Source organism: Mytilus galloprovincialis, chromosome 14 (genome assembly GCF_965363235.1).
Source record: "Mytilus galloprovincialis chromosome 14, xbMytGall1.hap1.1, whole genome shotgun sequence".
Classification (NCBI taxonomy): Eukaryota; Metazoa; Mollusca; class Bivalvia; order Mytilida; family Mytilidae; genus Mytilus; species Mytilus galloprovincialis.
In genome coordinates this window covers 68,041,534-68,113,622 of record NC_134851.1, presented here as the reverse complement: position 1 = coordinate 68,113,622, position 72,089 = coordinate 68,041,534, and the positions used below count along the sequence as shown (strand labels likewise).

Below are 72,089 nucleotides of genomic sequence, written 5' to 3'. Positions count from 1 at the left end.
GCACTCATACCACATATTCGAATATCTATTATACTGTTCATTCTTAAATATTAAAGCATTTTGCAATGTAATGATCACAAAGGGGATACATTTTAATATATATATACAGCCTCCTCAATTATTAACTGTTGTTTCCTTTGAATCTAAAATAAGAAATGAATTAAAACAAATGTTTGCCTTATTTTGCAACGGTTTGCGTTATGTCGCTAAGGATTGCGTTTAACGCTAATATTTGCGTTATTTTGCAAATATTTGAGTTATTTCGCAAATGTTTACGTTATAACGAAAACAAAGGAAGAAATATTAAAAAAAAGTTGAGTGGCGCTAATATGCTTCCATAGATTTTACCACTGCCCTTGATGTGTTTTTATCTATTAACTGTTGTTCATTTAACGTCCAGTGAAATATATTTCATGCCTGTTCAGGCAAGGGGAAAAGATTGATTAACACAATAGGTGTTCCTGTAATGAAGAAGTTCCACATAAAGGCCGGGAAATGTTTCTCTGCCGCATGACACTAAGGCTTTTTTCAGAAAAGAACAAAACAAAGTTTATGGAGTTGTTATATAGGTACCAAATGGAAAGTGAACATGTTTATATCTTTATATGAGGAGTTAAATTGAACGACCCCATTCTGATTGGACGCGGTGTGTACTTTGACAGCATGAATCAAAACTGAGGCCACATTTTGGCAATATTTTTCACCCGGTTGAAAAGACCAATGTGACCATAATCCCAAGTCACCTATGGTCGCACGATCACTTTTCGGATCACGTGTATGGAAATTATTAGGTCTTTCCACTTTTCTGTGGAAAGACCTATTGTTTTTCTTCTGATTATTTTTTTTTTTTTTTTTTTCTTCCGCCTAATTTTGTTCTTGCGATAAACATTTGTTTCGCAATATGTCGCTTAGATATTTGGTATATGATATCGAACAGTTTATGCACTTTTGAAATTTACCCTGCGTAAACGAATACTTTTCTTTGTAGGAGTTATCTCCCCAAACACTGTTTTCCTTGTTAGCGCATCTCCTTCGCAACCGTAAAAGATTATGACAAATTTATTTTACAAAATTGCTCGTTATATCCTTTGCATGATTTGTCCTATTTGTACCGAAGCGATATGACCGCTCCATATGAGAGTTATTTCCCCTTATGCATCTGATATAAGTGATATGAATTTCTATCTTTTAAATCATAAGTGATAGAGACCTAGGATCTTTTGATTTGAGGTCCTTGGTCCCAAAAAATGAAAATTAGGTCAAGGTCAAAGGTCAAGGTCATATTCTAATATTTGAATTTGGCTTATTTTCACTTATATCCAAAGACTGTATAAGATATCAACAAATTATTTTTACTAAATTGTTAGTTGCGACATGTCGTAAGATGTAAATTTTGATTGCAAGCGTACGTTGAATGTAAAAGGGAGTTTTCTCCCCTCTTGTATTTAAAAATACGCGTTTGGTGATATAACTCATTAACTAAATATAATAAAGACCTTTGATTTGAGGTCCTTGGTTTATGACCTTGAAACTGATCTCAAGGTCATAGTTTAATTTGACGTTCTAGATTTTGACCTTTGCTTTTATTCTATATGTATACATGATAAAGATATACAACTTTTAGAAAAAGATATCAAACCATTTAACCTTGTAAAAAACAACCGGAAGTGACCTTTTGTAAACCGGAAATAGCTATTTTTTTGTACTTTTTTATATAAAAGTATATAGAACCAGATATTTTTGGAATCAGTGTCAAGTAAATATTCAAATATAATCGGAAGTAACATTTTTCAAACCGGAAGTAACAAATTATCTCCCTTATTTAAAAAAAATGTATGGAAACAATATATTTTTGGAATCAGCTTACTAGGAGCTATCATTTGACGATTGAAATGACATTTTAAACTTAGTTTCACAACTTTTCATATCAAAATACATTGTTTTGATGGAAAGACCTTCAATTGTTCTCTGAACAATTGGTTTTTAATTCTTTTTCATTTTGTTCTCTGTCATCTTTCTGTTTCAGTAAAACACTTGTTTTTGACATATTAAATTAACTTTATTATTTGTTAACATTGATCGAGATGGACGGACGGGTCAAAGATCTAAGAAATAATGTATCAATAGTTATCTAACCAATTTGATTATGTTACATGAACTGAACATGTATATTTTTTATCAAATCAAAAATAGCGAGCAGCTGGTCAAAGGGAGAGAACTATGACACATTCTGTAAAATACAATGTTTAATTCAACTTTAAAACGTAGAGAAACTAAACCAATAAAGTTCCTTGTGCCGTCTTCATTGATAAATAATGTACTAGTATCATCAGATGTATATTGTAATATAATCACGCATCTACTAAGTATGTCAATTAAACCAGCAGAAAATTGTCAGAAAATCGAAAACAGTCCTTATAGTTTCCTATTTCCTTTTAGGACATATGTTGTAAAGGTCCTGTGAATACACCACTGTATTCTATTTCGGGTATAATGATTTACAAATGTTCAGTCGATTCAGTTCGATAGTTTCATTGCCGTTCTTTTATTTTTTTATATTTATTTCTGGGTATTGGTAATCAGTAGACTAAACTTATATCCGACTGCTTTTTGTTATTTTAGTGTTGATTATTGATCTTTGAAATAAAAATTTTATTCACAGCTTTATAACCTTGAGCGTCTAAGACATGCATTGTTTTTTTTCAATAATTCGTAGAAGATCATTAGATTTATACTCTACTTCCAGGGTCGGCTTTCTCATGTAGCCCGTGTTTTTGCTGACATCTCATGACCTTGTTTTGATAGTTTGGTCTTAACTAGATGACGTTAGAACCGTCAAATCAAAGAAAAGTATTTTTTGGCTCAGTTTCTTACAAAAGAAGTTTTTTGAATTTCTTTTGACAGCGATAAAAATAAATTGTATCTGTAGGTTTTGAACGAACACAGAATTGCTCTGAATAACGACATATTACAATCATGGTTTAACAACTCTAAAAGTAGGTCTGATATTTTCGTATTTCTTCCTATTTGCGGCGCTTTTCATTTTATTGTATCGATTATTATAGCAGAAAGAGCGAGAACAAACTGCTACAGAAAATAACATGTTTACAGTAACAAAATACTTTGTTTGTCAGATTTTGTGTATGTTGAAGTTGATTTCGAGACTAAATAAGACTGAACAGACTAAAAGTTTGAATTGGCACTTGTATTCATGAAAAATGCTTATTCATATTTTGTCAGTGAACTTTGGTCTTAACGGCGCATACCCAAATATTCTCCTCTGAAACTAAAAGAGTTAATTTGTCGAAACATTGCTTAGTTTATATTTCAATCATTCTAGCCTCTCGTTTCCTTTTTATTATGACAGTAGTATCAAATAGAAACTAGACCGTTGGTTTTCCCGTTTAAATGGTTTTACAATAGTAATTTTAGGGCCCTTTATAGCTTGCTATTCGGTTTGAGCCAAGGCTCCGCCATGACAACGTACCTTGAACTAACATGGTTTACTTTTATAGCTTGTGACTTACATGGAGAGTTGTATCATTGGCACTCATACCACATCTTCTTATATCTACATATAATGTTCCATTTAAGGTAAGAACTTCTGAAAATGCACAAAAATTATAGAAAAAGTTATCATATATATTTATTAGTGTTTAACAAGTGTACGCCCGATACGCGTTTTAAAATACCAGTGACGCTTAAAGAACAATAATTCCGAAAGGAAAAATAAAGTTTGAAAGAACACCGAAGCCTTTAAATTCCAAAAGATTTGATCAAATACAGCTAAAAGGTAATCTGCTATCTTAATCAATATTGTTTTAATAACAAATCAAACGATTGCTTCTACTTGGGATAGTGCGTGTATATAGATATATGAAGATGTGGTGTGAGTGCCAATGAGACAACTCTCCATCCAAATAACAATTTAAAAAAGTAAACCATTATAGGTCAATGTACGGCTTTAACACGGTGCCTTGGCTCACACCGAACAACAAGCTATAACGGGCCCCAAAATCATTCAATCGCGTAGTGGAATTAACAATCTGTGGATTCTTATAAATTCTATATATATAACTTTTGGACTAGTTTAAATCTCGGTCTATTTCTGAAATTTATTCTTACATACTTCTGATTTTTTAACCCTGTATGCTAACATTGCCAATGTAAAATTTTAAAATCGTTTGTATAAAAAAGAAGATGTGGTATGATTGCCAATGAGACAACTATCCACAAAAGACCAAAATGACACAGACATTAACAACTATAGGTCACCGTACGGCCTTCAACAATGAGCAAAGCCCATACCGCATAGTCAGCTATAATAGGCCGCGATAAGACAATGTAAAACAATTCAAACGAGAAAGCTAACGGCCTTATTTATGTAAAAAAATAAACGAAAAACAAATATGAAACACATAAACAAACGACAACCACTGAATTACAGGCTCCTGACTTGGGACAGGCACATACATAAATTAATGTGGCGGGGTTAAACATGTTAGCGGGATCCCAACCCTCCCCCTAACCTGGGACAGTGGTATAACAGTACAACATAAGAATGAACTATAAAAATCAGTTGAAAAAGGCTTAACTCATCAGATGGACAAAAATACAAGTAGACGTGGCCGGGTACTTATACATTCCGACACAAAAAGACGCAATGAACAGATCTTAGAGTACTCGTAGTTATCTGACAGCTAGTTCAAAGCCACTAACAACTAATAGAAAATCATGCATCTAAGACTATAGGTTGCACTTTGTAAATACAGCTGTTTCTCAAAACACGCCTCTTTTGGGGAGTAATTGAATATTCATAGAAAATGAATTTTGTTTACATACTGGTTCCCAGTTATGCTTTCTGTGTTCCATATCGCAGAGACAGAACTTGGGAATGTTACCAGTAAATAAACACGTGCATATTGTTTACATTGAAATCTGTGGTAACCTTTCATTCGAGGTAGGGGCAGTTAAGAAAATTAGTGTAAATTTAAACTCTGAGAAGTTCAGGGCATATAAACGTTAAAAATATGCCGCACAGCCCTATATTTTGACCTTTGAAAAAAATTGTGGTGCATATGAACTTTCAATTCTAGGTTTTTTTCAAAACTTCATAGTAGAAGTGGTACAGTTTTAGCCGTAAAAGGAGTTCCTATGAAAAATTGCATTGTCAATATTTACAGAAATGAAACCTATACAATCAATCCGTACACATCCAACATCCAATGGATTTAGTGTAAAGACGTCATAAACAGCCAGAGAAAAACATGACATTGTGCAATGCCAAGTTACAGGTATCGACAGATTGTAGATCCATGAATATATATATATATATGTATATAACATACTAGTAATATTTAGTTAGATTTTAATTTACTGTATGCACATTGAACGACAAATTTATGTGACGTATAAAATTTTCTGACGTCAGACACTCAAATCAATGAATGTGTTCCTAGATAGTAGATGTTTTTGCGTTCTGTTAAATTGTTCCTTTTAAAATTGTTATACGATGATGACTGATGTACCCATATTTTGACTATTTTATTTATTGTGTCTGTTCATTTAACGCATCAATGTAAATATAACGAAATTTGATGAGACTGTCATTAAAGTGAGAGAGTTAGCGCTATAGAACCAGGTTTAATCCACCATTTTCTACATTTGAAAATGCCGGTACCAAGTCAGGAATATGACAGTTCTTGTCCATTCGTTTTTGATACGTTTTGTTTTTTTAATTTGGCATGTGATTATGGACTTTCCGAATTGATTTTCCTTTGGGTTCAGTATTTTTGTGATTTTACTTTTTACTACAACCAAGTCGATGTCAAGTTTCTTCCTAGATTTTACTAGTAATTTAACATCTAAAACATATTATACTGAATCTTTCGAGCCTCTGGACTGTTCCACGGACGATATCGTGTACGGAATCGAATGTACTTTGTGTGGACTTCTTTATGTTGGTGAAACTCGTCAAACTTTGCGTAAAAGAATGAATCAACACCGGTCTGATAATAAAGATCCTCAATTTAGGGTTCTTTATAGCCATTTTAACCAACCGGACCATGATCCTTCTTTATCTATAAAAGTACGAATCATTGAGAAAATTACTCACCACACAAATAGCTCTGTACTTAGTACTCCTTTCCGCAAAGATAGAGAAAATTTCTGGATAAGGGAGTTAGGGACTGCAATGCCATATGGTTGCAATGACAATATAAAGGAATAGGAAATTTGTCAAGTTCTGCCTGTAGTGATGTTAATGTAATGAGTTTATTTAATACTACCTTACGACAACAACGTGGTCATGGGCAAAAACATTACCATCGGCCTAATGTAAAAAAGTCTTCCAAATCTATATCACCCTCTGAGAGTTTGATGACCTTCTTTCACATCTTCATCATCCACTAGGGTTACATTACATAAGAACTATTCTCTTTTTACTGCCAGTTAATTTTCTAAAACGTTTGACGGATTATGCACTTGACAAAGGAGGCACCAATACATTTTCTGCAATATAGAGACTAGTCAGTATTATTTGTGATGTAGCTCTTTCCCGTCTTTTCAAACCAGTAAGATCGGAACCTTTACATGAGAAAAGAGGAGATTCCTTCCTGTTGATTTTGCCAATAGAGGAATTGATGCAATCAATATCTGCAACATTCTACATCACAAGGAGGTAACATCTAAAATTCCTATTTATTTTCAAAATCAATCTGTTCCTATTGTTCCTACAGTTACACCAAAACCATTGCGCCTAAAATATTTAACTATAAACAAGCATTGCAGGACCTTGACTTAGAACAATACCTAAAAAACCCTCCGACATGTGACTGTTCCCACTCGCCTTATAATTACAGCCCCTCTGGTCATGTTATAACTGGGGATCTAAACATAATTCAACATGAAAATCTCCGAAAGGTGATTTCTCATGGTCCTAAGTTTAGAGAACCACAACACATCAATTGGAACCATAACTTCAAAATAATTATGGATTCCATTGAGGACTACGCCAGAGCATGGGCTAAGCGAGAAGAATTTGAACTGAACACTTTGTCCGAATGGGTTAAAACTATCAGGTCTCTGATAAAACGTCGCATTTACAAGTTGAAAAACTGTGTGAACGATCGACCAAAGTCCGTTTTCAGAGACAAAGAGGCCATGAAATGTTTATCAACTCTTCATGATAAGTATGTTGTTGTTCCTGCGGACAAAGCTTCAAATAATATTGTCTTTGTATGTAAATCGTATTACATAAGACATATCATTTGACAAGGATGAAATTTTAGCAAATCATAAGTCCTTCATGGCTTCAAAAACATTACATTGAACACCAAATCGGAGGACTTACCTTGTTTGTATTGGATACCAAAGCTTCATAAAATTCCGTACAAAAAACGGTATATTTCTGGCTCATCTTCATGTTCCACTAAAGAATTGTCCATTAGATTGACTGAAAATCTGTCCGCAGTGAAAGAGGGTCTTCAGAAATACTGTGAAACTGTTTACTCGCGTAGTGGTATTAACCATATGTGGATTCTTAAAAATTTTGTATTTCTTTTGTTCTAAAGAACTTCTAGACAATTTTAAATCTCTGTCTTTTTCTGAAATTAGTTCCATCAAAACTTTTAATTTTTCAACCCTGTATACCACCATTCCCCATGTGAAATTGAAAAATCGCCTAAAAGAAATAATCCACAATGCCTTTCAACATAAAAATGGTAGCATACGCTATAAATTTATTACTTTGCGATTTCATAAGGCATATTTCGTTAAAAGTGACAAACAAAAAGGTAAAACATGCTACACAGAAGAACAAGTGATCAGAATGCTGGAGTTTCTTATCGACAACATATTTGTTGAGTTTTGAGGTAGACTTTTCAACAAATTGTCGGCATTCCTATGGGAACAAACTGTGCGCCTCTTCTTGCCAACCTCTTCTTATTTTCCTCCAGACACTTGTCAAAAACAAGAGGATCAAAGAAGCCAGATTATTTAATTTCACTTTCAGATATATTGATGATGTTCTTTCCATAAACAATCCGAACTTTTCTGATTGGGTTCAATTAATATATCCCCCAGAACTAGAGATTAAAGAAACAACAGACACAACTTCCTCCGCCTCATATTTAGACTTATATCTCAAATTTGACTTATACAACTTCACCTGCATATGGGATATATATTTCCCAACTTATTCGATATTCAAGAGCTTGCAGCTCCAACTCTGAATTTGTGAAACGTCATCAGTGTCTGAGTAGAAAGTTGATGAACCAGGGTTATGTCAAAGAACGTCTCGTCCTTTTTTCTAAAAAAGTTCATCGGAAGGTACCAAGACCTTGTTGATAAATATTCCGAATCAACTTCTCAAATAATACACGATGGTCTTGATGTATAGATTCTGCGTTCTGATGTTGTTTATCATCTTAACAACGTGTTTCGGGTGCGGGAATTTCTCGCTACATTGACGACCTGTTGGTGACCCTCTGCTGGTTTTTTTTATTTGGTCGGGTTGTTGTCTCTTTCACCCATTCCCCATTTCCATTCTCAATTTTATGTTTTATACATGTTATAGTTCTTTCATTTGTCTTTGTTCTATTATTAATATTAATTTTACTGTTGAATGGTTTTATGTGATATTCGTTTGACGTAGCTCGGTACTTATACATCTCGTCAATATGTTTGTATGGGCTTTCATTTTTTTGGTGTTTTTTTTGTATATGCGACTTTTTGTATTTCTTTTGTTCTTATAATGTGACTCTGTACTTTAAAAGATCCCGTCAGTATGATGTTGTTTTATTATATGTCATTATGGTATATTTCTATTATGAATTACTATATACGTTGAACCACAAACGTCAAAATTATTCAATCGCGTAGTGGAATTAACTATTTGTGGATTCTTATAAATTCTATATATAACTTTTGAACTAGTTTAAATCTCGGTCTATTTCTGAAATTTATTCTTACATACTGTAGAGTACGACGACTAGGGTACATGTATTTTATTGTAACGTGTGATAGACATGTAAGATACTTTGATGTATGATTTTAATTGGTATAAATAAAGCATATTGTTTAATATTCTGTATTTTTTATGAAAGTTATTATGTAGGAAACAGTAACTGTGTGAAATAACTTGTATTATTCTACTTGTAATGCTTGTAGTCTGGAACATATGATAATTGAAGCAAATTAGTTTTAAGTACAATGTAACATTTAATAAGTATATTAAGAACAATTACAATGTTATGAGTTAATTATAAATATTGAATTACTGTCATTTGTATATTTGATAAACAATTGGAAGTTCATGTTATAAAATTACCAGTTCATAATTATAATCCACTGAATAATCCAACTGTAGGTCTTGTATTTTTTTGATGATCTAATTGTAGCAACTGTAGTAGATCGTAGTAAATCGTAGTAAATTCCACGCACCTGTGTTTGAATTTTATGAATGAAATGTATTGACATGCGCAGTAGAACCCATGTGTCACTTGGGACGATTGTTCAATAAAAACACTATTTTTACGTGTTGGCAACTGTTTTCACATACTCCTTGTAATTCCTTTTAGTATTTGTAGTCAACGTCTTCAATGTTTTCCAGATGTTAATGCCAACTATCCTTGCTATTTGTCATTTTGGTCCGCCGGTGACACACATAACTTTTCGCTATGTTCTTTACGTATTGTGACTTCCGGTGAAGTTTCATTGGTGTATTTTTAGCTACTATAGAAATTTTTTTAGTACCATGCAAACTTTGTTTATTATAACGTGGTTACTAAAATTGTATATTATTGTGATTTTTGTAATTTATTATAGAATTCAAATATTTAGTTGGACGGCAAGCGCGCGATCCAACAATCCAACGATTTTCCAACTTTGCCAACAATCCAACATTGACGTAATTTGGAGCTTTATTTCTAGTTTATCTTTTAAAGTTAGTTAAAATTATTGGAATTGTTACATGTTCAATAGAAAAGATGATTCTATGTGAAGGACCCGACTGCAAAACAAAATTTTTCCACCCAAAATTGTTTTCATATATGAAATGGATTTGCTAAAATATGTTTACGGCAGTAAGGTGACCTATAGTTGAAAACTTCTGTTTCATTTGATCTCTGGTGGAGAGTAGTCTTATTGGCAATCATATCTTCTTATTTTTATATTGAATTATAATAAATGTCTTGTGTAAGGAAACAAATAGTTGTAATCTGCATGTATAATTGAGGTGTACTGCTAACAAATAACTTGTTGAATTGTTTACTGAAAGTCCGGTGTCAAATGTTTCATTCATTTCAACAAAAAGAAAATTTTATAAATTTCCCAAAACAAATCCGTCAGACGCCAGAGCAATCTCGGACCAGGTTGAATTTAAAAAAAAAGAAGGTGTACATGTAATCTGTGTTTTAACTTGATACATACTATATGGAGAGACAATCACGGGCGTATAATTATACACCTCTTAGTGCTTAAAACAATTTCTATAAATATGTTAAGTTACATTTTACGATCGAGAAAACTATTAATATTTGTGTTACACTCGATTAAAATTTACAATCTTTAACTTAAAATTTGAGTTATCAGACGCCATCAGGCACACTACACGGACATCAAATTATTTTTTGCAAACACTCTACTTCAGAGTCATGTAATCTGCATAATCCGATATTTCCCGATTTCCTAGTTCTAGTGATAAAAACATATTAGACAAAACTAAAAATAATCTTACTTTCTTTCCAAATACAATTATTTTTCTTTTGTCATTCTGTTAAATATGGACCGATTTTTAAGATTGTTTCAGCTGTAGTCTTTAATTATTGAATAGAAACAGGTGTCGTTATTCATGTAGCGATTCGCAATTAGCCACGGGAGTTTCCGTGTTTATTTACATTGGTAGGTAGATTAGACCCTCGATAACAGATCACGTGATAAGATCAGTTTCTGTAAACTACACACGCGAGGGCGGCATCGCAGATACCCCACAAAGGAGTTATCACATACTTGACATACTGAGTCGGAACCTTTTATTTTCCTAAAGAAATCAGTGGGGTGCGAATGTGCTAATTTTTCGTTGGAGTTCCTGTCAATATAATACTTCCATGGTAATACATAGAATAAATAGGAAAACATTAGGCAATTAAGGGATAATTTCCTAAAGGTCTGGAAATTATAATAAACAATACATGCAGTTTATGTATGGTATAAACTGTAGTTCATTGTTAGTTATTCAGGAAAGGTTCTGAATATAACAAATAATAATAAACATTTTTTATGTAACTGGTGAGGTATCAGTTACAACTATATACAAAAATGTCAGAAAGAGGTATTCTGATTAAATTCACTTTAAGTTAGGATTTTCTCTTAGGTAATTTATTTTCTTATTAAGATAGCAGAACTCAGTCTTTTTATGTAATTTCCTGACACACCAACATATTATCTCTTGAGTGTAGAGATAAAATAATAAATATCTCTTGAGTGTAGAGATAAATAAGAAAATATATCTTGAGTGTAGAGATAAATTACTACATGTATTATACTGAAAAGATTCTTGTCATATCTTGAATATAAATGAAAATATATGATTCTTGAAATGAATAAAATATGAAAACTTATTTACGTGACTTTTAGCAAATGCATATAGTGACCAGCTATTATCTTATCATACTGACTTTGTTATATACAAACTACTCATAATATTTGAGTAAAAACTTTTGGGTCGAAGCATTTCAAGCCCCTGCCCGCTACAATACTTTTGATTTTTTAACCCTGTATGCTAACATTGCCAATGTAAAATTTAAAAATCGTTTGTATGCACATTGAACGACAAATTTATGTGACGTATAAAAAGACCTGACGTCAGACACTCAAATCGATGAACTTGTTCGTAGATAGTAGATGTTTTTGTGTTCTGTTAAATTGTTCCTTTTAAAATTGTTATACAATGATGACTGATGTACCCATATTTTGACTATTTTATTTATTGTGTCTGTTCATTTAACGCATCAATGTAAATATAACGGAATTTGACGAGACTGTCATTAAAGTGAGAGGGTTAGCGCTATAGAACCAGGTTTAATCCACCATTTTCTACATTTGAAAATGCCTGTACCAAGTCAGGAATATGACAGTTCTTGTCTATTCGTTTTTGATACGTTTTGTTTTTTGTTTTTGCCATGTGATTATGGACTTTCCGAATTGAATTTTCTCTGGGTTCAGTATTTTTGTGATTATACTTTTTACTAGTGTAAAACCATTCAAACGGGAATTCAGTAGCCAGTATATGTCTCATAAGAAAGATCGTACAATTATTTATATTTCTAGATCCAGCTAAGTTTCAGACACACACATATTTCCTATGTACGCGTATAACTTATAAGCAATTAAGGTTTGTATTCAGTTTTGTTGAAGACCGTTCTTTGGGACATAATGGTTCTCTTTAACAGTTTGTAAATTGTGTGAAGAGTTGTCTCTTGACACTCAAACCACATCTTCTATATGTATGACCGCTTATGTTTTTTGTTTGTCATTTAAGCAAATTTATTCAGGGCTTTTTATTGACCTTTGCTATTTTTTGTAGATTTTTTTTATAGGCAAGACTTTTTGCAAATTCTCGTCATTTATAAATGCATATAGTTTTTATATACATATTCATCGTACGAGGTTTTTTCTTCATGTGTGTCGTTGGAATTTGTTTCTTTGACATGCTAACAAATCATCCGAGGGAGACAGATTTATATAACTTCTTCTAGTTTTCGAATCCCTATTTTTTCAATTGTATAATTGTATTTTGTGCACTTTTGAAATAAATATTGTTTAAACTAAAATAACCGATTCATATCCGATAATTTTTTTCAGAAACAGGATAGCTGTAAAGCTGGAATGTCATTTACTCGGGCACCTGCAATCCCTCTCGGATTTTGGTAAATCGCGGTTGTGTAAACTTTAATTTTCTGTGAAATGTTTTGCAATAATTGATGTATTTTTGTCTTTTTTATTTTTGTTCGCTGTATTCGTTTGTTTTTACAATCACACAATGTTCGATGACCCTTTCTGGTATCTTTTTGATCATCCTTTAGTTGTTATTGAACAATACAATAAGTTATAACATCTATTTTTATTTTCAGAAATGTGTTAATAGAATAATTGATAATTTAATTTAATGTAACAAGTTAAAATATAAACAATTTGAAAGCACAATAATCACAGTTTTATTCCATCTTTACAGTCAATACTCATACATATTCATGACAATGGTCTTAATAAAATCCAAGTACATACATCAATGGAACAAAAAGACAGAAAAAACATTATTGCATCCTTAGAAGCATTGTACAAATGTTATACCTTAGTTTAGTTTGAACACATTTAAAATATGCATGATATTTTTTTAAATTTGCAGTAATATTTGGGCAAAATAAGGGCCTTATTGACCTAACACATTTGATAGTCTAAAGAATATTCAACCCATTGTAGTATATCACTCAAGTACATAGGTATCAATATTCGAATTTTCTAACATTGTCTTAAACATTTCATTTTGGACATTAACATGTCACTAATTTCTTTAAAATCAGTAGGGACCAATATATTATGTTGACACCATTTATAAATCTGATCTTTTGTGGCTTTCATACAATATGCTATTTGTTATTATTGAAGGCCATGCGGGGACTTATATAATTAATCAGATATTTGTTCTGAATTCTATGGGTATATGTATCGCTAACAGGCTTTTGACGTCTCCTTATTTTTTATTCTAGTAATTAACAGAAGTGCTGACTACTGGGCTGGTGATACCGTAAGTCATCGTTATACACTGCTGTACCAAATTCTTTGATCAACAATAAGCAAGCATTACAACAAAATCTGGCAGCTAAGGTAAAATGTATTTCCAATTAAATAATCTAGAAATTGTTCCGTCAAAAGTTTTAAAAAAGACACATTAAAAAAAAACACCACACAAACTAGATATATAAGACAGTATACAACTTTGTTTAAACAATATCAATACTTTCAGCTATATGCAAACACATATAACATGCATATCATAATCATGATAATGCTGAAACTTTGAAGAATTTGAATTTTCACTCTTTTCACACTTCCGTCTGTACAATGACAATGCAACATAAAATTGAAACAGCGATTACATTACAGGAATACATTTTTTTCTATTTTTTCTGTTGTTAACAAATTTTACAACATTAGTATGCCACATCTTTGAAGCAGTAAAGAAAGGGAATTCATTTTCTTTAATCACAGATGCCATGTTCAGAATTGTATTGAAGCAATATTTCTAGAATATCTGTATGTCCCAATTTAGATGCAAGAGATAAAGGAGATTCATTTGTATCAGTGCAAATATTTGGATCAGAATTGTGTTTTAATAATATTTTTACAATGTCGATATGGCCCTTCTTTGTAGCAACAAATAACGGTGATTCATTTCTAGCATTACAAATGGTATGGTCACAGTGATGTTCTAATAATAATTTAACAATCTCATTGAATGTCGTATCACATGTTTGTTCTATAGAAAAGTCATAAATCATAGTGTAATCCCAGTTTGAAGCGACGAATAAAGGCGACTCTTTTGAATCATTACAAATGTTAGCATCACAATTATGTTCTAACAATAATTTAACAATAACAGTGAGACCTCCCGTACATGCAATAAACAGTGGTGATTCTTTTCTATCATTACAGATGTTAGGGTCACATTTGTGTTCTAATAATAATTTCACAATATTAGTGAGACCCATCGCACATGCAATAAACAGTGGTGATTCATTTCTATCATAACAGATGTTTGGATCACAGTTGTGTTCTAATAATAATTTCACAATATTAGTGAGACCCATCGCACATGCAATAAACAGTGGTGATACATTTCTATTATAACAGATGTTTGGATCACAGTTGTGTTCTAATAATAATTTCACAATATTAGTGAGACCCATCTCACATGCAATAAACAGTGGTGATTCATTTCTATCATTACAGATGTTTGGATCACAGTTGTGTTCTAATAATAACCTAACAATTTTAGTATAACTTTGTTTGTCATGTCTATATGGCGAGAGCACAGATGGTCCGTCATAAAAATCATACACAAATCCTGACTTACAACACGTAGAAGCAATGAATAAAGGTGATTGTTTTCTATTATTACAAATATTAGGATCACATTTGTGTTCTAACAATAATTTTACAATATCAGCATGACCCTTCTCAGAAGCAATAAATAATGGTGATTCTTTTCTATCATTACAAATAGTAGGGTCACATTTGTGATCTAACAATAATTTCACAATACCAGCATAACCCTTCTTTGAAGCAATGAATAAAGGTGATTGTTTTCTATCATTACAAATACTAGGATCACATTTAAAATGTTTATGTTCTAACAATAATTTTACAATATCAGCATGACCCTTCTTAGAAGTAATAAATAAAGGTGATTGGTTTCTATCATTACAAATATTAGGATCACATTTATGTTCTAACAATAATTTTACAATATCAGCATGACCCTTCTCAGAAGCAATAAATACAGATGATTCTTTTATATCATTACAAATAGTAGGGTCACATTTGTTTTCTAACAATAGTGTAACAATATCAGCACGACCCTCTTTAGAGGCAATAAAAACAGGTGATTCTTTTCTATCATTACAAATATTCGGATCACATTCATGTTCTAACAATAATTTTACAATATCAGCATAACCCTCCATAGAAGCAATGAATAAAGGTGAATTATTTATTTCATTACAAATATTAGGATCACATTTGTTTTCTAACAACAGTGTTACAATATTAGCATAGCCCTTTTTAGAAGCAATAAATAAAGGTGATTCTTTTTCATCATTACAAATAGTAGGGTCACATGTGTGTTCTAACAATAGTGAAACAATATCAGCATAACCCTCTTTAGAAGCAATAAATATAGGCGATTCTTTTTTAATTTTACAAATATTAGGATCAGATTTGTGTTCTAACAATAGTTTCACAATCTCAGTTTTACCATACACTGAAGCTATGGATAAAGGTGATTCTTTTCTAAAATTACAAATATTAGGATCACATTTGTGTTTTAACAATAATTTCACAATATCTGTATGCATATTATTAGAAGCGATAAACAAAGCTGATTCATTTCTAGTGTTGCAAATATTAAGATCACATTTGCGTTCTAAGAACAATTTAACACTATTAGAATGGTCCGTCGTAGAATCAAGAAATACAGCCGATTTATTGTTGAGTTTTAACAAAAATTGTACAATATCAGTATGGTCGTTCTTAGATACAGGAAATAAAGGCGATACATTTGTATTCCTATCATTGCAGATATTAGGATCACTTTGAGGTTCCAATAATAATTTAACAATATCAATACGTCCGTTTGCAGAAGCAGCAAGTAAAGCTGATATTTTTAGAGAATTACAGATCATGCAAATGTTAGGATCACAACTATGTTGTAGCAATAATCTAACAATATCAATATGTCCATTTTTAGATGCAGCAAATACAGGTGATATATTAGTATCACTACATATCATGCAGGTGTTTGAATAACATTTATGTTCAAACAATAATCTTACTATATCAGGTCTTTCATCAGAAAATGCAGTGAATAAAGGCGACTCTTTTAAATAATTACATATGTTTGGGTCACAATTATGTTGTAACAATAATTTCACAATATCAGTGAGACCCCCCGTACATGCAATAAACAGTGGTGATTCATTTCTATCATTACAGATGTTTGAATCACAGTTGTATTCTAACAATAACCGAACAATTTCAGTATAATTTTTTTTGGTGTCATTACTATATTGCGAGATCACAGATAACCTATCGTAATAATTATACCCCAGTGAAGCAATAGATAAAGGTGATTCTTTTCTATCATTGCAAATATTAGGGTCACATTTGTGTTCTAACAATAATTTCACAATATCAGTGAGATTCCTTCCACATGCAATAAACAGTGGGGATTTATTTCTATCATTACAGATGTTTGGATCACAATTGTGTTCTAATAACAATTTCACAATATTAGTGAGACCCTTCTCACATGCAAAAGACAGTGGTGATTTGTTTCTCTCATTACAGATGTATGGATCACAATTGTGTTCTAATAATAATTTAACAATATTAGTATGATTTTTCCCAACTGCTTGAAATAACGGTGTTTCACCTTTCTCATTTGTTATGTTAGATTCTGCTTTATAATCTAACAATATTTTTATCATATCAATATCACCCTTACTAAATGCTACTTGAAGAGGTGTCATAAAAAAGCCCGGTCGACCAATATTAGGGTCAGCCCCATGATTTAATAGTAAAAAAGTTAAATTATGACTCCCCTGTCTGACGGTTGCATATAACGGTGTTCTACCAAATGAATCAAAAACATTACAATCGGCTTTATGCTCTAACAATAATTTTGCAATACTTCCGTTTTTCTGTTTTAAAGCTGTATGCAAAAGGGGTTGCCTTACAAAATAATTGATTGTGACATTTGTATCAGCATGATGAGCTAAAAGTAGTTTTACTAAATCAACATTACCGTTGTCTACAGCAACCTTCAGAGGAGTTTGACTGCCCTTTTCTAACCAACCCTTTATATTAGGATCAGCTTGATTTTCCAATAAAACTTTTGCAATGTCAATATTTCCTTTTACAGATGCAAAATATAAAGGTGTACCTTGCCAGTCCCTAACATTAACATCTACATGTTCTGTTAAAAGTATTGGTATCATATCCCAGTAACATTGACGGGTCATCGATAATAGCATATTTGACAATTCTACTTTTGAAACATTAAGGAAAACTTTCTTTATGTCGAGTGCATGCCGAAGATATTGAAACAACTTACTGCGGAAAGTCAAAAACTTGAACTGCCTATTAAGAAAGATGTCCTTAATAAAACCTTTTTCGTTTTGAATTTCTTTCAAAATTCGTGCAAAATAATGATCTTCCTCATTCTCAGGAACTGTTATCACAGTGTTTTCCTTTGCTAGGTTTTGTTTTTCATTTTGTATAGAATCTAATACAAATCTATCACGTATAACATCGTTATGGGCTACCTCAAGAACCAAGTCAAAGAAATGTTCCCCACAAAACAATAGAAAAATATCATATATCTTGTCATGAAGTATTCTGTAGGTCGATACTGTTTTCTTCACGTAAGACATCTCAAGCTTTTGTAATTCAGACTTGACGTCCTTTATAGAAAAACGCGCTTGAAGATAAAAATGGTCGGATATGGCTTCCAACAGTTCTGTCATCAAGTGTGATCTTGATAAACTGTTTTCATCTAAACTATTGTCGAAGGCTATAAACAGACTCATTGTAGCCAACGTTGTTTGGTTAGTCGCTTTTCTAAACAAGTCAAGATCACTTCTTATAACACTTATAGGATTAGCAAAGTAATTAAGAACACCAGTTAATTTCTGTTTTGAATAAAGGCAGCATAACAGAGGAAAGAAGCTAAATTTTTCAACTAACCCTACCTTATCTATTGCAATAACCTCATTCTCTGTTAGGTATGTAAGTGCTATTTGATTTCTTTCCTTGTGTGTTAGACTGTGATTTGACACAAGGTCGCACGTTGTTTCTGACAAGAGTGCTACACCTTTATATGAACGATCAAGATAAATGTGTTTTCTACACGAAATTAAGATTTTGATCTTGTGATCATCGATTATTTTCTTTATATCTGTGGACACCGTTTCCCAACGATTGACGAGTCCAACATCTATGACAGATTTCCCACAAACATCATCAATAACAAACACTTGTTTATATTTCGGTTCACAGTACTGAATAATGTCTTCTGGGTAGTGAACAGGGACAATGATGTAACCTTCCTGATTATGAAGCCGAAGGGCAACATGGTGAATTGCGGTGGATTTTCCACAACCCGAGGAACCAACTGCCACAACGACATTGTTGTCTTTTAGCAGCTCTTCAATGCGACTGATAGCTCTAGTTTTTACAACCTTATTGTCTTCCTCTCCCCACTCGAATATTAAATCTTCGTGAATTTCTACAATAAAAATAGAGTCAAGATTAAAATAAAAGTAAATCATCAATTAATTAATGTAAAACGTACAACTTTAACGGACAGCAGATGAGATAAAGTCTTAGTTTTACGATATAAGCTTTGTTAACAAATGTTACGAATCTCTGTTAATTTTTTCATGAATAAATCATTTTGACAGCATCTGGTATCATTAAATAATAGCTGGTCTTGACTTAAATCGATTCTATATTTGATTCAGTAACTGTAAAATGAATGAACATATTCTTTGAATGTATTTTTGTGTTGTATTTAAACTCATATACACTGCATATCTTTATTATTCCAATGTAACCTTAACCAGTTTGTTGCACTAGAAGAGAAATATTCTTAAGAAGTTTAGACAGAAATATTGAATACACTTGACATATACAAATAACGAGATAATGTATGTTTTCGAATGACACAACCAACTATCCATCAAGTTAAAGTCGAGTGGATTGAAGCAATTATTTGCAACCGTACGGCTTTAAACAACGAGAAAAAAACCATCCGTATGTCGGTTATAAAAGGCCTTAACATGAAAAATGTGAAAAAATTGAATTAGAAAACGGCCTCATTTTTCTCACAACGACAGGCAATGAACTATATGCTCCTGACATGAACAGACACTTACAGAATGTATCAGGTGTATGTGCGCTAAATGTCCACTAACCTCTGACAGTGGTGTAAAAACCCAACATTAAAAAAGACTATCATATTCAGACGAATAAGGCTTAACTTATCAGGTCAATACAAAGTAGAAACAAAACATCAAACATTAAACACAGACCGGTAATGCAGGGTATTTATCCAACCGCATCCGTAACAACAACACGGACACTTAGTACAGATCTGAGAGTACTCGCAGTTGTTGATAGCTAGTAGTTGATAACAAATATAAAAAGAAAAAGAAATAAGACTAGAATATCAATTTATATAAATCCAACATCTAATGGAGTACGTGTAAAGACGTCATTCAGTCAGAGAAAAATATGCCCTTGTGAAATACCAGAATAAATGATCGATGTAGTGTAATGGATATGTGTATTACAACACATTTATTATACTTTACTGACTTAGCTATCCCTTTTTCCAAAGTCCTTTATTTTTGTTTTCTGTTATCTTTATACTATGAGAATACATATACTATACATACATTGTATTTGCTATTTACTATCAATTCCAAGTTCACTATCCAAGGCGATACAGTAATAATAGAGAGTCTGTTCATAATATATCAGTGACAGCTACGGATAGTGAACATGACATTGATAGTAAATAGCAAATCCACTTCATTTATTAAATATGTATAATCATAGTATACAGAAAAACGCGAAAATAATTGTCTTGTCCCCCAAGTACTTATGAACCGTATGTGTTATCAGAAACAGTTGTAAACATCAGTCTTGTTTATGACTTAAAATGTCCGTTCAATGACGGAATCAATATTCGGACGTCTAAATTTTCGTTTTCTCCCAAAATAACCCAAATTGAATAATCATATGCGAGAATGACAAATACGAGTATGCATTGTTCCTATAGGACACAGACGCATGCTGATTAATATATTGTAGAAGGAAGAGACGCGATCTTTTCTCATTTAATAGTATAGATATGTATAATCATAGCATACAGAATCACGCAAAAAAAGTAAAGATGTAGTGTGATTGCAGATGAGACTAATCTCCACAAGAGACCAGATGACACATACATTAACCAACATAGTTCACTGCACGGCCGTCAATGATGAGCAAAGCTCATACCTCATAGTCAGCTATAAAAGGCCCCGAAATGACAATGTAAAATAATTCAAAGGAGGAAACTAACAGCCTAACTTATGTAAAAAAATTAGCGAAAAACAAATATGTAACGACATACACTGAATTGCCACCTCCTGACTTAGGACAGGACAATACATTCAGAACGTGGCGGGGTAATACATGTTAGCGGATTCGCAACCTTTCCCAAACCTGGGACAGTGGTATTACAGTACAACATTAGAACGAACAATAAAATATCAGCTAAAAAAGTCTCAATTAACTCATCAGATGTATACAAATAGAAATACATCTAACAAAAACACGTGGATGGGTACTTGAACACCTCAACAACAAACAGACGCGTAGTACAGATCAGAGAGAACTTGCACCTCCTGACAGTTAGTTCAGAGCCGATAAATAAAGGCAACAGTAGTATACCGCTGTTCAAACTCATAAATCCATGGACAAAAAACAAAATCGGGGTAACAAACTAGAACTGAGGGAAATGCACCAAACATAAGAGGTGAACAACGACACAACACTACAATGTAACACACACAGAAACGGACCAAGCATCAGACAAAATCCCGATAACAACATATACAAAAAATCATGCATCTAAGCAAAAATTAAAATTCATTTCTATATACAATCCTGATGAGGTATGATTTCCAATGAGACAACCTCTCCACACGAGACAAAATGACACAAAAATTAACACATATAGGTCAACGTATAGCCTTCAACAAGAGCAAAGCCAATACCAAATAGCTATAAAAGGCCCTGAATGACAAATTCAAATAATTCAAACAATGTTAAGCAAGTTAATTCGTCAACAACTTTTAGCGTTACAACAGTCCTTACTTGGCTTCAGAGGTTATGTTCGTGAAGCTATCGTAGGATAATGATGCTTTGTAAGATCATCTTTGTATTAAGTCGTGTTCCGGAAACGCTCTTAATAACTTTAACGGTACCAATTTTCCTGGTACAAGACATAAATAAAAAAGATTGTGAGTTGAACCTGGTTTTGTGGCATGCAAAACCTCCCGCTTTGGCAATGTTAGATATATCATTAAAATTACAACATTACATGACAGGACTACAATACATGTACACTGGAAAAAATATAGGACAGAGAAACATACAAAAATACAGTGACGCTCAGATGAAAAAGTTTGAGAGCCAAAACTTGTTCAAAGTTGAAGAGCATTGGGGACCAAAAATTCCAAAAAGTTATGTCTAATACGGCTAAGGGTTTTCTACCTGGGATGAGACTATCCTTTCCCTATTATTTAGAATAATTCATTCTTTTGCAAACAGCTAATTTTATAAATTGACTATATTATAGATATATATGATAAGACCAAAGTGTTGAACAAACACGGATACATAACATAAAACATCCCTAACCAGCACATAAAACAGATAGCCGAGTTAGCCGAAGCCATCAAAGCACAAAGTGACGTCACATTTGAATTTCTACAAAGAAATCCCCAAAATAAGATAGAATAATGATAAAATTTAAGATTAGATTTGTAAAACTGATTTAACATTTATTAATAACAATGAAAATTACAACACTAATTAATATTAAATTGTGGTAGTAATGAGAAAATTCATTGTTTTATCTAACTATAACGATGTGTTGTTGTTTCTCAACATTTTGTGGCACAAGGTTTAGGTTATTTTATTTATCTTTTTGATCATGGTTTATCAATAATCAATTATATATTTATTGATGAATTTTTATTTTGCTTACCTATCATGTAATTTTTTATTTCATTTTCGTTTTTCAAGTATTTAATTACATGTATATTATAATATTTTGTTTCTCCAATAATACTTTATGTCATAAGGTCAAATATAACATTAAAAAGTTCAAATAGGTTAAGCCAAGTCAGTCAGGATTCTACTTTGTCAAAATTATCTCCCCATTACACCAGTTCATTTTCACAATCATAGAAATGGAAGCCTTTGGAGGGATGTAGCGCTGCCAATTTTGCTCTTGAAAACCGATACATTTATCCACATAGCACCATTATGATCCTTCTATGTAAGTTTTTAAAATACCAATAAATCCACTAGCTAATGAACATCAGTTAATGTTTTTTTCTGCATTGATTCCACTTAAAACTATTGACTGATCAGTTGTCAGGTGGAATTTTTGAAAATTCTTTAACATTTAAAAAAATCTAATTAAATATTTCTTGGAAGGGTAGTCTAAAAATTTACAGTGGTTGAACATTTTTATAGTTATCACACACATATATTTTTTCGAAGATATGCATTTTTCATTATCCAACTTAAAACTGTCGTCAAGTATTTTTAGTAAAAAAAAATACCTATTCAAACACACCTACTCTGTTTTTGTGATTCATTAGATATTATAGGTATTTCACTAGACCCATATATTTCATCTTTTCGAAATATGATATTCTTTTATGTTATAAAGTAAAACTGTAGCTTTGATATATAAAAATGATAGAATCTGAAGCGAGATTATACATCAAAAACTCTTCCTTTGTACGTTTTAAAGACAAAATATACATCCCCAAACACGCCCTAACATAAAAAGGTGCACTCGATTTTATCTTTTCGATACAAATGTTACCAATTTTCTTGATTTTTTGTTCTTGAGTCACATAATGGAAGGGCAGACACGAAAATTACTGAACTAATAGATTGATATATTCTCCATCCTTGGTAATTTAAAAAAAATGGAGGTTATGCATTTTCTACAACCAACTTAATAGATACCCATGTCGTCGACTTGTTATCTAATTGTTCTGCATAACCATGATTATTATGTAATAGATAAACTGAAAACTTATGCAAATTGTGTTTTCAAAATAAAATACTTCGTAATTGAGAAGAAAAATTGTCGTTTTATTTGTTTCTGTTAACTTTTAAAATTTGTGTTACTATATATATATAGTAAGCATTACAGTAAGTATTTATCGCCTTCTCTAACAAAGAGCTTCGATTCTTTTGTAATATTTCAACTGGGTTTCCGCCTTAAGACCAATAACGTGACTTCTTAACAGACAGTCAATGTCGCTTTAAACACCCTAAGACAGGTTTTATTTATTAACTAAAAGAGGTAAACATAAATAACCAACCAAGTTGTAATACACTTCATTCTGACAACTGCCTGCCCAAAATGTGCTTACTTTGTAATGCCTTTGGAACAAAGGATGATGCTTTCTCTAAATTTCGTATTTCTAACAGTATTTCCTTTTCGTTGTTGTTCAGTGCCATATCCCTCACATCTTCACATATTTGTTTGAACTGTTCTCCACCAAGTCTAAGAATGGACTGAAGGAATAACATTTTTTTATATAATGTAATGACATTTTGAGGAAAACATTTTTATCGAAACAGCTTTAAAAAGATTAAGAACTGAAAACGGCAAAATGATCACTAAAATCACAGTGAGTGTGAAACTGGAACAAGTTCTTACTTATTGCCATTAAATCAATAAAGGTATTTGTAAACATGAAAGGAAATAGTAGTAAAATGATATATTGAGGCTGAAGTAAAACGTGGTTAAACTGGCTCTTGAACCGAAGATAAAAGAATTTTGCGAAATGTAAGCACATAATGTTTGAGCTACTAGAAGCATTAAGTATTTAATCGTTGTATTCATATGTGACACACAATTACAGTTACAAGTCCATTAGACAGTTGTCGTTGACATATCATGTTAAAACAGTATGATTAAAGATATAATTGTTTTTTGGTGACGATATTATATATCAAAGTTAAAGCTGATATGCAAGCATCGTTTTAAAAGAGGACAGAACCTCAATCATCAGGGGTCCAGTTAAGCTAAATAAGACTCCAACATATGTTTTATTTCTTTACATGTAAATCATCTTGGTTATGAACAGAGTTTTGAATTTTGCTCCTAGTTTCAACACTTTTATTCAGGTTTGCCTGTATTTGAAGATCTGTATAACACATTTAGTTACCTGACATATTTCGCTCCAATATATCTCAAAGTCTCTTTCTGTTAACCTACAACCGTCATCATGTGCAAACTTGTTTCGGTAGTATTTTAACCTTGACAAGTCTGCACCAGAACTGACATCTGTTGACTGTGGTACAATGTCTCCTATCTGTATCGGGGTTAGGTGTCGAATCAAACATATCATCAATGTCAGATCAAAGGTCGTTGAAGACACTGGGCCTGTTATAAGCAAACACTTATTGTGATCTAGCATTTGCATACATTCAAAAGCGATAAGAAAACTATGAAATAACTTCATTTTGAGACCGGCATGGTTTATTTGATTCGGACGTCAAACGATTTTGATTTGAGAATAAATGATGATTCTTATGTAGACGAAAAGCAAACTGATGTACCAGTTATAAGCATGGTATCTTTGAAGTTTTAATTGACTACAATTCATTCGCTAAGTTATAATTTCGTATGCATTTAACATAAAATTTTAGATATATAAAAAGATCATGATATTTCTAGGAACGATATTTATTTTCATCTATTTTTGTAATTTATCTTTTTGAATATTTTTTTTATCTTAAAAACAATATATCATTTTAAATGCATATCTTTTACTTCTCTGTAAACTTTGTACATGCATGGTTTTATGAGAATATTATCTATCTAGCTTATTTTTAACACGTGCATTTTTCTGTCTGTTACAGAATTTTCGGTTTGTTTTAGTGTTTCCTGGGAAACAGATAACTTTTTCATCGTTACCTGTTGGTGTTATAATGTATCACTATAACCATCTAAGAAAACATCTGAATATTGAATATTTTTAGAAGATGTACACATATTGAAAGAAAAAAAAATAAAATCAATATTTGAATACTGAACAGATAACGAACAAACATGTCATATATCGATTTCGAGAAAACAAACTAGGGTTATAAACTCAAATCGAGGGAAACAAATCAATTATAACTAGAAAACAACGAATCAATAGAACACTTGAGTGCAACATAAAAACAAACGACAATGTAACATACATGGAAATGAACTACTAAATAGCAACTGACATATTCCTAACATGGTAAAGGATGTTTAAGGGAAAATGATGGATCGAACCTTGTTTCACAGCTAGCCAAACCTCCGTATTTGATGGCAACGCTAAATATACTGCTAAAATAACAACATATTTACACGGCGGGATTACAGTACAAATAAAAGCAAGAACTTCCAAGACAGAAATACATAAATAAATAATATAATAGTACATTTCGACATGTCAACAACAGAATAACAACGAATAACTAAAATTAATTCAGGACAGTACATAAAACCAAAATAATTCTATTTAGATATACTGATAATAGCAAAAATAATAATAATAAAAAACCACGAAATCCTTTAATCCATTTTTGATAGAATATATAGGATTATATATATATACAAAAAATACAACCCTATTTTCTTCCCAAGGTGAGTTCATCAGAAAACGTTCAAAATGTGTTCAATCTTCTTTGTCTATTTTGATCGGGATGGTACTAATTGTATTGTGACAGATACGTTCTTCGACATATGATAGAAGCTGAAATACTTGCAATTCTAAATAGGAATACCAACGCAGATTAAGTTTTCTAACGACGCCTTAGCAGAGTTAGTGAACGGGTATCGCCAAATAACCGATTGATGCCGTCGAGCTTGACATACAATTCACTGTAGGGTTAACTCCTAATTTACCTGAAATTGGAAACAATAAATCCCACTGAACCTGGTGAATGATCCTCTTTCTTTTTAATGGTTCTAAGACTCGCCACTTGTCTTGCTTTAAAGCTGCCTCTAGTCCATTTGTTGGATGAAACTCTTTGTCAAATGTAACTCTTACCGCAGAAGGAGCGACTTTGTACAACAGACTGATGATCCGCCAATAATCCATTTCTTCTTTTGATTCCGCCATTGCCGTTCTTGTGTAATGTCTAGTTTAAGAAAAAATACATATGGAACTTATAAATTCTCCATTTCATAATGAAATATGTGATATGATAATTTAAAATTATTATTTCATGACTTCAATGCAGATAAAAATTCGTGACATTCTTCAGATACTAACTGTAGATTTATGCATAACTCGTCATTGATACAAATTTAGAATGAATAGATATGGTATAGTTGAAAATAAACTATCTATTGAGGAACCATTCGTCACATTCCGGCCTCAAACAATAAGTAAAACTCATGCCGTATAATAAGAGTAAAAAGGCCTGACATGACGAAATGGTAAACAATTGTAACGAAAATTCAAACCGCTTGACTAAATGAATATTATTATACAAAATTCTAGACGAAAGAAGTTAACGTGAAATCCTAAACATATTTAAAATTACATTTACTCAACTTGCTATCAAATTTAAGAGTCTAGCACTTTTCTGTACATTATGTTTAAGCACGCTGCATAAATATCGAACGTTTCCTTCTTCTAAACATCGGGGTAAATCTGGAATATATTAATTGATAACCTCCCGCGTTGTTAAAGTGTGTGCGCAGAAAGAATTGATGTTCCACTGTATCAAGAACTGTGCTGTAGCACTACTGTCCCAGGTGAAGGGCATGGTTGAGCGCTCATAAACATGTTTAATCCTGCCACATGCTTTATGTGCCTGTTCAAAGTCAGAAGTCTACAATTCAGTGGTTGTTTTTGTATCATATTCTTTTTTCGTAAATAATTTTGTTATAAATTATGATGTTTATTTTCTTAATTGAACTGTTTTATATTTTGCTTGTCGGGACCTTTTATCCCCGAATTTACGATATGGGTTTTTTATGGGTAAAATACTGTACATCTTGCTTTTAATTGCTTATATCCACTAAATTTGAAATTGGCAGAAAATTGTCAATTTGGCAAACATACCTTATCTCCTTATTTTATACTTTTTTTCACCCTTGGCTGTTGTTTGTCAAATGAGCAAACTTTTTGCAATAATTTGACTACATTTTGAAATAATATCTAGTTGGAGTCAATGTTATGCGTTGTATATGACTTTGAATCTAAATGCAAAATTGCTATAACTTGTTGCTAAAATACAGCTATGCTACCTTATGGGGTCTTTTGAAAGAAATTAACAACAAAACTGTAAAAAAAACGAAACAAGCAAACAAAATAAAAAAATGATACCATCAGCCAACAGAAATTGGAACATTAACTTTATAACAACGTCAAGCATGCTAATTCTTCTTTCCATTTTAAACTGAAATCTATATCTTTCACTCGTCACGATCTGAAAGCAAGCTGTTACGAGTTAATCAAATTTCATTGTTTAAGCTGTGCCCAGTGCCTAAAATCAGATGATGCTGTTGCAAGTTGGCCTACAGTTTTATTATTGGCGTATTTAATTATAATTCTGGTACCTTTCATAACTATTATCAAATGGTATAGTCATGCTGTATAGTACCATTGCGGAGTTCTATCTATTTTGTTTATTTTTGTCCTCTATATATCATTAATGTGGCAGTGACATAATTTGAGGAATACATTTTGATATCTATCAGAATGTGATACTTTTTAGGGGACAACTTGACAATATATTGTCTGCATTATATTACCTAGCAATCAGCTTAGGACACTTTCTTTGTATATTTGTTTTGTCTGAAATAAATTCAAACAAGTATTAATATTTTGTTATAGTTTTAAAACGAATTTATTCGACCCATATAAAACATGGGACTGAAAGTCTTCATATATTTTTGTAGTTATTTTGTGTAGCTGAATACATGAGTCTATCTGTATTATCGAATGAAGGCTTACGTAATATGCTTAAAAAATGTCGGCTGATAGCAAAATCAATTGATGATTCGAGACACAATTAAATATAAATATTACTTACGACAGGCTACACTGTTTACTTTTATATAGTGATAATCCTAAAAAACATAGTCTTTATCACATTATAGCAAATATATACTGTCTTTTCATTATACAAACTAAAAACCTGAATGTAAGTGTTAACCAGGTAAACCAGTTGATATTTCATACGAGACGTTTCACGATTTAAATCTTTAAAAACATATTCAGAGTGTGTTTTAAACAAATATGTACGTTACTATTGATTTCAGCACAAGGTTAAATGTCTACGATTAGAAAAATAGTGAATATTTTAACAGTCTAAATAAAGATATATACGGTTGTTTATACAGTCATACAGTGATACACTTTACGAAATAACGAATTTAAGCCAGACATGTATTTCTTGTCGAGATTGATACTAAATGACACACTTAGATATGATGCGAATAATAAAGATATTATTAACATTTGTTGTTCGAACATGTGACCTATTTATTGAAATATGAATCTTGATTTTTATATTTTAACTACATGTTGCTTGAAAATATTTGTTAGTAATTCAGTTTACATCGACATGTAAGTACTTTTCTACCTCTAAAAAAGATTGTCTTTTAGCTGTATTTGAACCAAAGTATCAATTTTAGTGAGGACAAGCACGTACATGCAACATTTTATCAAATATAATCAATATTTAAGCGACAACAACTATCTAATGGACGAAATGAGTTCTTTCAGACTGCGTTTTGCATTTGTTATTATATGAAACCTGACAATAGTCAATATTCTATCTCACTTTCTGTTTTTAATACCTTCTTTGCTGTCATGATACACACCTCTAAAAAATGTACAGACTGCATGAACTGATGTAAGGAGATTTCGTTATCGCAAAAACAAGACCAGGATAGTTATATTTCAGAACATTTTCAGAGCAATGCATGGATTCATGATCTGCATTTTAATCAGATAGGGTTGATGTATTCTAATCGTTGAAAAACTAAAGTAACTATGTCACGCATACACATTTTTTAAGTATTGGAAACGTTAAACATGTATATGACAAACATTAGTGTCTCCTTGAATGCATCAAATATTACAAGAAGCCAAATAGTATTAAAACGTTTGCGTCAACGGAGTCAGTATTTATCTATTTGACATTCTATTATTACAAATATGTATTCATATCAAAAGTGACATCAGAAGCATGCCGAAATAATCATAAACATGGATATAAATAGAAAGCAAATTCGTGAAATTTTAGAATATATCAAAATCGATTATCTGTATGAGAATGAGTTTTTGTAGATCGAATCAGCAATCTTAATGTCATTGTTTAACTTCCTATGTTGATATTTTTTTAATTTGATAACTAAATACGCCTAGTTCAGCTAATGGGTTCAATAAATGTTAACAGGAATACAGGTTGAACAAGGTCGACATGTTCACTTTCAAGTTAACAATTAATTTGCGATACTCCGTTGCTTGTCTGACAAAACTGAACCATACTGACTGATAAATGAGAATGTTTTTTTTTCAACTTAATTATTTATTGGAAAAAGTGTTTTTTTCTATTTCCCATAACTAATGCCCATTTAAACCAAAATTTCGTATGTTGGATTGACTGGAAACGAGGAAGGGCATGCCCTAAATAACCATCAATTTTATAATATAAAATGATCTAGCATATTCTTAATCCATACGTGGTAACAAACAGTTTTGTATTTTTCAGATGAAAATCCTTGGGCCAAAGAGGGATAACTCTAAATCAGTACGATTTTTTCTACCAGCGTCAATCGTAGACCTTTCTGTCTGTCTCATATCTTTTTTATGAAAGAATGTTATGATGAATTAATTTATAAAATTGATTAACTTGGTACTTGAGGCTTTGTTGGAAAGAGCACATCAAAGGCGTTATAAACATGTTACATTTCATTACACTGACTTTGTCAAAACATCTAATTGGTGTGTATGTTAGCGGCAATAATTGAAATTAGGCATCACGCTTAAATCCTAGGCAATAAGTTAACGCCTAGGCATTAAGTTATTGTCTGAAATTTTCAGGCGTTAAGCTTATTTCCTGAAATTTGATGATGATTCTTCATCCTATTGCCGAACAACATTTTAGGCAACAAGTAAACTCTTGAATTTATGCTTAATTGGTGATTTATTCTTGATATAAATTCGTTTCCTAATTATATTTCTAATATTACATGTATGAATATACATTCATTTGACAGATCTTCAAATTCAGTATACTTAATTTATTTAAAAGTAATTTCAGCAGTTAAAACAGAAATAGCTCAAACCTTTTTCATGTGTTGTGGTATTACAAAATATTAAAAAGATTTAAAAAAAGTGATTGTATGCAATTAAAAAAGGGAAAAGATTCCATAGAGTAATTATAATATTAATTCGAGAATCCTTGGTTTGAACTGAGTCTGGTCAAAAGTAAACAAAATTAAGATAGTATTTTTTGCTCACACCATTTTCCAATTTTTGTATTGGATAAGTAAATTTTCTTTGTTAACAGTTCCACAACTTGTGATAACAAAATGATTTTAAGGATGTTCGCTACTCTGTTAAAAAATAACAAGCTTTTTAAAAGATTATAATGAATTGATAGTATATTAATAAAGAAACTCAAAAAGTAGAAAAAATGGAGGGTCCGTGTGTTCATTTTTGATATATAAGCCATTGAAAATTTGGCGGGAAATAATTCTCTCTAGATTTTTCATATATTTAACATTGGCACCATATTTGTTTCAAAAACTATGAAAAAATAACAAGAATTATATAAAATTTTGAAATATGGCTTTTTAAACTTTATGTAATAAAATTATGAAAAGAAAAGTAGGGGTTAGTGGGCAAAATTTTATAATGACAATACATGGATAAAACCAGAGGATTCTGAAAATCTAGCAAAAAATCAAAAAATGAGGAGCCAACATTCTTAACACAAATTTCCATCAATTTTTCATATTTTCATTGATTATTAGATTTTGTTTTGTGTTGATTTGATGGGTTAAGCACTTTTCAACAGATTTTGTTAGTGTATTCCTTTGCTGATGGTACCACAATCTCAATTACCGGATGGTTAATGTCTAACCCCGCCACAATCGGAATATACCTGTCCCTATTCAGGTCATATAGTTTAGTGGTTTTCGGTTGTTCGTGTCCATTATATGTATAATTTAAGGATTGTTTTGTTTGAAGTAATGCGTTTTTCTCAGTGTTGTTTTCATTTCGATGCATTTTGAAGCCGTCTTTATGCAGTATGTGTTTCGCCTTATTGAAGGTAATACGATTGTCTATAATTATCAAGGGTAACTGGCTTATAACTAGATACGTCAGACGGGATTTTCTTCTTCACAAGACTCATCAGTTCAGCTCAGATCAAACAAAGTAAGAAAGCCAAACAAGTAGAATGTTAAAGAGCATTGGGGACATACAATTGCAAAAAGTTGTACCAATAAAATGTATTCTAATATATATCTGAGATAAGAAAATCATTAGTATTTCGAATAATTTATACTTTTGCAAACAGAAAATTTAAAACAATTACCACATAACATGTATGATTGATGTTCGTGTAAACACCGAAATGCCGACTACTGAGTTGGTGATATCATCGTGGATGAAACGTCTTCCAGCAGTGGCATCAACCCAGCAGTGTTAATAATTGTCAAAGGTACCAGGTTTAAATTATGATTCGCAAGACGCGCGTTTCGTCTGCATAAAACTCATTAGTGACGCTCAGGATAACAAAAGAATTACAAAGCCAAACAAGTAAAAAATTGATAGCATTGAGGACCTGCAATTCCAAAAAGTTGTACCAAATACGGCTACGGTAATCTATGCCTGGGTTAAGAAAGTCTAAGTATTTCGAATAATTCATACTTTTGCAAACAATACATTGTAAATAATTACATTATAATTGCAGAAAACTGGGCTGGTGATATCCGCGAGGACGGACGATATATATATATATTTTTTTTTACATTATCTTCATTTGAACCTTAGGGGATAGTTGTCTTATAGACAATGCTACCGTATCTCCTTTTGTTATGGAAAAAACTGACAAGAAATAAATCAAATATCAAAACACTTAAAAGCAAAAAATATGTTAGAGTATTTTATATTGTAACATATGTAAGGAAGAGATCATTAATTACTAGATACTTGTTTATGAGGCAAATAATCTTCCGAGAGACACAGTATGTCATTTAAGTATCCTCTATCAAATACATATTAAATCAATATCATTTCATGTACATACCACTGACAACAAAGGAAAGCAATCGGTATTGACGATAATATAAAAGTAAATATTACTCTTACTTGCAACACATAAGTTGTCGTTTCTAAATGGATCATTTATGGATATCCATTTTAATATATTTTTCTGACACTTTTTGGGACTGAAAACAAGTAAGTGGCAATCTACCTAAGAATCAGTCAGTGGTAAAAACATGACGAAGAAAAACCCGCTCAAATTTACATTTTGTCAAGTGAAAAAGATGTTTATGTCGGCAGTTTTTCTCCTACCTTTCATATCTAAATACTTCTGATTCGTACAAGGAATGGCACACAATATTCAAAAGGTATGCCATTATGTAAAATGCAAGTTCCCGGTAATTTTATATTGAGGTAAATGAATTTCAAAGACCTTAGAGTGATATGTTATAATCTGTAAGTAACACTATTTTCAAACAATCAAGGAATGGTTACAAATATATCGCTCTAAAATGTTCTATAAATAAGAATATAAGCTTTTTATTCAAATATATCTCTGGCAAATGTAACCACCAAGCACGCCTCCATTTTCGCACCAGACGGCATGGAACGTGTATCTTCTAGTAGCATAGAAAAACATACAGTCTTGTGGTGCACTTAGTGTTCCATTTGGTTCCCCGTCGCCAAATGCAAAATAGGTCATCTTGATCGCGTCTCCGTTTTTCTTAATCCATCTCCAATCACCCCCAGGCGTATATCTGTTGATGTTACGCCCTCCAACATAATAGTGTATACCTTAAAAGTAATAGTACATTGTACATATGTAACCTATCTTAAACTTAGCTAGCCGGTTTGATTTTGATGAAATCTGAGCATGGTCACTTTTATACTGTTTATATGAATTTCAAATAGTTCCCGTTTGACGGATTAATGTGTGTTCAGACATTTTACAAGTAGTAAACAAATGTGTTTTGAGTTAAACTTGTGTTGTAAATCAAAGCTACTGGACATGTAAAGATTGGTTCAATGCATTAATATTTGTAACGAGTCCTTTCTGTATATTCATGTACTGCATTATTTACGGCTTTTTTAATCAGTAACCGGTCTAGCCGTCAATGACACATAAAAAACTCAGACGATGAAGTTTGTGTTTCTCATTTTAAGTTTTCTATGCCTTATGTTTTGTGATTTTGTCTATTGTTTGGTCGTCTTTAGAATTGTGTGCCATTGTTTTGTCAGTTTTTCTCGCGTAATTTGGCCGAATTATCAACATTATAATGATTACCTGAATTCATTGTTAAGAGTGCGAACTGCATCAACTTGGCCTCATTTATTGTTTCAAATGTCGCCAGGTAGAGACCACGTTGTTAACATTTTGCCTTCAAAAGATGAAATAAATAAGCATGTTTAAAGTAAAACCAGGTTCAATCCACCATTTTCTACATTTAAAAATGCCTGTACGAAGTCAGAAATATGACAATTGTTGTTCATTAGTTTAATATTTTTTTATATTTGATTAGGGACTTTACGATTGAATTTTGCTCGGCGTTCAGTATTTTTGTGATTTTCGGTTTGACCTATTCAAGGTTAGTTACTGACAAATAGATATAGAAAATCGATGTGCCATGTGAAACAACAAAATGGTTGTTAAAAAGAGACTGAATATACTAAAGAAACATTCAAACTCATAATTCGAAATAGTCTGACAACGCCCTTCTAAAATAAAACATAAAAAAGGTAGAAAAAAACACAACATAGAAAACTAAATACTGAGCAACAAAAACCCTACCAAAAACCGGTGGTGATTTTATGTGTTCCGGAAAGGTAAGCCGATTTTGCTTCACATGTGGCACCGGAAGTGTTCAGAAAAGAAGATTCTGGACGAGATTTGGAAAAGACTGTGAAATACAGGTAAGCTGTTATATTAAAAATATCGATTAAACTTAATGTACGACTTTCAGCAGATTCGCATTTTATTCCGTTTTAAATAAGCCGTTTTTGACCCAACTTTTTGGAATTTTGGGTCCTCAATTCTCTTCAACTTTATATTTGTTTGGCTTTTTGATTATTTTGATCTGAGCGTCACTGATGAGTCTTATGTAGACGAAACGCGGGTCTGAGGTATCAAATCTATAAGCCTGGTACCTTGATAACTATTGAGTCATTTTTTGTTTAAAAATCTATCTAAAGCACGCATATTTGTTAAATACCGTACTTTGACCATTGAAGGTCGATTATTTTTCTTGATAAAATAACTTACAATAGCAGTATCAGCGGAGACAGTATCGTTTACTATAAGATAACATCCTTCACCTATTCGACGATACGGGAAACCACATGGATCTAATAATATAATAGTGATACAATTAATTAATTGTAAATGCAAAAATCAATACATTCGGGGAAACAAATTGCGATAAAACTAGATACGTTCTATGAATGCAGTAAGGAGGGAGGCTAGACGTCGCTATCGGAAGAATATTCTGCTTTGTAACTAACATGTTTTCAATTTAAAATATATTTCAGATATTAGTGTTTTCGTCTAATGCATACTTGGTTATCGCATGTTGGGGTTTGGGCGTTCCTAGATAAGGTAAATCATTGACAGCGCATCGGACGCAAGACGAGTACAAGGTGTTATTTTCATCCAAACTCAATAAAGCACAGAATGTAGAAAATACGTTGGATTTCGACAGAGTGAAGATATATTACGTAATTGTAGACTACGATAAACTGTTATCAAAATGAATTAATAGTTGTATCGAAAATACCGGATTTCATACAATACTCCGACTGATTTGGAAAAACAAATTACACCTGTAAACTTAGAAATGCTATTATTATCATCATTTGTATATTTTGGTGTAAGAGAAATTACTAGAATCATTAGACAGACCTTTCCATTTAATTATCTTTCCCCCAACAAAATAGACAAATGAATAGATTGCGACGGAAACACCAATGCCCGTTTGTTTTTGTCGCCGGAAATTAGGAGATATCTCTTCTGTTTAAAGCACAACAAAATGTCAGTATTCACCTCAGAAGCTAACAAAACCTTTAAATAGACTTATTAAGAAGGGTTATAGTTACAATACTGTTGTCAGGTCATTAAAGATTGCATATTTTGGCGTTAATATTGATTCACTCATAGGGTCTTTGCATCGGAACTAAACACATTTATTTAAAAACCAGTTGTTGGCATGACACGGATTATGTTCTTCTCATACATGTTATGATTGTATGCTACTAAACACCTCACGGGAAGGATTGTGCCTGATATTCATATGATGAGGACATTATCTTTCAATCAGTTTAATTGAAGTCTGGAGCTAGCATGTCAGTTAACTGCAAGTTGTCTGATGTTATTTATGTATTATTGTCATTTTATTCATTTTCTTTGGTTACATCTTCTGACATCAGACTCGGACTTCTCTTGAACTGAATTTGAATGTGCGTATTGTTATGCGTTTACGTATGTGCATTGGCTAGAGGTATAGAGGGAGGGTTGAGATATCATAAACATGTTTAACCCCGACGCATTTTTGTGCCTGTCCCAAGTCAGGAGCCATCGACCTTTGTTAGTCTTGTATTATTTTTAATTTTAGTTTCTTGTGTACAATTTGGAGTTTAGTATGGCGTTCATTATCACTGAACAAGTATATGTATTTGTTAAGGGGCCAGCTGAAGGACGCCTCCGGGTGTGCGAATTTCTCGCTGTATAGAAGACATGTTGGTGACCTTCTGCTGTTGTCTGCTTTATGGTTGGGTTGTTGTTTCTTTGACACATTCCCCATTTCCATTCTCAATTTTATATCATAAGCTTAGTCTTCTTAAAACTTCGCTACGCGTCGCTAGGTAAAATCAATTCGAGACAATAAAATCTACGTTTTACGAAAACTAAGATTAAAATACAATACAGTTATCGCATAATTTCCGGCCATAAAAAATTCTTGGATAACAACTCAATCTTTTTAAGTACATTTATATAGTTCAAAACATGGTTTATTTAAACAGATTCAAACATAGCTCCCGGTGTCACCCCGAGACCGCTATATCATCCGTAGACGTAAGTTTGAATGTGTCAAATACATGTTGTAAACAGACATTAGAAATACCAGATGTAGCCTGCGCGGCATACACTGTAACTGGTTATTTGAACGATAGGCCCTGATATGGCTTATCAGCCTGATTGCATACTAATTGCTAGTTTACTTCCGCTCATTTCACATATACAAAACTATCATATTAATGCGTAGTATATGATTAATACTTTAAATAAATATAAGGCAATGACGTCACGTAACAATGCAGCAACATCTCACGGTTATGTCTATTTGCACTAATTTTTCAAAGGAATTCCAACCCAAAACCAATCGCAATGTTCTCATTACGTTAAATTTTTTTTACTTACTTTTTCATTTCAGTTTATCCTCTAAAAGAAAAGGCATATTCTGGAGAAAAAATTGCAGAAAACCAAAATAGCGGCATATTGTGTTAAAGATACTGACTTCATCAGCTAGAATATCAGCTTGACCTTGCGGGCTCGCTATTACTACATGAAAAAGTCAGTACAAAAAACAAAAAATGTAATTAGTATATGTGTGTTCTCTTTACCTGTAGGTGCACCTTTGACTGTTACAAGAAACGACGCGAAAAATACAATAAATATCATTGCAGTTCTGTTCCAGTTATTTCCCCTGAAAAATAAAAATTAAATGTGTAATTGCCTCGTTAATATGTCTTGGAATACAAATAAGACAGCATCATCTGGAAACAAACACATATAATAATTGAAAAAAATTAATTTGAAACAAAACACGCGTTAATATTAGGAAACAAATGCAACAGTATTATAATATCATCGAAAAAATAAATGTGTAAAAAACATGGAAAAAAAAAATTAAAAATATATAAACTTAGAGGTCAAGCTGCAATGCAAATGTAAAATTAAGAAACGTCAAAAAATTATCGTTCCTGAAGCTGCTGGTAAAAATGATTGTCGACCTAAATTGTAAGTACACAATATTTTAAAAAGGGTTATTCCCTCTCATGCGCAATTTATTTTACAAAGAAGGTCAGACAAACAGGATACCAAAGACATCCTATGACATAATGTACTTCGTGCTTTAAATTGTATAGTAGTTTTCATTTATTGCGTATAAATACAAAATCGGTCAAAACGTATAATTAACCGTTTCATGTAGATGTGTGAATGCGCTTGCATACGTGTTTGATGTTTAAGATTATTCTATTGTTACCTGTTTCGCAAAACAAAAGTATTTTTTGTATCTAAATTGATATATATCGATGTATCACTGTCGACGTGCCCGAGCTCATTATGTTTGAAGATCATGCAAATCTTTTTGAAGTTGATTTGTCTATAAAAAAATATTTGCGGGTTATGAAATCTGTTACCTACCATCTATTTTTATTAACACCAGTAACTGGTATCAATCGTATTGAACGAAGCCACAGATGCATGGAATAATGCTCTTTAATTTCTTCTTTATTTGACCCTTTAACATGCTTTGATTTGAGAGTCACTGATTAGTCTTTTGTAAACGAAACGTGCCTCTGGCGCAAATATAAAATGGTAATTCTGGTATATAAAAAAAGTAAAATCACAAAAATACTGAACTTAGAGGAAAATCAATTCGGAAAGTCCATAATCACATGGCAAAATCAAATAACAAAACACATCAAAAACGAATGAACAATAACTGTCATATTCCTGACTTGGTACAGGCATTTTAAAATGTAGAACATGGTGGATTAAACCTGGTTTTATAGCGCTAACCCTCTCACTTTGATGACAGTCTCATAAAATTCCGTTATATTCATAATGATGAGTTAACTAAACAGACAAAATAAATAAAATAGTCAAAATATTGGAACAGCAGTCATCATCGTGTAACAATATGAGTAATATGACTTTATTTTCACTACATAAGGAGAACAACACAGACATATAAAACTATCCTAACTCAGTTTTAATTAGATATAAACGAATCATAATTATATTGATTGAAAGTCGTACAAACATACTGTGTTGCATGTTCCAGATGAATATTACAGCATACATGAAATTTTGATCATTTTCAATTCCTTCTCTTAAAATCTATGATTTACCGATGAGTCATTTTCGATAAGATAAAACGTGTGTCTGGCGTACAATATTATAAGCTGTGTATCATTTCCTGTTTTTTTAATAGGATAGACGGTCATCAACAAGATGAAAATAACATTAACTTAATATTCATATCGTCGGTAAATCATAGATTTTAAGAGAAGGAATTGAGGACCCGAAATTCCAAAAAGTTCGTCAAATTACAAACCTAGTTTTTGGAGGGGTTCGGGTTGTTTGTTCTTTAGTTTTCTATGTTGTGTCATGTGTACTATTGTTTGTCTGTTTTTCCTTTTCATATTTAGCCATGGCGTTTTTCGTTTTATTTTATTTATGAGTTTGACTGTCCCTCTTGTGTCTTTTGTCCCTCTTTTATAAACCTTGAACAATATCAACTTCTTTTAGAAATTTACCTGTGACGTCCCTTTTGTAGCTTTGACCCAGTATTATGAAAAAAAAGTAAAATCACAAAAATACTGAATAGAGGAAAATCTAATCAAAAAGTCCATAATCAAAAGACAGTTCTTTGTTTTGTTGTGCTGTTTAGGCTGCTGTCTCCTGTTGTTTCACGTGTCATTTTTTATTTGTGGTTAGCATATCGAAATGTACTATTGTATTGTTTTTTGTGTATTGATCTGACATGAATGCTCTTCCATTTACTTGTACAGTTTTCTAGTCATATAATGGTGTCATTGTTGAGTTATATTTAACGTTGCTATACAAGTGCAAGGTTTAGGTTAGCCAAAAAACTAGGTTCAATCAACCAGTATTGTCTTAAAATGTCGCGTACCAAATCAGGAAAATGACAGTTTTTATCTTATAGTTCGTTTCTGTGTGTGTTGCATTGTAGTTTTTTTTTTTTTTTCACTTCTGGTTTGTTTTTTTTTTTTTGTTTCGTTGCTTTGGTCTGAAAGATGATGTGTTTCCCCCGAATATAGTGTTTAATCCAGATTTGTCTTTGTCTCAAACGATTTATGACTTTCGAACAGCAGTATACTACTGTTGCCTTTATTGGGCCATCAATGCTCTTCAACTACGTACTTTATTTTGGACTTTTTCAATTTGTTGATTTGTCACTGATAAATATTTGTAGACGAAACGCGACAATAAATGTATCGCCACTGCTGCTCGAGGCTACTGTTTTTGAAATCCAAAACCTATCACAAACGTTGAAGAGCTGATATAACCAACAATTACCCAAAATATGACTAAAACCCTGAAAGAAATCAGAGCTACATCTAGTCCTGAGGGAGATATATATTTTTTTATTTAAAACATACTCAATGGAAGGTTTCCAATGATTTATAAAAGTCAAAAGACAACATTTTTTGCAATTTATTTCCCGAGAATGGATATAAATATTTGAATTTAACTACTTGAAAGGCATTCATTTTTTCAACAAATACATGGTTTTTCGATTCGATCTTTTTTGTTATTTTTCACAAATGTATCCTGCATAAAGATTGGTATGGTCACAATGTATATCATTGAAGTTATACTCCGGAGCCCAGAAAGACAAACAGTCCTGCGGGTCTTGGAAACTTCCATTTGGTTGGCTTTTTGGAAAAAGGAAGTACGTAATATTGGATGTCTCGCCGTGTTTAAACCATTTCCAATCACCTCCAGCAATGTTTCTGTTCATTTTACGACCACCGATGTAGTAGATTAGACCTGTTGGGTTCAAATAAAACAATTACTAATTATACTTCTAATTATATGCTGTTTTTGGACAAGTTTAAACTTAATTTACATGAATAAGTCAACAAGGCGATAACACAAAGAGCCACAAGAAAAGCCAATATTAATAGTTTAGAAATAAGCACTAATAAGGAGTATGAATTACAAAATACACCTCTTACAGCACGAGTCCTCTTTATAATCGTTGAAGGACTAACTTGGCATTCGGTTTTATCAAATCATTTGTTGTATATTTGCATACAATTAATCTGTATCAATAAGTCTCATCTAAACTATTGGTGCATCCAGCATACACAATAATATGTTAGGCATCATTGATGAGTTTTTGTAGATTCATTAAATGTAATGCAATGCAAATTATTTATAATCTCAAAGATTTGTCCCAGTGTGAACAATTGTAGATACAACTGTGCATATAATCGACATTCAACACTTCTATCTGGAATTCTGATGGGTGTTACTTCCTCAATATGAGCATGCCGTATGATTCTTACGACTGTCTCGGATGTACTGTAAAGAACTTACTACATACATGTTTTTTAAAGTGTTTTGTAAACTGTATTGTAATGTCAAAGTTTCTTTTGATAATGGTATTGTCTATATGTTGTGTTCGGCAAATGGTTTTTAATTGTCCAAATTAAATATATTGCCATTTTGTTTAATTCCAGAAAAGGTTTACCTTAGACAAACATGTCTTTATTATTTATTTTTTAGGTTATGTCGATCCTAATGATGCAGCGTATTTGGGCATATATCTCGCTTTCAAATAATAAGGCGTTCATTATGAATGAATATTAAAAAAAGCTCTTCAGATGCATGACATGGACAAAGAGTTATTTTATTCTAATGTCACGTAAAATTATCGTTTAAATTAAAAGTTACGCAAGCTAAACTAGTGTGTCGAGCATAAAACAAATAAACAAATGAATATAAATTGAAATTAGTATTTAGAATTCTCTGATGCAGTAGAAAGTAAAATCCCAAAAATACTGAACTCCGAGGAAAATTCAATAGGAGAGTCCCTAATCACATGGCAAAATAAAATGACAAAACACATCAAGTAGTTTACTGTTTTTATATCTTTACCTGTTTTTCTTACCAACAGCTCGTATTTCATTCTCATAGCTTCTTCAAGCGTTTCAAAATTGGCAAGATATGCACCGCGGTCAGCACATAGTACCTTGAAAACGAAAAGAAAATATGTTAAACATGATTAGTTAGAAAATGCCCAAATTACTACTAATGATATTAATAATGATAGTGTTACAAAGAAAAACAATAAAAAATAATTATAATCTAATGAGTTTTCTTGATAAAAGATCTTTATTATCAAATTTAACAAAAACTCTACAAAGGTACAAGACTTATTATTATACCTTACATATATTTTAAACAATTCTATTGGGTGAAACGTTATCACGTGACATGGAATAATTCAGTTGTTTTTCATTCAATTGCAAGGAAGGATGAATAACCCTAAAAATTTCCACCAGCGGTGAATAACCCTATTATTCACCGGTGAATAACCTTTTGAGTTTGTTGTTTTTTACTTGAGTTATCTCCCATGAAAATGACGTCACAGACGTAAATAAACAAAATGGCAGCGTTCACGTTAGACTGGAAGCCCACCGAGAGAAGAGGAAATAACGCATTGGACATGAAAAGAGTGCCAGCAGCCGATGATGTATCTTATAAAAAGGTCCTTTTCAGGACCATCAATATTTTACAAAAAGATTCTACCTTAAGTTTGTTGTACATTTGAGAAATTCTAGAACACAAAGCCGTCAAAGGTATTTTTGTGTGTGTTATAAAAAGTCCAAAGAATATAGTAACTAAGTGTTCGAAAGGCCTTTCCACTGTTAGTTCGGTATAATAAAACAATTGTGGCCCCTTAGAATCGATGAATATCCAAAATTGTCAACCCTCAAAAGTTATTTCACTTCGGGCTGCGCCCTCAATGAAATAACCTTCTCGTGTTGACAATTTTGGATATTCACCTCTTCAACGGGCCATAATTGTATATTGTAGTGCACTATAGTTTTGATTTATACATCAGCGCCTATTAATTAATAAAAAGACAAAATGATCTTAATGTCATACATTTGAAAATTTATAAAACCTGAAGTTGATAATGATAACTACATGTAGAATGGTCCCAATAAACTAGTACGAATTATTGTACAGTGAAATATGGGTAAACCGAACCCTGATAAAACCGAATTTCAGTTTAAACCGAACAATTTTCAAAAACAGGATGACAGAGTATCCCCTAGGGTATTTGAGGTTAAATTAAATGGTGAATTGTTATTACAAACTAATAAGAATGTTTATGTCCATGTATAAAGTGATTTTTTTTTTATATAAAACTAGTTATTAACGTACATGTGCAGCAGCATCTCCAGTCACCTTTTCACTACTTATATAGTAACAGCCATTACCAATCCGCTGAAAAGGAGCCTTGCAATAATCACCTTCAATATAAGAATTAAATTGTGAATGAAAATAAGTTTAACGATTAAATACATTTGTAATATGAGGATATCAAAATTATCTTGAAAAGGAATACATTCAAATAAAGGCAACAGTAGTATACCGCTGTTCAAAACTCGTAAATCTATGGACAAAAAACAAAATCGGGGTAACAAACTAAAACTGAGGGAAACGCATTAAATATAAGAGAACAACGACACAACACTAACACATCAATTACATAACATAAGAAAAAATGACATAACAACCTTAATAATCAGGATATTTTGAAGCAATTTTTATGAACGCCATCATCAGGACCGATGACATTATCATAAGTGTTTATATCACCAATGAAATTTACCAATAGATGTTTATATGACCGATGGAACTACCTGTTCATGTTTATATGACCGCTGCCATCACATGTATGTATACATAGGCTTAATAAAATTACCTGTGGGTAAACAAATTACTGATGACACACATGTAGCAAGTAGCACGTAGAATCTCATTTTATTCTTTATTATGTGTTAGCCCTGAAAAAAGGACAAATTTACATTTAAATCGTTATGAATATCTTGAAATACTATCATTTGACACATTTTAGAATATCGGTTATCCCTTCGATGTGTATTTGTTTGTTTAGAAAAAAGTAAAATAACAAATGTACAAAACTCCGAGGAAAATTCAGAAAGGAATGTTTGGAATCAAATATCAAAAATAAATCCTCAAACACATCACACCAATATATAACAACTGTCACATTCCTGAATTAGGACTGCCATTTTCTAATGCAGAAAATTATGGATTAAACCTGGTTTTATAGTTTACCTGAAGGTGTATCTAAGACCGATGACATAACCATAAGGTGTTTATATCAACAATGGAAACACATGTTCATGTATATATGACCGATGACATTATCTGTATGTATACATATGCTTGATAAAAAATTACTTTCGGGTGTACAAATGACTGAAGACATACATGTAGTAAGTAGTACGTAGAATCTCATTTTATTATATTTAGGGAATGACTGTTATATTTTTTCTGTCTATGGAGAAATAACATAAAAAATTTGGTGCACACTGAATAACGTGCGTAGCGGGTTATTTAATAGTGTGCACCACATTTTTTTATGTTATTTCGAATAGACAGAAAAAAAATAGTACAGTCATTTCTTATAATTTAATTCTAAATTCCATATTAAACCGTAGAAAACCATGAAAAAACGTTGATGACGTCACGGTCACATGACTAAATTATGTCTATGGGGTGATAACAAAATAACGTCAGCCAATCAGAGGACGCGTAACATCCAAAATTAAATTATATATTATTATCAATGATATATGACATATGGAAAATTCAAACACGGACAGTCTACTAAAACTGACAATCTCTTTTGACGACGAGAACGTGTAAAAATAACTGTTTATGGGTGACTTGTTGCAGACATTTTTGACGAAACTGATAGTTTTATAGCTTACTAAACCTTCCACATGTATGGTAGATGTTTAAGTTCCGTTATATTGACTAAATTTTGTAATAAATACAAACTGATTAAAACGGTCAATACTGCAGCCAAATTAATGCAAACATGTGTAACAAATAACTATATAGAATTCAAACACACATGCAAATAATTCTGAATAAAGTCAACCGTAGTTTACCGCTGATCAAAACTCATAAATCGATAGAAAAAACAAAACCGGGTTACAAACTTAAACTGAGGGAAACTCATTAAATAAAAGAGGAGAACAACGACAAAACAGAAACACAACATTAAAATGAATCACACACAGAAACGAATTAAGCATTAGACAAAATCCGATGAGAATAACAAATATCACATAAAAACTAAATACATGAATTTGGGATAGAAAAGTACCGTGACACGTCTTATAGCAATGCGAATTCACACTCAAATATAAGAGGAAACAAACGACACAACAGAAACACAACGTTAAAATGTAACGCACACAGAAACGAGCTATAATCTCACAATTGCCATTTTCCTGACTTGGTACAGAAGATTTTCAAAAGACAAAAAAGGTGGGTTGAACCTGGTTTTCTGACAAAGACGTCAACAACAAAGTTTTTGTAATTGAAAGTATATTATCAATGATGCCGACACAAAAATTGTCGTAGCTAGTCAATATTAGGACGGCTTACCTCAGTATCTCAGTGTCAATCTGTGGCTGATTGTCAACTGAATGTGTCTATATTAACACAATCAACAATATTTTCAATCTCATACGCAGTTAATGTTACAAGGAAGGTCAGACAAACAGGAAACCATTGACATCCTTGTAAATATTGTAATTTATTTTTTAATTAACATTATACAAAATCAGATTTAAGATGACCTAAGTTTAACTATCTTTGATTTTGATTGAAACTAAGTTAAGTAACCTGTACCAAGTCAGGAATATGACAGTTGTTATCCATTCTTTGATGTGTTTAAGCTTTTGATTTTGTCATTTAATTATGAACTTCCCGTTTTGAATTTCTTTCGGAGTTCATTATGTTTGTGATTTTATTTTCTATTCATAAAACGCATACGATGTATATACACTGACGAGTACGATTAATTTAACCAACATGTATACATATTTTTAAATGATATTATTTCTATTGAAATACAAATCGGGTCACACAAGTTATTTCGTACATTTAGAAACTATTTTTAAAAACCAATAAATTAAATCACCCAAAAACTTGTTATTTTTGTAAGCGATTAAACTCAGGAAAAAAAAATTGCGTGTGCTAGTGTGTTTGTTGGATTACTCTCAAAATAGTTAATCTCAAATACTTTCAAATTTTCGTACTAAATAATATAAAGGAAAGAAACATTTGACATTTGTCATTGAGAGTTGTCCTTCCTTGCCCATTATCAGTTATATTTATCATGCAAACTCACTTTATGCTACACGAATTTATACAAAAGTTTACAAAGTCGCTCATATATATCTTTCTTAAGACCTATTCAATAATCAAAAACATGAAGATTGATAGAATAGTAAATGATGCAAGCTTTTTTTTCTTTATATTTTAATTATCAGACCGTCCTTCTTCACTTGTGACCCAGGTAAGAACTCGTGTTTGACATAGTATATGCTACAAGCTTCATTGCTTTATTTTTTTAATTATCAACCATTATTGTTCCTTTGTGACCCTCATTTGGCGTCTTGCGTATAAAGATATTTTTTTAACCTGTTAACTTTTGATGACTATTATTCGTTGTTTTTCTGTCCTATGTTTTCTCCCGTTTATCTGTTTATTTATTGTAACAGTGTCATTAAAGCGGGAGGTTTGGCATGCCACAAAACCAAGTTCAACCCACCATTTTTTATAAAATACCTGTACCAAGTCAGGAAAATGGCCATTGTTACATTATAGTTCGTTTTTGTGTGTGTTACATTTCGGTGTTGTGTCTCTGTTGTGTCGTAGTTCTCTTATATATGTTTCCCTCAGTTTTAGTTTGTAACCTGGATTTGTTTTTTCTCTATCGATTTATGCATTTTGAACAGCGGTATACTATTGTTGCCTTTATTTGAACTCGTTTAGCCTACTCCCCTTAATTGAGATTTGATTTAACATTCCACAGTTAAAATTTCCTAAAAAATGGAAATTGCTGCAGAACACAGAACAAAGAAATAGGAGTCTTATAGGTTCAGCAGAAGATAATCTGTGCAGAAAAGTTACATGTAATCCAACACGCTATCTCTTTGAAAACTTAAACATTTGAAATACAACTCAGAGATTCGAGCTGCTCACATGAAACTTTTTTACCAACTGGTCAGGGTGGTAAAGTCAACAATTCCGTACGTAAAACATCATCTGTTGATAAATCGTTATTTGAAAAAGCTGATTCTAAAAGTTCGACGTCACAACCTGGTCCTCATGTGCTCAAATATAACACCACTGCATGAGTCTTATTATTGAGTGTATCCTTTCAAGAGGAACCTGACAGTTGTCACATGTTGACCAGGTTCGTCTTTTACTTCCGGAAACCCAACGATCACCTTCGGTTTTATTTTAAAATATTTGGGGAATGGGGTTTAGTTCAGTCCTTAATTGTTAATATGTCATGCTTATTATTGCATCGTGTGCGTCTTGAAAAATTAAATACATAGATTGCATCAAATTTATATAATTGTGAACTATATATTAAAAAATATGTCAGGAAATCACGAAGGATATAAAATATAATACAAATGGTATAAGTAAAATAAAAACGAAGACCTGCATCAAAACAGTTTAACAAATGAACTGAACTTCAAGAAATTCAAAAGTTCAGAGAGAGGAAGAAAACAACGACATCAGTCAACGGTACACATGAAAACACATACCATAGTCATTACTTGATAATGCATTGGTTGGTTACATTTAGTGTATAGCTATCTACATCTATCCGCAAGCCATAACAGAATGCGAAGCAGCACATGTACATTTACGATACATCAGTATCAAGTGATATATCATGAAATACATTAGAAACTACACCTCTACCACCGTGACACTTTTTACTCTTTTTTCAGTACTATAACATTATATCTAAGATAATTTAGTATTACAGACATACACCGATGGACTTTTTGTCATGTTATCAAATGACATCAAGTAAAACAGTTGCTCTGAGGCAAAGTGAAACATCTAAAGTTTTTAAAAACAACATCTCATTTGATAAATGATTAGATTGTATAAAATAATAGCATTAAATTAGAAGAAAACTTATTCCACGAGATAATTTGTTTATTTTCAATTTGAACTAGTAAATATGTTGATCTAGAGATAACATTTTGTAATCTAAACTGACATTGATGTATAGTTCATCGCCTAAGTCATTTATTTTGTTCAATAAAATACATATTAAACCATTCTCTGTGAAATTGCCTACAAATTAAGTTTTCACCTAAGATTGATTATAGATGTTTTATTGCTTGACATCTTATCCAACCGTTAAATTAAGTAGAATAACCGAATAAACACAATAAAACGTATGGTATACTAAATTGGATGAATGTCATGGCCATGGAAGTGAGAATTAATCATTTCTCTTTTGTATTTATTATTCGGTATTGAGATAAATGGTTTACGAAATTAACATCAACTATCTAAATATTTTTACATGTCTTATCACAAAAAAATGGTAGATAAACTCATCATAGATGATATTTGCATCAGATTCATCAGTGTCAAGTACTGGAATCTAAATATGCAAAAAGGCAAAATAAAGTACGAAGTTGAAGAGCATTGAGGACCTACAATTCCTTAATGTTATGCCAAATACAGCTATGTTACACTATTCCTTAGGTAGATACACTTAAGTATTTCAAACATTCAAAGTTTTGTAAACAGCTAATTTATAAATATGATTATATTAATGATAATTATAATCGGAATTATACGGAAAAACTAAATGTAAGGCTTACTACACAATACTTAAGATATAGCATTTAAGATTAACTACATAATTATACAAGTATTCCTTTTTTGTCATATTTCTGTAGTAGAGAATTGATAAGAAGTAGTGGATTCGAAAACGATAATCAACTCGCGACTAAAGTCTTATTTATTATATTATAAAGATTATCTTTTTCGAATCCACTGCTTCTTATCATTTCTCTAGCTTAACCCATTTCTAGTAAAACGACATTCTGTTTCATGATCTGATAATGAATCAACTGAATTTCATGAACAAAATTTTGTATTTTGTCTTTTTTATTGTCTAATAGCTGGAACTGACTAGATCCACATGGTTCACATTTATATTTAACCTAATACAAGTTCAATTTAACTTAAATGTGTTGTTATCTTCCCTTTTTATTACCAGATTTTGCATTTGTAAATAATCAAAAAAATTACCAACATTAAGAAACCTTTAATATTTACACGTACAGTATTTAGCAACCACATGAGCAAATCAATGGCAGTTATGTCTCCCATTTGGTTGAATTTACAACACACATTCAAATTTATTAAAAACCTAAATGAGGTGTAAAATTCACAATAACATCGCTTCACTAGACACCAGTTGATGACAAAATAGATACAACGATTGGTCTTAATTGAAAAATTATATATAAATTTTGTTTAAACTGGTTCCCTTTCATTTTGTTTTGATTTTGTCAACGTTATTACATTTGGCATCCATCGCCAATCAGTTAATGAACTATTATTATTTTTGTTACGCATTCTGAAACCCAAGCAGAATTGCTTTCGTTTCAAATGTATAATATATTATTATGTCAATTTTAAAATGTATCATGTAAGCTGTTCATAGCCGTGATCGTCTAGTCGTTGGTGCAGAAGGAAAAAACCGTGATATTAACAGTGCCAAGTTCAAGCCTAGTACCAGGGATGATTTTTTTTTTGTAATGTTGTTCTCAACCAAAATATTGTTTTTAATCTTAGACGTATCTATATTTCATTTTTACTATCAAGTTGACGATTTTGTTTCTGGTTTCCCGTCAAAGAAGTAGTTAAACAGTAGATAATCACACCTTATTCACATAAGAATTCAGTTAGATGTTGATGTATATTTGGACCATTTATAATCAATCTAAGAAAAACTAAGTGATCATAGTATGGTAACATTGTTACCATAAAAACAAAAGTAAGCATTTGCTATGATGAAAAGGGAAAGGCCTTTTACCTTAAAAGTGATAAGTATAATGTGTACATGGATGTTTATTTTATCAAGGAATTGTACTAATAAGTAATATTTATAATTCTTTGATTTTATAGTGTTTATATATTTTATTAGATAACAAAAAGACAGAAATACAGTTTATTGACATGCATTGACAGATATGCGCTATAAGAGTGATATTTAGACAATAATTTGTATCAGCACTCGTGGTCTAGTGGTATCATGCATAGACTACAGACTTTACGGTCGAAAATACGCGCGAGTTCGAACCTTTCATTAGTCACTCGTTTTTGAGAGGATAAAAGATCGTAAGTTAAAAGTTATGATATAAGTTATCTTAAGTTAATATGGTGGTCAGTGGATTCTTGAAAAATAATCCACTGTTAGAACAATAGACTGACGAAAGAGAAATTGGTTAACAATCTGTGTATTCATATTTATAATTCCTTGGTTTCTAAAATTAAGATTTGAATGTTTGATGATGGTAGTTCCGGACATGTGGAGCAGGATCTGCTTACCCTTTCGTAGCACCTGAGAATACCCCCAGTTTTTGGTGGGGTTCGTATTGCTTATTTTTTAGTTTTCTATGTTGTGTCATGTGTACTTGTGTTTATAGATATAGGAAGATGTGGTGTCTATTTGTCTTTTTCATTTGTAGCCATGGCGTTGTAAGTTTATTTTCGTTTTATGAGTTTGACTTTCCCTTTGGTATCTTTCGTCCCTCTTTTAGAGGCTATAAAGAAATAATCGACACAGATGCTGCGTCACGAAATTGATTCGTCAGACGCGCGTTTCGTTTACTTCGAAGTCATTAGTGACTCTCAACTCAGTCCTGCTAAAAGATGTACTCATAGATTGATCTACAATAAAAAAAAACAATGTATCAACCTTTTTTAATCGTTCTTTGCATCATGTTTTCTTTGTTTGAATCAGATTCAAACGATGCGTCTTCTATTTAAGAAAAATATTTGGTACAAGCAGATTTCTATTAAGAAATGAAATTTAATGAAATTAAGTGATATCTTTGTGATATTCATACTTTAATGTTAATATTTTATATTTATTTATCGGCTTAATGTATCTGGCGTGATTTTTTATCAAATTAACAATTGGCAATTAAGTATATATAGGGGTATGATTACGTCATATTGTCATTATCAATTGTCAGGTTTGTTTAATATAATGTACTATGTAGAATGTGTCGAACGTAGATTGGTATTTTTGACAATTCTATCCTACTGCAAATATTTACCAGAAAAATATATCATATTTAAAGCAATCTTACTCCCCTAAGAATTTAGATATTGACTTGTATTACAATTTGCGACATCGTTACGAGAGAAACTATACCATAAACCATATTCAATTGTTATTATCTTATAAGACAAATCTACAATCTTTTATATAATAAATATGTTTGATAGGATTTAAAATGTGTCAAAAAAAGGGGGGTAAAATAAATATACACATGTATTATGATATATGAAGCACATAAAACAACTGCCATAATAATTACTTGATACTTGCATTGGTTGGTTATACCTAGTGTATAGTTAGTTATATCTAATCTTTAAAGAAGACGTTTTTGGTGATAATTATTTGCATATTTTGAATAACATTGAAGAACAAATTAAGACAATAATTGACTATTTTGAACAAATAGTTCTAGGTAACTTATGTACACGGTTGTTTTATAATTTTTTCTTCTAAAAGCAGTAAACCTTAGCCTTGCGTCAACTCTGCTCAACACAGTAATCCTAAGCCTTGCTTCATCTCTGCTAAAAATAGTAAACCTAAGCCGTGCTTCATCTCTGCTCAAAACAGTAAACATTAGTTTTGCTTCATCTCTGTCCAAAACAGTAAACCTTAGCCTTGTTTCAACTCTGCTCAAACCAATTAACCTTAGCCTTGACTCAACTCTGTTCAAAACAGTAAACCTAAGCCTTGCTTCAACTCTGCTCAAAACAGGTAAAAGAGGGACGAAAGATACCACTGACAACGCCATGGCTAAAAATGAAAAAAAGACAATCAACAACACACTTGAACAACATAGAAAACTAAAGAATAAACAACACGAACCCCACGGTAACCTTGGCCATGCTTCAACTCTGCCAAAAACAGTAAACCTTAGCATTGCTTCATCTCTGCTCAAAACAGTAAACCTTAGCCTGGCTTCATCTCTGCTCAAAACAGTATTAAAACCTTAGCCTTGCTTCTACTCTGCTCAAAACAGTAAACCTTAGCCTGGCTTTATGTCTGATCAAAGCAGTAAACCTTAGCCTTACTTCAACTCTGCTCAAAACAGTGAACCTTAGCCTTGCTTCATCAATGATCAAAACAGTAAAACTAAGCCTTGACTCAACTCTGCCCAAAACAGTAAACCTTAGCCTGGCTTCATCTCTGCTAAAAACCGTAAACCTTAGCCTTGCTTCATCTCTGCTCAAAACAGAAAACCTTGGCCTTGCCGCAATTCTGCTCAAAACAGTAAACCTTAGCCTTGCTTTAACTCTGCTCAAAACCGTTAACCTTAGCCTTGCTTCAACTCTGCTCAAAACAGTGAACCTTAGCCTTGCTTCATCTCTGATCAAAACTGTAAACCTTAGCCTTGCTTCATCTCTCATCAAAACAGTCAAACTAAGCCTTGACTCAACTTTGCCCAAAACAGTAAACCTTAGCCTGGCTTCAACTCTGCTCAAAACCGTAAACCTTAGCCTTGCTTAATCTCTGCTCAAAACATCAAACCTTAGTCTTGCTTCAACTCTGCTCAAACCAATAAACCTTAGCCTTGCTTCATCTCTGATTAAAACCGTAAACCTCAGCCTTGCTTCAACTCTGCTCAAAACAGTAAACCTTAGCCTTGCTTCAACCCGTACTTTATAGTACTTGACTCGCGGCCAATTACTGCAATCTATGCTATGACTTCTTTATTAGATATAATATAGAATAATAAGAATATCAGAAAAAATAATATAGAGTATCACCTATGAATGCAATTTACCAATGTTTTTTTTTTCTTTTTTTTAATTGACATTGTTCAATCGATATGCTAATGTAAATCATAAGTTAACGATACGTCCCTCTTTTTGTTTAAAATTCTAACTATTGTATGTTGTTTGTCTTTAAATCGTGCAAATGATTTGCTATTAGAGAGGTGTCATTATACAGCTTATTGCAAACATTAGGTTTACAATTGAGAATGGAAATGAGGAATGTGCCAAAGAGACAACAACCCAACCATAGAGCAGACAACAGCAGAAGGTCACCAACAGGTCTTCAACTTGTTTTGGTTGGCTTTTAAACACCATCCATTATGTCTTCTGGTAACCGTCATTATATATTTGTTGTATATGTTGAATTGCAATATAAGATTATGTTTTAAAACAAACAAAAAACATATGTTTCAGGGACTACTCCATCAACTAGTATCGTTATGAGAATTAAAGTGATGGAAACGTCTCGGTCTTGATGATTTGATTCATTTGCTTTGTGTTGGGTGTTCATAAAATTTGGTGATGAAAAACTTACATGAAAAAGCGTTTTGTAATTTAAGCAAGCACCGTTTGAGAGGTACACTAACTTTCATTTCAATATTTATTCAAAAGTCAACCGTCATTTCCTAATTTAGTCTTGGTAGGTTTTATCGCCATACATGTAGTTTTTTGAACGTTTATTTAAAATAAAACTATACTTTATTCAATTCTTAAGTTATTTCCTCTAACATGCTTTGAGATTGCATTGTCAATGTAATAAAATTAACGGTACCAATTTTCTTGCACCAGATGCGCATTTCGACAATACATGTCTCTTCAGTGATGCTCGTGGCCAAAATATTTGAAATCCAAATCTTATATAAAAGATGAAGAGCTATAATCCAAAAGGTCCAAAACGTGGGGCCAAATCCGTGAAAGGAATCAGAGCTTTGCATGAGGGAGATGCATTCCTTAATTTATAATAATTTCTATCATTTTGAAACAGCAAATTTTAATAACACAAAAAAATCCGTATTTTCATGCCAGTACCGAAGTACTGGCTACTGGGCTGGTGATACCCTCGGGGACTAATAGTCCACCAGCAGAGGCATCGACCCAGTGGTAGTAATAAAATTAACGGTACCAATTTTCTTGCACCAGATGCGCATTTCGACAATACATGTCTCTTCAGTGATGCTCGTGGCCAAAATATTTGAAATCCATAACTTATGTTATACTACGTCTATTTAATTAAACAATTATATCGAAGAATGTATCAATCGTCATCGATTCATAATTGATAATTAACCCATGAACACGCACACACGTTATACGTGTATTTTTCCGTGCAGTTTTGTGCTTTTTTCGGTTTTATTTTATTTTGTCAATACATGAAATAAATCAACATCAACTCTGCAAATTTGTTTTCGTTATGTTCCATTTCAAAAGCAATCTATATTTAGAAAGAACACTTTACAAACTTTTTTTTTTAATATTATATTCGATTTTTTGTTCTATATCAGAGTTTGATGAATAGTTTAACATGTCAGATTTAGTTATAAATTTAACACCTGGTGCATTAAGTACTATAAAGTAATAAATATAATTGTGTAGCGCGTATATGGATTTTTTTTAAAACATACAAAAACAAATTACATAAGATTAAAATGGTAATTTGTTATTTTAGTCGAAAATAAGTAATCAAATAAGAAATTTTATTGTTACGCAATGTAAATACCTCACGATAACAGTTTCAAAATGCGTAAGAAAGCATGTGAATATATGTAATGATTGTTGCTACTAAGTTTTCTATTCCATTGCAAACTTTATAAGCTTATTATCTTATTTGACAGGATATTGTTTCATTTCCTCGGGAAACTGGACCTTGTTTTCAAGTTTCTTGTTATTGAAGCAATATATGTTTTAAGAAGGCGCATTTTATTTTTATTTCCATTATGATCATTTCTATTTTGAGAATTTGATAAATAGTTGAACATGCTAATTCAATAATAACTCTCACATCTGGTGCAGTTAATTCTATATAGTGATAGATATTGTTGTGTGGTGCGTTCATTGATTATAAAATAAGGTCATTCGTACTGTTTTAAAACATATGACATGAGTTAAAAAAAAACGGTTATTTCATCAAAAACAAATTAGTAACCGCATTTGTATTTAATGTAAATAACCACATCATACAGTTTTATATGTTGTGCATAGCCCGCCATGAAAGTTCAATCTCAGTCAAAGTGTGTACAAGGTTGGTAAATTACAGATTTGACATTTCTAAATGTTGAAGCAAGCTCTGAAATTGTTCAGAGTCACATGGGATAACTCCCGATTTTTACAAGGTCGTTTTTCCAGGTCTTAAATTTTTTATCTGTTTTTGTACACAGTTGTTTTTTTTTATTTATTTATTTTTTGTTTGTTTTGTTGCCTTTTTTTTGTAGACGAAACGCGCGTCTTGCGTTAATATGAAATGTCAATCCTGGTATCAATGATGAGTTCATTTGTATTTCACATCATATTTAATTGTCCTTTTTCACTGTATAAATAAATAAATAACATATAGCAGTATTTAAACTTATTGAGTTGTGTTCTTCATAACATACAGATTTGTCAAACTAAAATGAATTATGTCATATCTAAAAAATTTCATTTGGTGAAAAGAGTATTAGACCGTTGGTTTTCCCGTTTTGTATATAGATTAGACCGTTGGAATGGTTTTACACTAGTAATGTTGGGCTCTTTATAGCTTGTTGTTCGGTGTGAGCCAAGGCTCCGTGTTGAAGGCCGTACATTGACATGTAATGGTTTACTTTTATAAATTGTTATTTGGATGGAGAGCTGTCTCATTGGCACTCATACCACATCTTCCTATATCTATTATATCAAATAATGTAAAATATATATATCACCAATTCTAATATATTTCTTTTTACTTGTCAGGTATTGTCAGCCTGCAATCGTAAAATTATTAAATACAATTTTAGGGAATGAAAACAATAATTTACTCTGACGTATAACATTGTATAAATACATCAAACGAATCAACATTCAATAACTGACAAGTCATTTTTATCTAGCAGTGAAACCAAAGGGGAACAAATATTTACTTAAAACATCAAATCCTACAACAATCCTACTGGCATTATCACACTTCGTTTGTGTATGATAAAGGCTACAGCAAGTATATTTTTGTCTATTGGTTATGAACCAATTAAGCAGGTTACAGACTAAACAGAGAAAAACACATCAACTGTAAGAGGAAACAAACGGAACAACAGAAACACTGAATTGAAACAAAAAAAAAAACATACGCGAACATACAAAACGTAAATAAGACGCAAAACTAGTTTATTCTAAAACAATTTGAATTAAACAAAACCAAGAAGCAGTCAATAACTCCTGATGTTCATTCTATTTTTTTTCTCTAGGGGTTTTTGGTGTAACTGGAATAACAATAAAATAACACACACTTCTTTATATTCTTTCAATTGTTTTAAATCTATGTACTTTAATCTAAAACCAATCGAGCAAGGTGCTTTATTAATAATTCATATATTTTCAGTAAAATTTTTTTTTTAACAATCTCTAAATTAGCTAGCATACTATAATTCCTCTTTTTTTAATATTGGCTGATGCTATGTGATGTGTTCAGCATCAAACGTACCATTTAGCAACTTGTGAAGTGATTAAACAGAAAATGCTGTTCTGAAAATTAAGTTTATAACCACAAAACTCTGTTGCATTTATAAGAAAATCATAATTTTCTACCTTGAAATCCTTGTTTATATACTTAGAAAAATATGTAAGTACCAATATTTGATAGTAATACAAATATTTGGTATACGTGGCAATGCAACGAGACAGCCCTCTTTCAAAGTCATAATGTGTAAACGTAAACCATTATGGTTCAAAGAATACGGAAGCTGTGATCACATCGTACAGTAAGCTCTGACGGACTTCCAAAATAAGGAGTGTTATGTGCAAAACTGTTCAAACAAGAAAACGAACGGTCTTGTCAACATGTAAAAAAAAATCCACGAGAAACAACAAAGTCTTATGAACAACATCAACAAATGATAACTTCTGAACATCACAGTCTGACTAAGTAGTTGCCCCATGTCGTGATTCCGTATTGCAATGTTATTCATATATTGCGTTGTTGATTAATTGATTGATTGTTATTTGCTATAAGTCCAGTGACAAATATATCTGGCATATTTTTAAAGTGGACAGTTATCAAAAAGTACAATATGTAGGTGTTTTAATTTAGATCTTTCAAGTTATAGGTCGGGGAATATTTTTTACTGCCATTTGAAAATTAGGGTATTTTTGGATAATTCAGACAGTTTTTAGACAGTTTATTGTTGATGGTCAATCTCTCATTGTTGATGTTTAATCTATTCACTATTGTAATATACTTTTGACGGTTAAGAACTTAATGCATTACCTATGCGCTTGTCTAGTATTGAAGATTGAATACTGATAGTGTCCCTGTAGAAGGATTTTTTTTATGTTTGTGTAGTGAATCTGTTTCTATTATGTGTACATACAACTTTTGTTTTGACACTTGGGCGTTAACTGTACTAATTGTTGACGTGTAAACTGCTCGTATCGAACACGTTTAAATTTGTATATACTTTTTTTTACCACAACATGTTTGATCAATAGGTTTTTAGAGTCATTAATCCGAAATACAAGTGCATTTATTAACAATATTTTATTCTCAAGTTGAGAGATAAAAAAAAAATCTTGTATGTATAAGATTTACGATCTCTAATTATATATAATTTAAGATTTAAAATATCTAAAAATAGTGTTATCAATCAAAAATTGTTATATTTGTACTATGAATGATATATTTATTGTCGTTATCTTATCATAAAAAAGATGAGACAATTATTCTCATAAATACTTGTTATCATTTAACAAAAAATAACGATTATAGCTTATGTAAGTTAATTTGAAAAAAAAACACTAAATAGAAGTGAGAAAAAAATGTTTTATTGTATGCATTTTTTAAAGTTTTTAAGTTTTGTTTTTGTTTTTGTTTCAACCTTGTATTCATATCGCTAGATAATAAATGCAAGGTCTTCAAATTCAAATATGGGTAATGACTATGCATCATTAAAGTTCTTGTTTATGTTTTTGCTTTTGTTTTAACCTTGTCATCATAGCTATGCATTTTATAAGTTTTTATGTTTTGTTTTTGTTTTTGTTTCAACTTTGTATTCATATCGCTAGATAATAAATACAAGGTCTTCAAATATAATTTGTATGGGTAAAGGCTATGCATCATTAAAGTTCTTGTTTTATGTTTTTGTTTTTGTTTTAACCTTACATCCTAGTTCCTTTGTTCTAACAGGGGTGATCACCCCTACCAGATCACCCCAGTTTGAGTTTCTTTGTTATGCATGCTGTCATTTGTTCTGTAACATTTTGGCGGGAATGTGAAATCCACTATAAAACTTATAATTAATTATACGGAAAAGACTATCTATCAAAATTCACGTAGAAAAAATCCAGAATATAAGCTGGGATTTGAACTCGAGGCCTTTAGCATATCAAGCCACGACACATATCACTACACCAGGACGACTCCATACTATCAGTAATTTAACATACTTAAAGGAAGCAAGATATTTTTATAAGTGGGGCGAGTTGGCAGACCTTTATTCAGTGGGGTCTAAACCCTTTTCGTTAATAAGTGAGTTGTCAGACTGATTGTTGAATTTGATTTTACACTTTTTCAAAAGTGGGGCGAGTCGGTAAACAAGAGTGGGGCATTTTTTATAAAGTGGCGATAAAGTGTGGGCCGATCGGCCAGTTGGGCGAGTTGACATTGTTTGAAATCTACCCATCGTGTTCGGGGGTCATAAAGGCTATACATTATATAGTAATATATAAAGTATATCATAATGGTTGTGTGTCGTTCTAAACTAGATTTTATGAATGGTAAATGGTTTTTCGTATAATCTAAAATAGCTGGGATGTAAAATAGTTATCTCATTCGGACTTCGTGTGTCAGTGTAAGATCACCCTCTGGGCTCCGGCCATCGGGGTCATCTGACACTGACACTGACACACCGGCTCCTCATGGGATATCTTTTACTTGTCAACATATTGCAAGGTAATAAATGAAAGGACTTCAAATACAACAAAAACCAAAACGGAAACCAAATACTTTGAGTTAAAACATTTGTCAACCAAGGACATCGGTCTAACTTCAGATACTCACTCACATGTGTATAGAGGTTTGACGTCTTTGGTAGTAAGACTAGACAAACATTTTAATCTACATGTAAATATATCACGTGACACCAATCGATTAAGATTTGTAAAAGTTATCTTGTGAAAGTAAAACACCCCAGGATAGTATCTTGGTACTGTCCCGTACAAGCAATGTATATTTTTTAAACGTTTTGTGTTATCATATGGACTGAAATTTGTTTTGATTAGCGATATAAGTCTTTTGGAGTTATCTTTCTTTGTATAGAGAATGTTCACTAGGAACACAAACGTCACTATATGATAACGTGTAGATAAACGAACACATGTTTTATCAATAAGATTTAACGAAACAAACTAAACAATTATTGCACAAAGAGTATACAATGGATATCAAAGTAAGTTTTATAATAATATAATCTGTATAGCAAATGAATTTGCTATTGATATCTTCTGTGTTTTCGGAATGTTTCTTTTTAATTTCCTATACACAATACCTATTTGAACTGTTCTGACAAAATTCGAGAAACTATGCAGCAGAATAAAACATGAAAACAAGATTATGGAGTGTTTGTCTGAGCGTAAACTTATCTGTCTCGGTAACTATTCTCTATTTTCATTCTCAAATTTGTGTTGTGTGATGTATTCAATAAAAATGTGATGGTCTATTTACTTAAAAATAACCAATATCGACTTATATTAAAAACAATATGCGCCATCTGAGTATTGTTATTCATAGATTAGTAATGGGAAATTAATACATACATGTTACACCAATATTTTATTACACAACATGTCCCACTTTTTGAATGATTAATGCAGTGTTATCAATACCTCATTACATGTATTTATTTCAAATTACAGAAACTTCATAATTTTGGCGCATGTGTCCTCGAACAATGTTGATGTTAAACAGGTGCATAATTACATACATGAAATAATATATTATGTCTATGGTGCACCTCGAAAAATGATTTATACATATGCTACAAATTTAAATGTGTATAGATTTCACTTATCTTAGAAAACGAAATGTCGTGTAAAATGAAAAAAAAAACATGTTATATAATTTCAACGTCTAAGAGACGTATTTGTCCATAGCTAACTATCGCATTTTTGGTCTTCTAGACGACAGTAAATACAATTCCTTTTCTTCCGGCTGAAGTCCACTTTCTGCTGAAGGCTGTTTTTTTACTGCTATGAATTATCATTGGTGGCCTCGGGTTTTTCACGTTCTTTGTGCGAATTTTTGTCTCTTTATCCATTTCTTTTTCATTTACCTTAAGGTGGTACCCAACACTTTAACTAAAATTAATATGGCTCGTTTAATTTTCTTAAAACTTTGACAAATTATTTACTTAACCCTTTTACAAAAATATAAAAATTTCAAAAAATTTGAATCAACCATTTTATCAGACAAAATACATTGGTTATATAGCAGTTTGACAGACACTTATTTTGATCATTGAAAAGCTTAATATTCCCTTAACAAGACAACGTAATTAAAACGTTTAGCTGATTTTACAGAGTTATCTCCCTGTAGTGTTAGGTACCACCTTAATGCAAGTATAGCTGAGTTATGTGTTTTTTGTATAAAGAATAGTTTGACTAACATAAACATGGTAACATAATAAGAATTTATGAGCTTTGTCGGATAGAAATGGACCTTGTGCAAGTGCAAATATATACATATACATCATATACGTATATAAGACTTTAGTACATTCAAATACGAGATGAAAGTTTTATTTTAGTCTGTTTCGTAAAGTTCTTATATTAACTTAATTTTTAAACAGTTACAGACTTTCCGTAGAGATTATTTCAAAACCAAAAAACCTAAAAAAATGATGCAGATGTATAGTCTTTCATTTGCAAACTCTCGATTCATATTTTTTTCAAATTTGATTAAACGAAACCCACTAAAAATGTATGAAACTGGATACTATAAAACCGGGTTTAATCCACCATTTTCTACATTTGAAAATACCTGTACAAAGTCAGGAATATGACAGTTCTTGTCCATTGGTTTTTGATGTGTTTTGTCATTTGATTTTGACATTTGATTATGGACTTTCCGATTAGATTTTCCTGTGAGTCTAGTATTTTTGTGATTTTACTTTTTATCCATAATAATAAAAAAGACAACAGTACATTTAAACAGTTGTGTATCAATTATTTCTCTAATTCTTCGTCAATTTATCCATTTCTGCACCAAGTGTATAAAAAAAATTAATCAACGTGTGGATCGTTTGATCTCAGTACTTCATTGGTTAAAATCAGATTATGACGTCAAATTTTCTTGTTTTTCCTCTGAATTTCCTTTTGTGACGGCATGAAAAAGGGCGATCATGCCTGATGACGTCACATAGAAAGAACACATCTTTTTTTCCAGATCAGTCGCAAAAAAGGAATATTGTTTGAAAATCATTAGAGAAACAGATTCTACCACCAAATCTCGTGTAATACGATATTTATCCACTCTCGACAGTTAAATTTTAAATATTTAAAACGCTAGGGCAAAATTAAACTGTCTCGAGTGGATAAATATCGTATTGCACTCGATGCAGTGGTAGAATCTCTATATATAATTTGCTAGAGGGTAGATGAAGTATTGTATCGATGTTCTTTATATTTATTTGTCCTTTAATAGCTCCTCTTTTAAGTGAGGGGTATAATGTATCTTAATCTGTTAGACACAACCAAAACCTTTCACAGGGATACTTTATTGAAGCTTGGACATTGAAGTAAAAGCAATCTGAAGTATAAAGAATATTTATTTGTTGTGAAAGAAAATATCTATTATACAATATGTCCCACTTTTTGTATAAGTTCTGAATGATTAATGAACTAACATAAGGAAGTTCTAATGTTGTTCTGTTACACCATCTAATATTGTTAATTCCTTTGTCATTTTGGTCTCTTGTAGAGAGTTGTCTCATTGGCAATCATACCACATCTTCTATTCTATCATCAATAGCACGTGGCAAGCAATGTTTTAGAATTAAGGTACAGATGGCAGATAATGGCAAAGATGTCCATGTTTAATTCAATATCAACCAGATTCACAATTGAGATAAAATGGAGACAATTTACATTACTACAAACTTTTATTTACATTATTTTGATAATCACAGAAACATCCAAAATGAAACAAAGAATCATTTGAACTTCTATTAGACATATGTTTTAAGGCAAAAATGGTTACATTTTTGGAGTACACATTCCTATTACATCGTATTAACTAATTAATGGTTAAATAATGGCAACAGTTGTATATACGTAATTTATTTTCAATGTTGTCCATAAAAAACACGAACAAGTCGATGTTTGCTCAACACTCGTATATTAATCACTGTATCGTGTTAAATACGCCAGGTTGTATATTTATTATTATAGTGCTATTTTGACCTATAAATATGCTATACTTTTACAGATTGTGACTTTGAAGCTGAGTTGTCTCTATGGCACTGATACCACATCTTCTCATATCTACAAACAAATGTATACCTGATATAAGAAATGTTAAAAAAAAAAAAACAAAACAAAACCAAATGGTTTGAATTTTGTTTTAGATATAATTCCAAGTATTTGGCATTAAAGAATAGTTGGGCTAAATACACGACATAACTGATATTAATTAATGCCTCTATGACACTATATCAATACATTGTTTAGTAATATACAGAAACTCTCAGTTGTTAACTGTTATAACAAATATCAACATATGACAATTGAATTGCGTGTAACGAAATATGGTCTACTATCTAATATTTATAAAACTAGGATTCATTACTGTTCGTTATCTTTACAAACAATTTCAAAGTCAATAAAATAAATATGTCTTTCAGTTAAATTAATCGTTTTGAGCTATAAACTTCCAACGAGGTTTACAATTACGAGCATGTTTAAATCATGATACAAACGACAGGTCGATATAGATTGAAAATTCAGATATTAATTACTTTGATTAAATATTCAAAACTTGTGTCACAGCTTTTTGTCATGTTAAACACATAGAAATATCGTAGCAAACACAGTTGAAGTGGTTTGATATGATTGTCAAGGATATTTATTTCTATTTTGATACCTTGGGAATGAAACTGGCTTCAGATTTAAAATAAAACATAGATACATAATGTGAATAGACCAAAACTATGTTGGCAATTATAAAAAATTTGTATTAGGACAATTGCACACTGTGTGACTAATAATCCACTAGAATTTATATGACGTTAAAAAAAATGAAGAAAAAAAACCTAACGCCTAAATTTATATCATTATAATTACAAAATAAAACAAATCAAATAAGATAGCAAACACAAAATTCCATGCTTCTCACCTTTTTTATTAAATCTCCTAAACAAAGTTTGGAAACTTATTGTTTTTGCTCAGTTCTTATCATTTTTATTCTTCTTCTTCTTCTTCTTTTTTTTTTCTTTTTCTTCCGCCACTTTTAAAAATGAACTTGTCCGCAGCGTTTCTCCAAAACTGCTGGTCAGATTTACTTAGGGTTTCATAGAATGTTAGACTAATATGTCTAGGTGAACTATCAATCTTTCGTTTGTGCATTTGGGTCTTTTATGGGGTATTTTTTTTGGGGGGGGCAGAAAGGTGGGAGGGGTTTACTGTAGAATCCTATGGGATTTGATTTTCTAAAATTTTCAAATGAATATAACTTGAAAACTGTAAGTGATAAACACACGCAATCTTCAGAAATGATCATAGGACAATAAAACAAATCACATGAAATAAGGGTGAGTCCCTGGGGGTCATCCCCACCCCCTTCAATTTGAGAATATGCTATTATCTAGTAAACGGTCCAGATACCCACCCCTAAACCATATATATTCTTGAATGGGACTATAAAACAAATCAAACGAAATTAAAGGGAAGTCACCCCCACCCCGTTCAATTTGAGAATATGATATTATCTTGTAAAGGATCCAGATCCCCACCCCTAAACCATATATATTCTTGTAGGCGACAATAAAACAAATCAAATGAAATAAAACGGGAGTCCCTAGGGGTTACCCCCACCCTGTTCAATTTGAGAATGTGCTATTAATTTGTAAAGCCTAATGCCATAAAATAAATAAAACAACGTGACAGGTGAGATATGAATGCACTATAGTCTACGGTTGCTGTCAAACAATTTTGTCTTAGATTTAAAACGGAAGTCCCTGGGGATCACCCCCACCCCATTCAATTTGAGAATGTGCTATTAATTTGTAAACGGTCCAGATTCCCACCCCTAAAGCATATATTGTCTTGTAGGGGACAATACAACAAATGGAATGAATTAAAAGGGAAGTCCCTAGGGGGGTCACCCCACACCCTCTTGTTTCAAAACTTGTAAACGGTCCAGATCCCCACCACTAAACCAAATATATTCTTGAATAGGACGATAAAACAAATCAAATGAAATTAAAGGGAAGTCCCTGGGGGTCACCCCACCCCGTTCCATTTGAGAATATGCTTTTATTTAGTAAACAGTCCAGATCCCCACCCCTAAACCATATATATTCTTGTAGGGGACAATACAACTAATGAAATGAAATTCATGGTAAGTCCCTGGGGTCACCCCTACCCTGTTCAATTTGAGAATGGGCTATTATCTTTTAAACGGTCCAGATCCCCACCCTAAACCATATATTGTTGTAGGGGACGATAAAAAATATGAAATAAAATAAAAGGGAAGTCTTTAGGAGTCACCCCACCCCCTTTTGTTTTAAAACTTGTTAACGGTCAAGATCCCCACCCCTAAACCATATATATTCTTGTACGGAAGAATAAAACACATCAAATGAAATATAGGGAGAGTCTATTGGAGTCACCCCACCCCTAAACCATATATATTCTTGTACGGATCAATTGAAACACATCAAATGAAATAAAGGAAGAGTCCATGTGAGTCAACCCACCCCACATGTATGAAAAACTTTTAAATGGTTGAGATCCTCACCCCTAAACCATATATATTCTTGTATGGGACAACAAAACAAATCATAGTCCCTGTTGGTCACCACAACCCCCTCCTGTTTGAATACTTGTAAATGAATGGGACAATAGGCATAGCGAGTTATGGGAGCTTTGTTTGGGAGACTTCGTAACAGCATCCAGTTACAATTACTTCTTGTCTTCTTTTGTCATTTTCCAAAAATAAAACTTGTTCTATTCTTTATTGACTTAGTTTATTCATAATGGTCATAATGTTCGTAACTTCTGGAATTTGGTCAATGAGAAACAAAATATACGTTCTGACATTCATCAGGTTAAACAGAAAAGTTCTTGTTAACGTACATAATTGTTTCCCATGTAAGCAATTTGAATTATCCCGCTTTGCCCAGCTTTTCCAATATTTGTATTTCTATCGTGATGCCAATCATTATACACAGTACTTAAACCGTTCTATAGGAGTACTTGTAGTTCTTAACAGAAAAAGTACTTAACTATAACATTAGAAAATAACCATATACCTGTCAGCTTATTGAAAAATGAAACATACTTTAGTATCAAATACATCAAAATTATTGAAAATTTATATCGTATTCAATAATGTCATTACATACAGACTGTCCTACTTTATCAATGACATAAAAGCCAATAATGACGACAGAAATGTAACATTTTGACTTTCAGCACCCATTTACCTTTACCATTGACTGAAATATCATTTCCTATTGACGTTCAGAAACTCAATACCCGGTATAGGAAATGTCGACGTCAGAACCCAGTATGCTTACTCAACAGTCATGGAAAAACCAGCTGGAAATACCCTTAGTATGATTACCTGGAAAAACCAAAAGATAATCGAAAAGAATCAATATAATTGTATTTTTGTATCCTATATTTTAGTCTTCGTAATGGGATAATGATCAGGAACTAACACAATTGATTATATCTATCAACGACAAAAGCGCTTTTTTCATTTAAGTTATCAATTTACAAAATTGGTCAAAGAAAAATGCTGAGTATGCACGATAGTTTTGATTATATGTATAAATAAGTGAATACTTGGTGCATGAATATCGGTTTTAGTTTTAACATGATCATTATTCAATGTCAAAAGAAAATCTTTGATTTTTACTACATATAAAGCAGAATTAATGGAAACATGATGTACTTGATATTCATATGATGAAGACATAATCTTTCGATCAGTTTAATTGATGTCTGGAGCTGGCATGTCAGTAACTACTTGTAGTTTCAGCCCAGTAGTCAGCACTTTTTGCATTGACATGAATTATCATTGATATGGTTATATTTATAAATTAACTATTTTTTGGTAATTTAGAACTTTTGAAAAACTAAGGCTTTTCTACCTCAGGCATATATTACCTTAGCTGTTTTTGGCAAAACCTTCAGGAATTTTGATCCTTAATGCTTCGTACCTTATTTGGCATTTTCAACTTTTTGGTGTCTTTTGTAGACGAAACGCGCGTCTGTCGTATATACAAAATTTAGTCCTGGTATCTATGATGACTTTATTGTTAATGTAAGTATCATTGTCATTTTGCTTAATTTCTTCTGGACCGGGCTTTGAATTCATTTAAATTGAGTTTCACTATTCGCATTTCTGTGGGCTGGTTTATTCTAACTTGACTAGAGCTATAGGGGGACGTTGGAGATCTTGGAGATCTTACAAAACTTGTTTAACCCTTCCACATTTTGACCCTGTCCAAAGTTTCTACATGTAGCTTCTTAATCTTTATATGAACAAAAGAATATGCGATATGAAAGCCAAAAAGACAATTCGCCACAATGGCACAGTTACCGCAAAAGTAAGAAACTATAGAGCTGTGTAAGGGATTCAGCAATTACCAAATCTTGTGACAGATATTAAGCTATATAAGCCCTTAAATGATATATGCGTAACATTTTAAATACAAATACAAATGGCCTGATTAACGTAGAACACAATAATTAAAAAAACGTGATATTCACCAACAAACATCAATCCCTAATTACATGCTCTGGCATATACAGAGTGTTGTGGAGTGAATATTTTAGCGGGCAACCAACCCTCCCTCTTGACCTTGAAGAGTGGTAAACATCACTAACAAAAACAAGGTATACCAATTCATTCCACTATTGATAGTTTTAAACTGTTCTTTGTCATAATGTTATGCTGTTTTGACCCTGTTGTTGTCTTTGCTTTTAAGGGGAGATAAGTTTGTCTTTTTTCATTTGCACACCACACCACATCTTCCTATATCTATAAAAGTTTTGATTGTCTCCTGAATAGATATTTTTCTCTTATTTGCCTTAATCGCTTATAATTATGAAATATGATGCACATATTCATAATGTTTCAATATACATGTACATTGCACAAAATATCCAAACGTGGGTTATAACTCAATTTTGCATCAGTCTAATAGCTGTTGTTTTAGACTTATTCCCAATAGAATTACAAAGGCTAACTTCTAAAATCATCATGCACAATTTAAAGATGTCGTAACGAGGTTACTATATTGGAATTTTATAAACTATGTCTTTAGATTCTCGTTTCATTTGAACGTCATCAGATCACATTATATTTCTTAAACAAACGCAGCGATATTAATATATCAGTCTGCATTGTATCTCATTACAGTTAACAGTTTCATAGAGACCATAAAAAAGGTAATAATTAAATTTATTTTCGTTAATTAAGTTTTTGCTAAATATTTGTCCTGACATGTCCCTCGTGATACATAGAACAGATCATAGGAAACAAATACTAAGTGAAGCATTATCTACATGATCGTTCTAAACCAAATGCAATGTTATATTTCTGTATACCGATTCATTCTATTCCCATTAGTGGCGCTTGCTTTTAACAATTCGATTATCTTTCTTAGCCTTCTGTTGCCAGTGAATTCTAAATGACTTTTTGGTTTTTAATACACAAGGGTTATGTTAATCTCATATTATTATCATCATGATTGTTATTTCATGTTTTTGTATTATAATGTTATATTTCGTTCAAACTGGCTAGTTCTAATCATCTTAAGGATGTTCGCTACTCTGTTAAAAAATAACAAGCTTTTTAAATGACTATTATGAATTGATAGTATATTAATAAAAAAACTCAAAAAGTAGAAAAAAAATGGAGGGTCCGTGTGCTCATTTTCGAGATAAGCCATTGAAAATTTGGCGGGAAATAATTCTCTCTAGATTTTTCATATATTTAACATTGGCACCTTATTTGTTTCAAAAACTATGAAAAAATAACAAGAATTTTATAAAATTTTGAAATATGGCTTTTTAAACTTCATGTAATAAAATTACAATGTATGAAAAGAAAAGTAGGGGTTAGTGGGCAAAATTTTATAATGACAATACATGGATAAAACCAGAGGATTCTGAAAATCTGGCAAAAAATCAAAAAATGGAGGAGCCAACATCCTTAAGATAGGTTCGCAGTTCGAATTGCGACTGAGACAAACCAAATACTTGAAGGTTGTATTTGATGCTTTCCCGCTAAGCATGACACATTAAAGAACATAAACTGCATGGATCTAAGTTATACTTACTGTTTTATATATGTTACGCTGTGGTCTTTAAGTAAGACTTTGTACCTTTATTTGTGACATGTTTTCCAATTGTGTCTGTTTGTTTTGTTTACACATCATTATCAAGATAATTAAATTTGATGCGACTGTCGTACAAGTGAGAGGTGTAGCGCTATAAAACCAGGTTCAATCCACCATTTTCTACATTTGAAAATGCCTGTACCAAGTCAGGAATATAACAGTTCTTGTCCATTCGTTTTTTTGATGTGTTTTGTTATTTGATTTTGGCATGTGATTATGGACTTTCCGATTTTATTTTCCTCTAAGTTCAGTTTTTTGTGATTTACTTTTTGAATTATATTTACTGTTTAATAAATGTTACGCTGTGGTCTATTACCTTTTGAAATCATGCGGTAACATTTCGAACAGTGAGTCAATCAATACAAAAAGGTTAATATCCACATTAAATTCACATACATGTATCATTGTCCTCACATGTTTTTATATATTCAACTCTGCTGTTCTTTCATAGCTAACTATGCAGTATTGGCTTGACTCATTGTTAAAGGTTGTACGGTGACATATATTGTTATTTCTGTGAAATTTGGTCTCTTCTGTAGAGAAAAGAGAGATGAAAGATACCAGAGGGACAGTCAAACTCATAAATCGACAATAAACTGACAACGCCATGGCTAAAAATGAAAAGGAGAAACAGACAAACAATAGTACACATAACACACCATAGTAAACTAAAGAATAAACAACAAGAACCCTATTAAAACTAGGGGTGATATCAGGTGCTCCGGAAGAGTAAGCAGATGCTGCTCGACATATGGCACCCGTCGTGTTAACAATCGAGATAACAAATCCGGTAAATAGTCTCATTCGGTAGGTCACATAGTTGTCTCCTTGGCAATCAAATCACATCCTTTTTTGATATTGTTAATTTTAGATAACTTAAAGTATTAAAAAATACAACTATAACACCTTTTAAAATTGAGGTTTTCAAAAATTGCAAAAATTGCAAAATTGATTAATGAAAAAATGCATTTTATTTTCTTAAAAATAGTGTTTAAGATAATTGTGCTCAAATGTTGTTTTTTTTTTTTATTGTACAACTGCAAATGTGCTAGTTACGTTACAATTAAACTTTGCCGGCCGAAATAAAATAATTAGCCGTATTATAGATTTGAGGTAATTTAAGAATGACAGAGAATAAACTTAACGTTATTGGTTATTTTTTATCCAAATAAAAACATTAAATAAAACCGTCATAAATACTCCTCTAGTATCAATATCTTGATATATGAGAGTAACACAGGCATATAAAGTTCTGTATTTTTTATTGATCCGATTGTATTGTATCAGTTTCATCGGATAATTGCCATATACTCTGTTCGTGTTTCTCTCAGTCTGAATGACGTCTTCACAATGTCTCGAATATAGTTCTTATATTTCAAATTTGATAATAAACGTGTTGTTCTAATTTGCTCTCAGCAAAACAAATCAATATATACCATTTTCATTCCGTCCCTTATTATAATAAACATAAACCAATTGCAAAACTTTAAATTAAGAAATATCAAACTCCGAGGATAATTCAAAATGGAAAGTCACTTATCAAATTGCAAAATCAAAAGCTCAAATACATCAAACGAATGGTTAATAACTGTCATAGAATATGGCCAGGAATATGGCCATTGTTATATTATAGTTCGTTTCTGTATGTGTTACATTTTAACGTTGCGTCGTTTGTTTTCTCTTATTTTTAAGTGTAAATTCACATTGCGATAAGACGTGTCACAGTACTTGTCTATCCCAAATTCATGTATTTGGTTTTGATGTTATATTTGTTATTCTCGTGGGATTTTGTCTGTTGCTTGGTCCGTTTCTGTGTGTGTTACATTGTAGTGTTGTGTCGTTGTTCTCCTCTTATATTTAATGCGTTCCCCTCAGTTTTAGTTTGTTACCCCGATTTTGTTTTTTGTCCATGGATTTATGAGTTTGAACATCGGTATACTACCGTTGCCTTTATATTGTGCTTAAAATATAAACCAAATGTCAAAAGTATAACAAATGTTCAGTGATTATGATTTGTCATTGCGTTTTTATTTTCTAACTTGAGACAGTTTTGACAAAATCATGGGATTTGTTAATTTAATGCGTTAACGTGTTTTGATGATATTAAAACTCGAGGACAATTTGTCCATCTATTCGCTATTCGCCAAATTGATTTTATGAAAATGAACAGTGTTAATAAAAAAATTCTGCCATTGAAGGTCTTTAATAGTATCTTGATATAAACAGTGTATTGGTGATTTGAAATACATCTAATATCTCATTTTTTCTGTTGTTTTTTTTAAATGGAACAAAACGTCTTAATAATGGTTCAGATCAGTATGCATAATTCGTTAACTTACATAATTAGAAAGCTCACTCTTAGTATATTTAAGGTCTGAAAAGTAACATCTCAAAAGATTTTATAAACGTATATAATCAAACTATATGTAATGTTTTTTAGCTATAACACAAGGTTCAACCCATAATTGTCTTAATGAAAAGCCTTTACCAAAATAAAAATATGTTCCGTTTGTTGACAAAATGAAAGTTTAGTTTTGACAGTTTGTATTGACATATCCCTTTTAAATCTTTTAAGCTTTTACTGTTTTAGTTTATCGAATGTCCGAAATGATAATTCCTTATATTATAAATATGTGTGTGTTGTATGCTGTTTACTTCTTGCTCTTAATTTTGTCCTTTTGCTATCGATTTAATAGAGTCTCAAAATTATTGGAGGTAGGTCTTTCCAGGGCATTGATGACCTAAAATTCAAACAAAAATTGTGCCAAATACGACTAAGGTATTCTATGCCTGGGATCCATTGTATTTCTCAAAATTCATACTTTTGTAAACAGGAAATTTATAAAAAATAATTATACATATGTCATAAGAATGAAAGTTCCATATCACTGATTACTAACTGTAAGTACCCTCGCATATTAAACTCTTCTAGAAGCGGTTTCGACTGGGGGCATATAATGCAAATGATATCCCACAAATAGGGGGGTTCATTTCAAGCACTTTTACCTCATCCGCTGAAGATTAATGGTAACTGTTGTCTTTTGAAGTTTTCCTGCTGGAGTGATGTCGATATTTCTTTGTATTTTGTACACAAACAATCAGGTCATCATAATCAAATGGCTTTTTTTGGAATGAATCATAACTTATTTGAATTAGTTGTGTCGGACGTTGTGTAAGGAAGAAAAAAATATAAGATTTTTCAACCTAAACAATAACATCTGATGACAAGCATTAATCTTCTTCTCCATCCCATATGCGTCATATTTTTAAATGATAAGACAAATAATTATTTACACTAATTGGAACAACAATAAACAAAACGTCAAATTTCTTGACCCTTATTGCCAAGTTAAGACATTTTAGTTATTCTTTCCCATCCGGTCTTTTGCTTTATATAATATTTAGTCATTTACTATATTCACTCTTATTTAGCAAAATATTTTATGAATAGAAAAATATTTCTGAATTTTCAAATCTCAATGCTCTTTAACTTCGTAC

The 72,089-nt window shown here is 31.8% G+C and overlaps 1 protein-coding gene and 2 long non-coding RNA genes across 3 annotated transcripts; all 3 read right to left on the bottom strand.

The window, feature by feature from the left end:
• Positions 1 to 14,475: 14,475 nt before the first annotated feature.
• On the bottom strand, positions 14,476 to 28,791 carry LOC143058157 (uncharacterized). Its single transcript, XM_076231620.1, has 6 exons — positions 28,669 to 28,791; positions 26,528 to 26,763; positions 24,810 to 25,027; positions 24,009 to 24,153; positions 16,882 to 19,063; positions 14,476 to 14,488 (listed from the first exon to the last, which is right to left on the bottom strand). The coding sequence occupies exons 2-6, from the start codon at positions 26,742 to 26,744 to the stop codon at positions 14,476 to 14,478; spliced, it is 2,775 nt and encodes a 924-aa protein (XP_076087735.1). The 5' UTR covers positions 26,745 to 26,763; positions 28,669 to 28,791.
• Positions 28,792 to 33,292: 4,501 nt separating this feature from the next.
• Positions 33,293 to 39,017, bottom strand: LOC143058525 (uncharacterized). The gene is made up of 5 exons (XR_012973103.1): positions 38,904 to 39,017; positions 37,473 to 37,555; positions 35,119 to 35,201; positions 34,144 to 34,237; positions 33,293 to 33,653 (listed from the first exon to the last, which is right to left on the bottom strand). It is a non-coding gene; the product is annotated as an uncharacterized LOC143058525 (long non-coding RNA).
• A 1,581-nt stretch (positions 39,018 to 40,598) lies between these two features.
• On the bottom strand, positions 40,599 to 45,426 carry LOC143058524 (uncharacterized). The gene is made up of 5 exons (XR_012973102.1): positions 45,328 to 45,426; positions 43,607 to 43,688; positions 43,063 to 43,151; positions 41,767 to 41,860; positions 40,599 to 40,653 (listed from the first exon to the last, which is right to left on the bottom strand). It is a non-coding gene; the product is annotated as an uncharacterized LOC143058524 (long non-coding RNA).
• Between the last annotated feature and the right edge of the window lie 26,663 nt (positions 45,427 to 72,089).

What these genes read in the sequence shown, in the direction of transcription:
- LOC143058157 (XM_076231620.1), bottom strand. Translation starts at nt 26,744, where the DNA reads ATGGCGGAATCAAAAGAAGAAATGGATTATTGGCGGATCATCAGTCTG. An exon ending in TTTATTGTTTCCAATTTCAG is followed by an intron (nt 25,028 to 26,527) that starts GTAAATTAGGAG and finishes TGCTTATAACAG; the next exon opens with GCCCAGTGTCTTCAACGACC. An exon ending in TGTTCCAAAGGCATTACAAA is followed by an intron (nt 19,064 to 24,008) that starts GTAAGCACATTT and finishes TTTTTATTGTAG; the next exon opens with AAATTCACGAAGATTTAATA.